Here is a 72089-nt window from a genome sequence, read left to right on the forward strand (position 1 = left end):
AGTGTGCATGACGCCTAAGGTGGTATTTTCTGCTGGCAAACATTATAAGGAGAAGTATTATCGCTACAGGGGGGCTATGGGGACAATGGTTACTAGTATGATCACAATGGGGGCATTATTACTATTGAGGGCACTGTTGACACTGTCCACTCTAGGAGATAATTATTTCTATTGGTGGGACTGTAGAGAGCACTGTTACTGTGGGGGGGGGGGAGTATCTGTGTGGTACTAGTATTTTTAGGGGGGAATATCTGTTTCTGCAATATAATATTGGGGAGCACAGCGGACAAAGTTTTGGGGGTGGCAGGATGGGGTGTTGATAAAGTGTGAGGATGATGGAAAAGTAGAAAGAAAGTATCATGATGGTCTGATCTGAATGGAGAAAATGAGGAAAAAGAACATCTATATCAGAGGATATGTAATAAGTATTACCCTGTATGTTTAATAGCGCTGTATGTAATGTTTTCCAAGTATGTCTTTAACAGTAGGGCTGGTGGGAAGGGGTTAGGTTGAGAATTTGGCATGGGGGTTGCCGTTTCAATTTTTACCTCAGGTAGCAGAAAGGCTAAGTGCTCCCCTGCCCCTTGCCACAAAGCACTGAGGGAATAGGGCCCAAGTTGAATTCTTGCACTAGGGCCCTTGAACCTTTAGCTACACCCCTCATAAAAAAATAAAAGCTTTTTATAGGGGACATATTTTAAAGAAATATGAAAGAAAATAAATGAAAAAAGTAAAATAAAATAAAAACACAAAAAAACATGTCAATCAAAACCATTGCAATTTTTATAGCATTTACATGAAACTATACATATTACATATGAAAAAGACCGACAAAAAATAGGGAACTCATTTTAATCATTTATTTTGGTTTCAGTTTGCATATTTAAATAATAAGGAGCCAAAGTTAACCAATGCTTTCCTTAGTAGTAACCAATGAGCGCCGTCCCAAAACGAGAATATAAGGCAAATTTATAAGATTAGCCAGAGAGAGGCCAAACAAGTTATAAGAGCTTCTAAAGCACAGGCAGAAGAGAAAATTAGCTCAGTCAGCGAAAAAAGGCGATAAGGCATTCTTCAGATACATAAATGAAAAAAGGAAACTAAAACAAGGAATTACCAAATTAAAAACAAAAGACGGAAGGTATATGGAAGAAGATAAAGAACTAGCTGACTGCCTCAATGAATAATTCTGTTTAGTTTTTACAAAGGAAAATTAAGGAAAAGGACCTCAGTTAGGAAGAACGACTAATGAATCTTTTGATGCATGTGTCTTTACAGAGGAAGAGGTTCTAAGTCAGCTGTCTAAAATTAATACAAATAAGTCACAGGGGCCTGATGGGATATACCCAAAGCTATTAAAAGAGCTCAGCGGTGAACTAGCAAAACCATTAACAGATTTATTTAACCAATCACTGGTAACAGGAGTCATCCCAGAAGATTGGAAATGAGCAAATGTTGTGCCCATTCACAAGAAAGGTAATAGGGAGGAATCGGGAAACTATAGGGCAGTAAGCCTGACATCAATAGTGGGGAAATTAATGGAAACCATACTTAAGGAGAGGATTGTGGAACATCTAAAATCCCATGGATTGAAAGATGAAAAATAGCATGGGTTTACTTCAGGGAGATCATGCCAAGCTAATCTTATTGATTTTTTTGATTGGGTGACTAACATAATAGATGGCGGAGGTGCAGTAGACATCGCTTATCTAGACTTTAGTAAGGATTTTGATACTGTCCCATATAGAAGGCTTATCAATAAATTGCAGTCTTTGGGCTTGGACTCCCATATTGTTGAGTGGATTAGGCAGTGGCTGAGGGACAGACATAGGGTTGTAGTCAATGGAGTATATTCAGACCAAGGTCTTGTTACCAGTGGGGTACCTCAGGGATCTGTTCTGGGACCCATATTGTTTAATATCTTTATCAGCAAAATTGCAGAAGGCCTCGATGGTAAGGTGTGTCTTTTTACTGATGACACAAAGATTTGTAACAGGGTTGATGTTCCTGGAGGGATACACCAAATGGAAAAGGATTTAGGAAAACTAGAGGAATGGTCAAAAATCTGGCAGCTAAAATTTAATGTTGATAAGTGCAAGATAATGCACCTGGGACGTAAAAACCCAAGAGCAGAATATAAAATCAGTGATACAGTCCTAACCTCAGTATCTGAGGAAAGGGATTTAGGGATCATTATTTCAGAAGACTTAAAGGTAGGCAGACAATGTCATAGAGCAGCAAGAAATGCTAGCAAAATAGGGAGAGGCATTACCAGTAGACAGAGGGAGGTGCTCATGCCGCTCTACAGAGCACTAGTGAGACCTCATTTGGAGTATTGTGCGCAGTACTGGAGACCATATCTCCAGAAGGATATTGATACTTTGGAGAGAGTTCAGAGAAGAGCTACTAAACTGGTACATGGATTGCAGGATAAAACTTACCAGGAAAGATTAAAGGACCTTAAGGCCTCTTTTAGACGGGCGAGTATTCCGCGCAGATGCGATGCGTGAGTTGAACGCATTGCACCTGCACTGAATACCGACCCATTCATTTCTATGGGGCTGTTCACATGAGCGGTGATTTTCACGCATCACTTGTGCGTTGCGTGAAAATCGCAGCATGCTCTATATTCTGCGTTTTTCACGCAACGCAGGCCCCATAGAAGTGAATGGGGTTGCGTGAAAATCGCAAGCATCCGCAAGCAAGTGCGGATGCGGTGCGATTTTCACGCACGGTTGCTAGGACACGATCGGGATGGAGACCCGATCATTATTATTTTCCCTTATAACATGGTTATAAGGGAAAATAATAGCATTCTGAATACAGAATGCATAGTAAAATGGTGCTGAAGGGGTTAAAAAAAATAAAAAATATTTTAACTCACCTTAATCCACTTGCTCGCGCAGCCCGGCATCTCCTTCTGTCTCCTTTGCTGAACAGGACCTGTGGTGACATCACTACGGTCATCACATGATCTTTTACCGTGGTGATGGATCATGTGATGAAGCATGTGATGACTGGAGTGACGTCACCACAGGTCCTGTTCAGCAAAGGAGACAGAAGGAGATGCCGGGCTGCGCGAGCAAGTGGATTAAGGTGAGTTAAAATATATATATATTTTTTTATGGCTCTTAGACTTTGGAGACACTAAGCAGGCATCCTAAAACTTTTCCCTTCTTTCCCTTCCTAATGGTGCCTCTCCCTCACTGACCCTAACCTACCTGGGTGGCGATGGGTGCAGGAGGGTGATGGATAACGATTAGGGGGATGCAGGAGCTGGTGCTGGACGGTGCTGCCGGGTGCTCGTGCAGAACAGGAAGAGGAGGCGAGAGAGGAGCGCAGGAAGTTTGAATCTCGCGCCTCTCTCCCCTGCACCAATCAGCACCCTGGACAGCGGCATTCAGCACCAGGGCCAGCACCGCCTCTCCAAATCTTCGTACTGCGATTGTTGGTGTATAATCACGCCACCGATCGCAGTCTTTTTCCGGTTCATCGGGTCACTGGATACCCGAATGGACCGGAAACGCAGAAAACCGCAGGTCTGAATTCACCTGCGGTTTTCTGCGATCGCCAATACGGGGGGGGGGGGGGTCAAATGACCCCCCCTGGTGTTGTTACAGGATGCCGGCTGAATGATTTCAGCCGGCATCCCGTTCCGATTAACCCCCGCGGCGCCAGAATCACGATTTAAAGTCATGACGTACCGGTACGTCATCTGTCCTTAAGGACTCGGGAAACATGCCGTAACTGTACGTCATGTGTCCTTAAGGGGTTAAGCATGCATGGGATAGGCATAAGGCCATCCTTCATATAAGATAGGGCCAGGGGCTATCCATAGTACTCAGTATATTGGGCAGACTAGATGGGCCAAATGGTTCTTATCTGCCGACACATTCTATGTTTCTATGTCCTCTGCAGTGAAGTGTTCAAAGGAACGCTCATTTTTGATAACTTTCCTGTATAATCATGCCAGTATAATCAATCATTTGTCAGCTGATTTGCATATTTCATCATAATGAAAGATGTAAGATGATTATTGTCAACATATCTCTCTGTGTATCAGGGATGTGCTGCAGATAATCAGTAGAATCGAATGAGGGAGGAATGACTGTAGTAGCGATCATTCCTCCCCATTGACTTTCTATTGCCTCTGTAATAGGCCAATGCAAGCAAGTGCCTATCATCAATTTTTTTGTGTCCCCTTAAAATAGAACAATGTTGTAATGTGGCTCCCATACTAAAAAAGGTTGTGCACCCCTGGCTAATAGTTAATGGATGTTTTCTTTTATGTAGGTATCATCTAAAACATCATGTTAAGGTAAAAATTACTATGCTGTACCTTGGATGTCACATTCTGCATTTTGTCCACCTTTTTGAACTTTTTTACCATTCAACTGGAGAATGGATATCTGCAGACTTCCTGCCAGTAGCAGAATAGTTGAATATAGTGATTAGGGTAAAAGAGTATGAAGAGATAAGATCCTGTAATCAACATCAAATCTAAAAATGGACCAAAGTTTGAAGTAATTGAGATTAAGAAGTCTTCCAAGGGTTACAGTACTTTTTCCTTCCCTTGGTTTGGGATGACCAGGTTGAGGGGAACTGTAGGTAAAAATTGTAAAAAGAATATTTAGAATTTTTAGTTGTCTATTTTTATGGATTGTATCTTTTAAGATTTGCAATAAAGATTAACAAATAACCTTCATCCCCAGCCTGTTGAGAACAATCATGCTCACCTACTCCCCACCATTTTGTTCCATCTCCCTGGGTTACTGGCTCCCTTTTAGCAATCTTCCTTTCCCTATTCAGTAAACCTCCACAAGTACCGGAACTCGTGCACTGCTGTAGCCAAAGACTGTCCTCAACAGTGGTGTGCCCCTATGTGGCATGTGACTGTTGGGTCACCACTGAGGCTAGTCATTAGCTGCAGTATTAACTGTGGCCCATCTGCCTGAAAGTTTTCAAAACAGGGACCAGAAGACTGCTGAAGGGAGCCAGGGACATAGTGAGCTGGAATACCCCTTTAAGGATGTTGTTTTTGTATGAATTATCTTAATTTCTAATTCTCTATCAGATTTCATATCAAGGTGTTTCTGAATTCTTTTTTCTTTCAAGTTATTTGTGAAGAAATTTTTCAAACTACTACTTTAACAATAGTTTCCACCTAATAATAAGCATATCATTTAGAATCTAATTTGTAGACATAGTAAATACATCTTACTACATTTGTATGCATTTAACCAAATCTTTATTTCACACATTTTTTCATGAAAAGTTGTGAAAGACTAACTATTCATTTGTTTAAGGGTCGAAGCATACTTTAAATAGATTAGATTATGGAAATTATGTGATGCAGAGATCAAAGTTAACAAGTTTGTTCACTTTCATATATGATGAGTTATCTATTATTCATGGTAGAAAGGCAATCAAGGCTAAAGAAATTTTTTGACATTTGTAAGTCACTTTTTTAATGCTCAAAACAGTTTTCTAATTGTTAAAAGCGTTTCCATTCATTATGTTGTTTTTATTTTGTCTACCCGCCAGGTAGGAAGGTAAGATTATAGAAGCAACAAATAGACCAAATTTTAGGTTATATGCTTGAACACTATGTTTGGCGTATGTGTTGGAACTGACACATCAGAACGAATTACTTATCACTTACTTTTTTTTTTTTACACCATGCTGTCCCTATTTAAAATATTTGTATACTCTAAACAACCCCTTTAATCCACCAGTAATGAAACGATCAACCATTTTGGTCCATCAAATCCATGTACTTGATGCAAAGCTATGGGCAAGTGGGTAAACCGTCTATAATTACTTGATGTTTTCACACTGTGTATCTTGTTTTAATGGTTTGAATTCCTAGACAGTTTCATTTTGATGGTATTTTTGACATCCTTGTTCCTCATGCTATAGATTATGGGGTTCAACATTGGAGTCACTGCTGTATATAGAATGGACACGGTCTTGTCTATGTCAGGAGAGTGTGCAGAACGAGGTTTGAGGTACATGAAGATGATAGTCCCATAGTACAGGAACACAACAGTGAGGTGGGAGGCACATGTGGAGAAAGCTTTATCTCTCCCTTGTGATGAATTAATTTTGAAGACTGTGGAGATGATTTGGATATATGAAATTAGTGTCCATAAGAATGAACACAAGACAATGATCTGTGCTGCAATGTTCATGGCTATTTCATTTGGACGAGTATCTTTGCAGGATAGTTGAAAAAAAGGTGGCATCTCGCAGAAGAAGTGGTTGACATGGTGGGATTTGCAAAAGGGCACTTGAAAAAAAAGGGGCACATGAACAGTGGAATTGCCAAAGCCCACAACCCATGACATAGAAGTTAAACAAACACATATCTTCTTGTTAATAATTGTTTGATAGTGCAGTGGTCTACAGATGGCTGCAAATCGATCATAGGCCATGACGGCAAGAATGACACATTCTGTTGCTCCCAGTGCCAAATGGAAATACATTTGAAGTGCACATCCCACCAGAGAAATGCTTCTGTCTTTGGAAAGAGTGTTTATTAAAATTTTAGGCACAATGGTGGAGGAGAAGCAGATGTCAATTATGGAGAGATTACTCAAGAAAAAGTACATAGGAGTGTGGAGCTTTGAGTTGATCTTTACCAGAATGAGCACTAGAACGTTCCCGGATAACGCCATCATATACATTATCAAGAACACAATAAAGCAGATGACCTGGAGATACGGCACATTGGACAGGCCAAGGAGGATGAATCCTCTTGGAGTCGTCTGATTTGAGTCTTCCATTAGATGTACTGCAGCTGGTGAATGGCAGCCAACATATAAAACAATCAAATGTTCTGATGGTTAATTTTTTTGTATATTCTCACTAAAGATATAATACAAACTGACATATACTGTAAAGGTGCAATGCTCATATTATCAGACCAACCTTTGCTGTAGGGTATCTACCATGAAACACACACATGGAAAGTAGATCTGTAAATTCTTCTATTTCATAGCATCATATGATGAAAATTAGTGGCTGAGCGCTAGGATACATAGTTTTTATCACTTAATTGATTATTTTTAAGCTGAAAGCTGTATGAATGCTAACAGGACACATTGAGCAACCCTGTGAAGTCCTGCTTTCTCACACACAGATACAAAAAGACTGTTATTCCTGCTTCCCCAACTTCTCATGAAGCTTGTGAGTCCTGCTTCACCCAAACACTCATAAACAAGGCCTGTGAGTTTCCTCCCACCCTTTTATAAAGAAAGCCTGTGAGTCATGCCAATTCCACCCACCCACTTGAATTTCTCAATGGCTTTTGTTGTGTTGTGTTAAGGGGGAATATTAATCACCAATATTTATGCAAATATTGATAATTAATATTCATAAATGGGAGAAGCCGTCTATTGATGACCCCGCCCATTTATACCTAAATAAACATAAAACACTACTGATTACCTCTGATTGCCTATACACTACACTGAACTACACTACGTGCGACTTACTATCACTATACTACGGCGGCGAAAAACACCATACACTGCATTATGAACAATAAGGAATATTTATTACACAATACAATTATACAAGTCTAACAATACGCTATATCTATATATATTCATAGATCAATGGATATGAATATATATACATACAGAAGTACACACCGCAGTATAGAAACAGTACTACAATAAACACAATACAAACCTAACTACACTACACAGCACAATCCCAAATTCCACCCCACACACTATCTATATAATACAATAATACATTCGCATACACACAAATATCAGCAACCCACCCGCCTGACTAATCACTGTCCCTATGGGGTACAAGGAGTTAAACACAATGGTGGCTCTGCAGGGGATTAATACCTGCAGGCCAAGGGACACAGGGTTATGAGTTATCAGGACAGTGGTAGCAGGGATCAGGCATTGAAGAGGTTAATGGTCAGGACTCTGCAGGGACAGGGCAATGCAGAGGTTAATGTTCTGCAGGGATTTATTCACCCACTATATGTTCTAATATTTGCTTATAATTATATATATCTATATCAATGGAATAGATATATATATTTATAGCAGCACACAACAATATAAGTAACAATACACTATTTCGGTCCCAAGTCCTCCCCAACATCTAACTACAATTGTACTAATACACATGCATACACTTTACCAGCAGCCCACCCAATCCTGACAATATACTATCCCTACGGGGAATAACCAGGGGTTATTACGGAACAGGGGATATGAGGGATCTACAATCCTGGGGGAACACAGGGGATATATGATTATAGGGGGACTCAGGGCAGGAGAGGTTAAGGGTAACCAAGGGTTATACAGGGGGTGACTGGGCTGCTTCCAGGGTACAGGCTCATCAGGAATTAATGCTGAGACATGAAGTCAGCAGCCAGGGGTTAGGGGATGGTTGGTACTCAGCCATTTTTCAGGGCCATGTGGCCTCTCTTCAGGGTGCAGCTCCCATGTTTGTCATTGCAGTCCAGGAATCCAAGAGAAAGCATGTCTGGCCTGCTGGGGGCTTTATAGCACAAAAGCAGCCCCCCTTCTCCTTCTTCAACAGGAGGGTGATGACATCATCGTGGGGTCGTGTGACGGAATGCTAGAGCTGAAACAAAGGACTTCCTGCCCAAGCTGTAAGCCTCCCCCCAGCTTCTACAACATAACATCACCCACTCCCACGTCATAAACGAACCAGGCTGATCAATATATATATATATATATATATATATATGTACACATATACACACTACACAACCTGGGGATACTTAGGTATATACATCCATATAGATGTTTGGGGCACATCTACATGCATGTCCATATACACAATATCATAAATGGGCAGTAATAAGCCACCTGCATATGGATATATTATACATAGAGATGTATGCTGACAAGGGGGCATACATACATCTCTATGTATACACCCATACCACCTGGACCGGCCCATGCAAAAGGGCCAATATACATGCATATATGTAAGGGCATATATACATATATATTTAAATCCAAACTTCCCTCAACATGTTGTATAAAGTTAATGTTTTTTGAAACTTTAATTGTACTTTCTTTTATCATGCTACTATTGCAGCAAACTGACACAAAAAGCAAATCTAAATTCCATGACATCTTCTGTAGATAACATGCTAATTCAGCTATGTTACATCTGTATAAGTGACATGAAAGTCTTTCTTAAACTAGATCTTAGCTATTTTCTATTCCCGAAAATGGTATACTTTTTCCCCCCCATATGCAGAATATTTACCTGAGGAAGATCATGTCTTTGGTTGCTCTTTGACCACGTCTGAAGACGTTCTGATGACCTTTGAAATGGTATCTGCTAATTTTTAACCAGCATTGAGCAAATTTTTTACTGGCAATGCAATTTGCTATATAGTGTGCTGCCATGTCCCTCTGGACACAAACAAATCAAAAAAAAATTTTAAGGTCTTGAATTCCCATGTTGAATTATTGCCCTGTAGACATGAGATGCTCAAAGTTGATTGAAAAGTTTAATTGTACTTGCAATAAAGTTGTACTTTATATATTTCAGAAATTATTCATATATCATTTGTTCCGGTAAACATTTTATTTAACATTTTTCATCACAACCAAATTCTACTGTAAAGGTGCATTTACATGGCCCGAGAATCAGGCAGATTCCCGACAATCTGGCCATGTAAATGTGCCACCGATCACCTAATGAACCAACGAAACTCAGCAGATCTTGCTGTCTAAGCATAGATTGCTACTCAGAAACCATGATTCTGGATGAGGACAAGTGATCGCAATAGCGATTCCTCGTTCTCATGCAGTGAAGGAGATCACTGCATGTAAATGCAGCGGTCTCCTTCACTGAACGAGCAGCCGACTGTCGGGAAGAAACGCTTCCTTCCCAACAATTGGCCGCTCAGTTGGCCTATGTAAATCCACCTTAAGTCCAGGGGCGGATTGGCCATAGACCTTACAGGGAGATTTCCCGATAGGCCAGTGCCTAGGGGGCAACCCAAGCTCGTCTCTCTGCTACAGGCTGGATAAATAATGAGCTCTCAGCGGTAATTCATGTTATGGGAATCAGGTACTCATGTATCTGTCCAGTTTTTGCATGGCCCTGAACTTTTTTTTTACTTTTTATGCTACTTTTTATATGACAGGAGCTATTGTCTAGGCTCTCTGTAAGGAGGTGCCCAGATGAGGGCTGTCTGAGCACTTTATCGCCTCCCACCATTTTGTCAAGTTTTGCCACATTTCACATTCTGAACAGAAGCCTTGCTGAGGTCTGGGGTTATGCATGCATCACAAGGGTTGTTATAAATAGGAAGAACTCAGAGTGCCTTGTGGTTAGTGAGTCAAGGTGTATCTACCGCTAGTGACCCTGAGATTCCATGAGTCTTTTATGAACCACTGCCTACACTGCTGTAACTGATTGGGCCCGTAGGAGAGAGAGTTCCCTTCAGGAAGTGAGACTGTCCTGAGCTTCTGGTTGTGGTTATCCCATGATTAATGTAAAAAAATGAAAATCAGACATCATATAGTACATGACAATCTCTTTCTAACCCAGCAAGAACCAGCCCTGTACCTCACATGGATCCAGAGATCTTCCCATTCATTGCTCTGGTAGATTTATATCAAGGGAGTGTCTTTTGTGCTGGAGCTCACTCCCTTTTACAACTCAGCAGGCAGTTGAAGGATGAAACTGATCATGTGCGGCCATCTCAGTGAGCCAGACAAAGAAATAAGAAAGAGAACAAAGAATAGAGCTTCTAGAAGAAAAACTTAGTGACTATACAAACATTTTTATTACATGCAATTGCAAAAGTATTCAGATCCAGGTGCTGGTTTGAAAACTGTAGAATATTTTTTGTGGAACAACCCTTTTAAAGAGCATCTGAAAATTTGTACCTGTGAAACTGGCTGATCTGTTACATGTGCACTTGGCAGCTGAAGGCATCTGTGTTAGTTTCATTTTCATATGTGCTCGCATTACTGAGAAAAATTATGTTTTATATATGCAAATGAGCCTCCAGGAGCAACGGGGGCATTGCCCTTAGACCTGGAGGCTCTGCTCTCTCTTCAACTGCCGTGCCCTCTCCACTTTGATTGACAGGGCCAGGCAGTGTAAACGTGATCATGCCTGGCCCTGACCCTGACTTCTCCAAAGGTCCATCAAAGTGCAGAGGGTGCGGCAGTTGAAGAGAGAGCAGAGCCTCTAGGTGTAATGACAATGCCCCCGTTGCTCCTAGAGGGATCTGGTCTTCTCTTTAGGGGAACTACCAGGCCGCTACCTCTCTGGATAGTCCTGGTGTAGTTGGTTGTGGATCCACAGGGGTCCGACACACCGGTGTGAAGCACAGAGGGGTCAGGCAATACTTGTTGTTGGGTAACAGTCTGAGAAGAGTTAGGATGTACATGCACTGGCCCTTTAAGAGGTGGAGAGAAAAAAGGCCTGGAGTCCTTCTCACTGGAGTGCAGGCCACAGCCTGTGGGAGACACTTTGGAGGATGGTGTCTGGGACCACTGCAGTTGGAGGACAAGCGGGACCAAACCGTGGGAACAGCGGGGAGGCCGGCTGGTGAGTAGTGGGGAGCCTGTGTCCGCAAGGAGAAGCCAGCGCAGCACCTCACAACACTTGGCCCCGGGATCAAATTCAACCATGGCCTATCTGTATGATGTTACGTTTTCCTTCTATTTACAGTCAGGTCCATAAATATTGGGACATCGACACAGTTCTAACATTTTTTGCTCTATACACCACTACAATGTATTTGAAATGAAACGAACAAGATGTGCTTTACCTGCAGACTGTCAGCTTTAATTTGAGGAAATTTACATCCAGATCAGGTGAACGGTGCAGGAATTACAACAGTTTGCATATGTGCCTCCCACTTGTTAAGGGACCAAAAGTAATGGGTTAACTATATATACTGAAAAAGGAGGTCAAACCAATATGAGATCAGCGCTCCAGATTACCAAAGGTAAAGACATAATTCAGAAGGTGGGTAATCTAAAATTTAACATTTATTAATAATGCGGATAAAAATATTTCCCAAATAAAGTGTGCGCAAGACAAACCTTGGGATAGAAATACAATATAAACCCTAGAATTCACCTGGGTATCTATCCCAAATGAAAAATAAAGAGAATACAACAAATACACTAAATTAGTGCACGGCGGCACCAGGGACCCTCCACACATGTGCATCACTGCCTGACATCATTTTATCATTTTTTTATCCAAATGGAGAAACCTCAATTGAAGGCTTGTCGGTGGTGAACGATCCGTATCCTGTTCCGCGGTACTGGTAGGACAAACGATTACTGGTGCCGCCGTGCACCAAAAGTAATGGGACAACTGGCTTCTCAGCTGTTCCATGGCTTGGTGTGTATTATTCCCTCATTATCCCAATTACAATGAGCAGATAAAATGTCCAGAGTTAATTTCAAGTGTGCTATTTGCATTTGGAATCTGTTGCTGTCAACTCTCAAGATGAGATCCAAAGAGCTGTCACTATCAGTGAAGCAAGCCATCATTAGGCTGAAAAAACAAAACAACCCCATCAGAGAGATGGCATAAACATTAGGCGTGGCCAAAACAACTGTTTGGAACATTCCTAAAAAGAAGGAACACACCGGTGAGCTCAGAAACCCCAATAGACCCGGAAGACCACGGAAAACAACTGTGGTGGATGACCAAAGAATTCTTTCCCTGGTGAAGAAAACACCTTTCACAACAGTTGGCCAGATCAAGAACACTCTCCAGGAGGTAGGTGTATGTGTGTCAAAGTCAACAATCAAGAGAAGACTTCACCAGAGTGAATACAGAGGGTTCACCACAAGATGTAAACCATTGGTGAGCCTAAAAAACAGGAAGGCCAGATTAGAGTTTGCCAAACAACATCTAAAAAAGCCTTCACAGTTCTGGAACAACATCCTATGGACAGATGAGACCAAGATCAACTTGTACCAGAGTGATGGGAAGAGAAGAGTATGGAGAAGGAAAGGAACTGCTCATGATCCTAAGCATACCACCTCATAAGTGAAGCATGGTGGTGGTAGTGTCATGGCGTGGGCACGTATGGCTGCCAATGGAACCGCTTCTCTTGTATTTATTGATGATGTGACTGCTGACAAAAGCAGCAGGATGAATTCTGAAGCGTTTCGGGAAATATTATCTGCTCATAGTCAGCCAAATGCTTCAGAACTCATTGGACGGCGCTTCACAGTGCAGATGGACAATGACCCAAAGCATACTGCAAAAGCAACCAAAGAGTTTTTTAAGGGAAAGAAGTGGAATGTTATGCAATGGCCAAGTCAATCACCTGACCTGAATCCGATTGAGCATGCATTTCACTTGCTGAAGACAAAACTGAAGGGAAAATGCCCCAAGAACAAGCAGGAACTGAAGACAGTTGCAGTAGAGGCCTGGCAGAGCATCACCAGGGATGAAACCCAGCATCTGGTGATATCTATGCGTTCCAGACTTCAGGCTGTAATTGACTGCAAAGGATTTGCAACCAAGTATTAAAAAGTGAAAGTTTGATTTATGATTATTATTCTGTCCCATTACTTTTGGTTCCTTAACAAGTGGGAGGCACATATGCAAACTGTTGTAATTCCTACACCATTCACCTTAGTTGGATGTAAATACCCTCAAATTAAAGCTGACAGTCTGCATTCAAAGCACATCTTGTTAGTTTCATTTCAAATCCATTGTGGTGGTGTATAGAGCCAAAAATGTTAGAATTGTGTCGATGTCCCAATATTTATGGACCTGACTGTATATAACAGTAGTTGGCGGGCTAGCAGTTACGACAAGCCGGCGGGCAACCATTGGGCAAGAGGATTATCCAGCGTCAACAACTTTTTACGTTAGAATATTTGGGCCACGGAAGCCTGCCTTTTGCCAGATGAATGCGATGACGGCACGGTGGAAGGTGGAGTGGAGGACAAATGGGAGGACAAGGAGAAGAGGCAGGACGTGGAGCGCCGGGAGTGTGGCTTTGTGGGTTTTGACGGCGTTGCTCCCACTGGGGTCGGTGATGGGAGGCCAGGTGCCTTCTTAAGGCGGTAGTCCCTAGGTGAGTGTTGGGCTTACCGCGACTTATGCGTTGACAGCACAGGCTGCAGATAGCAACACTATTGTCAGCAGCTGACACGTTAAAAAAGTCCACACTGCGGAGCCATGTGCCGGCATCCTGGAAGCGCCAGATGTGACCGTGTATGGTGGATGGCTCGCGCCAGATACATTTGCAGTCTGCTTTTTGCCTCCTGTGCACTGCGAGTTTTGCCTGCTTCTCCTCCTTCTACCCCATATCTGATGCTCTGTCTGTAAGATGTAAACCATTGGTGAGCCTAAAAAACAGGAAGGCCAGATTAGAGTTTGCCAAACAACATCTAAAAAAGCCTTCACAGTTCTGGAACAACATCCTATGGACAGATGAGACCAAGATCAACTTGTACCAGAGTGATGGGAAGAGAAGAGTATGGAGAAGGAAAGGAACTGCTCATGATCCTAAGCATACCACCTCATCAATGAAGCATGGTGGTGGGTAGTGTCATGGTGTGGGCATGTATGGCTGCCAATGGAACTGGTTCTCTTGTATTTATTGATGATGTGACTGCTGACAAAAGCAGCAGGATGAATTCTGAAGTGTTTCGGGCAATATTATCTGCTCATATTCAGCCAAATGCTTCAGAACTCATTGGACGGCGCTTAACAGTGCAGATAGACAATGAGCCAAAGCATACTGCAAAAGCAACCAAAGAGTTTTTTAAGGGAAAGAAGTGGAATATTATGCAATGGCCAAGTCAATCACCTGACCTGAATCCGATTGAGCATGCATTTCACTTGCTGAAGACAAAACTGAAGGGAAAATGCCCCAAGAACAAGCAGGAACTGAAGACAGTTGCAGTAGAGGCCTGGCAGAGCATCACCAGGGATGAAACCCAGCGTCTGGTGATGTCTATGCGTTCCAGACTTCAGGCTGTAATTGACTGCAAAGGATTTGCAACCAAGTATTAAAAAGTGAAAGTTGGATTTATGATTATTATTCTGTCCCATTAGTGGGAGGCACATATGCAAACTGTTGTAATTCCTACACAGTTCACCTGATTTGGATGTAAATACCCTCAAATTAAAGCTGACAGTCTGCTGTTAAAGCACATCTTGTCTGTTTCATTTCAAATCCATTGTGGTGGTGTATAGAGCCAAAAATGTTAGAATTGTGTCGATGGCCCAATATTTATGGACCTGACTGTACATGGTTTCATCCCAAAAATATAGAGGTTAATTCGTCTGTGTTTGATTGTGTATGAGGTATGGAAATTAGATTGTCAGCTTCATTAGACACAGGTACTGATATGAGTGAATACATTCTGTGTACTGTGTTGAAGTTGGCACTTCTTATGTCTTTCATTGTCATAGACTAACACACCTTTGGCCCATCTGAGTAAATTATCCATAGGGCCAAAGCCAGGTATTCAGTTAATTAGAACAAGTGCAGACCCTGGAGCCTCTGGAAGATTCTCTGGTCCTCTGATGGGTCAAGATAACCCAAGATCTCCATTTTACCTTTCTTGTCACCTCTTTGACTTGTCTCCCAGAGTTCATACTATTTTTTTAAGGTCTCTGGTCAAATTGACGGGCATTTCTTTTGTTAGATTAAAACAATGCAATTTTTTTTCCAACTGTTTATCTCTGTTTTCTCAGCTTAATTTATCTTCATTTCTTTTGTCAAAATTATGGTGAACCTACCTGTGCACAGTCTGCATGCCATGGTTTGCAGCCCCTGTCCTGCTGGACAGAAACATAGCTGATCTTGTGGTCAGCTATGTTTCTGACCACAGCGCCGGACAGCACTGGAGTAAAGGTCCTTCTCTTGCACTTTAGCAGGAGCAGGTCAGATCCTCAGCTGTCATTGACAGCCAGGGACCCAAGGAGAAGCCAGAAGCAGTTTATTACCACTTCTGCCTTCACCTCAGGTACCTAGTTCTCAATGAGCGCTATCAGTGAATAGGCGGAGTTGCTATGCTCCTTTGGATTTCCCAGTTATGGATCATTCACATGTCAGTATTTTAGTAAGTGATTTGCATCAGTGATTGTGAACCAAAACCAGGATTGGAGCCTACACCTGTTCTGTGTTTAGAGCAGCACCTAGTTTTGGCTCAAAATCACTTATGGAAGGCATTACAATGGAAATAGTAAAAAAAAAAGTGTCAGTGTTCTCAAGACCTCTAATGATAGCTTGTGGGACATATTATGTATCAAAATATATAAAAAAAATAAGTAAAATTCGATTCCAAGTTTTACAGCGGTTTAACTCTTTAAAAATCAACTACCGAAAATTATTCAACAGTCTCACACGAAGAACTGACTTTGTCTCATCGGAGCCCATACATTTTAATGCTGTATGGAGACGGATTAATGCTCCATACAGCATTAATCCAAAGTTTTGAACGAAGCCACTTCGGATATAGCATCCGAAGCTTGCTTCGTTCAACACTAGTAGCAATCATTCCTCCCCATTCACTTTGCATAGCCAGTGTAATAGGCAGAGCATTTATCAACAATTTTTTTTATTGCCCCTTGAAATTGTGCAATGTGATATTGCAACCCTCACACCAAAAAAAGTTGTGCACCCCTGGCTAATAGCTAATGGATAAGATTTATTTCACGAACGTATCATCTAAAATATCATGCTAAGCTAAACATTATTATACCGTGGTTTTCACATTCTCCATTTTGTCACACAACTTAAAAGGATTGTCCACCATTTTGGACTTTTTTTTTATCATTTAACAGGAAAATGGATATCTGCAGACTTCCTGCCAGTAGCAGAATGGTTGAATATAGTGATAAGGTTAAAAGAATATGACGGGATAAGTTCCTATAATCAACTTCAAATCTAAAAAATAGACGAAAATTTGGAGTAATTGGGATTAAGATGTTTTCCAAGGGTTGGAGTACTTTTTCCCCTCTCCTGGCCAGTTTGGGATAAACAGATTGAGGTGAGTTTTGGGTACAAATGGTAAGAAGAATATTTCAAATTTTTAGATGTCCTTTTATATTGATTGTATCTTTTAAGGTTTCTAATAAAGATTAACAAAGACGTTCAACTCGTATACCAGTTGAAAAAAAATCATACTCACCTGCTCCCCATCATATAGTTCCGGTTCCCTGGGTCACTAGTTCCCTTCAGCAATCTTCCCTTCCCTATTCTATAAACTTCCACAAGGATGGGAAGGCGTGCACTGCTGTAGTTAGTGACTAGCATCAACGGTGATGTTTCCCCAAATGGCATGTCCCTGTTGAGTCACCACAGATTTTTTAGGTGTCTTTGAATTATTTTTTACTTTCAAGTTATTTGAGAAGAACATTTTCAAACTTCTACTTAAACTTGACAATAGTTTCCACCTATTAATAAGCATATAATTTAGAATTTCATTTGTAGAAATAGTAAAGAACTTTTACTATATTTACACACATTTATTTAAATCTTTATTTCGCACATTATTTTTTTCATTTTCCATTTGTTTTAGAATCAAAGTATACTATAAATATTTTAAATTATGGAAATTATTTGATGCAGGGATCAAAGTTAACATGTTTGTTCATTTTGATTTATGATGCATAGCTAAAAGGCAATCAAGGCGATTTTTTTATAACATTTGTAATTCACTTTTTTAATGTTCAAAAAGTTTTTGTAATTGTTGAAAGGATTTCTATTCATTATGGTGTTTTTCCTTTGTCTACCCTGAGGTAGGATTATAGAAAGCAACAAAATGGAGCAAATTCTCTGCTATGCTGGCTATGTTTGAACACTATATTTGACATATGCAGTGGCAATGAAGCATCTGAACAAAGGCAGAGAGGGATCAGTAACATGAATCACTTATCTTATCATTTATTTTTTTATTTTTATTTTTTTACACCATTCATAGCCTATTCAAATATTTTATCATCCCTTTAATCCACCAGTAATGAGACATTGAAAGTATCTAAGAAAATGTCAACCACATTGGTCCATAAAATCCATATACTTGATGGAAATCTCTACAAGTGGCTAAACCTTCTATAATTGCTTGATGTTTTCAGACCGCGTGTCTTGTATTAATGGTTTGAATGATTTCCTTGAAAGTCTAATTTTGATGGTGTTTTTAACATCCTTGTTTCTCATGCTGTAGATGATGGGATTCAACATTGGATTCACTGCTGTGTATAGAATAGACACAGTCTTGTCTATGTCAGGAGAGTGTGCAGAATGAGGTTTGAGGTACATGAAAATGATAATCCCAAGGTATAAAGACACAACAGTGAGATGGGAGGCACATGTAGAGAAAGCTTTATCTCTACTTTGTGAAGAATAGATTTTAAAGACTGTGGAGATAATTTGGATGTATGAAATTAATGTCAATAAGAAGGAACACAAGACAATAATCTGTGCTGCAATGTTCATGGCTATTTCATTTGGACGAGTATCTTTGCAGGAGAGTCGAAAGAATGGTGGCATCTCACAGAAGAAGTGGTTGACATGGTAGGATTTGCAAAACGGCAATTGAAAGGTGAGGGGCACATGAATGGTGGTAATACCAAAGCCCACACCCCATAAAATGGAAGCTAAACAAACACACATCTTCTTGTTAATAATTGTTTGGTAGTGCAGTGGTTTACAAATGGCTGCAAATCAATCATAGGCCATCGTGGCAAGAATGACACATTCTGTTGCTCCCAGTGCCAAATGGAAATACATTTGCAGTCCACATCCCACCAGAGAAATTCTTCTGTCTCTGGATAGAGTGTTTATAAGAATTTTAGGCACAATGGTGGAGGAGAAGCAGATGTCAATCATGGAGAGATTACTCAAGAAGAAGTACATGGGAGTGTGCAGCTTTGAGTTGGTCCTTACCAGAATGATCAATAGAACATTTCCTGACAGTGTTATATTATACATTATCAAGAACACAATAAAGCAGATGACCTGGAGATATGGCACATTGGACATGCCAAGGAGGATGAATCCTCTTGGAGTCGTCTGATTTGAGTCTTCCATTAGAAGTACTGCAGCTGGTGAATGGCAGCCAACATAAAAAATAATTAAAGGTTCTGATGGTTAATTTTTTGTGTATTCTAATTGAAGAGCTCCTATTTAGCATTGTTCAAAGCAGATGACCTTCATCACTATTGGTCTGGTCTTCAACCCTTAGAGGAACAACACAACCTGACTTAACCTTACTCAACTCAGTCTGGCTTTAATGTAATACTTTCTGTACTTTTATATAATAAAAACTGACATTTTATAAAGGTGCAATGCTCATCTTATCAGACCAACCTTTGTTGTAGGGTATCTACTATGAGATACACACACTTTAAGTATATCTGTTAATTCTCCTATTTGATAGCAACATATGATGAAAATGAGAGGCTGAGCGCTGGTATATATTGTTTTTATGATTTCATTTGGTATTTTCATGTATTAAGTTGTGTGAATGTCAACAGAACACACTAAGAAAGCCTGTGAGTCTTGCTTCCACACACATTCATAGAGAAAGCCTGTGAGTCCTGCTTTCCCCCACACTCATAGAGAAAGCCTGTGAGTCCTGTTTCCCAATCCTCTAATAAAGAAAGCCTGTGAGTCCTGCTTCCCCAGTCTCTCATAAAAAATAGTCTTTGAGTCCTGCTTAACTTATCCACCCACTTGAATTTCTCAATGGCTTTGGTTGGTTTGTGTCTCCTTTTATTATGCTACCGTTACAGCAAACTGTAAACTGACTCAAAAAGCCAAGTTACATTTCACTACATCTGTATTTTCGGACAAGTCTCAGTAACGGCGGTGGATACAGGGGAGATAAGTAGCAAATTCAGCTATGTTACATGTGTACAAGTGACATGAAAGTCTTTCTTAAACTAGACCTAAGCTGTGTTCTATTCCCAAACATTTAGTTACTTTATTTCTGTTTGTAAAATACTTACCTGAGGAAGATCATGTGTTTGGTTGCTGATTGACCACATCTGAAGATCTTCTGTTGACCGTTGAAATGGTATCTGCTCATTTTCTATTAGCACTGAGCAAACTTTGTACTGGTAATGCCTCTTCCTATATTCTATGCTGCCATGAACTGATAGTCCCTGGAGGGCACAAGTGAAGTAAAAGAAGTTGTAAAGTTCTTGGATTGCCCTGCTGATTTATTTCCCTGTAGACATCTAAGATGCTCATAGTTGATTCAAAGTTTTATTGTGTTTTCGATATATTTCAGAAATGTTACATAGTATATCATGTATTATAGTAAACATTTTATATTCTTTTACATTTTTCATTGCCGTCCCAATTTTAGTGTAAGTCTAAATGTCAGAATCATTGTGGGCTTATAATAATGTATTTGTGTTTTATTATAAAAACATTTTTTTTCTTTTTTTTTTAGAACTTTTTAATTTTGTAGCATCTGTCAGCAGATTTGTACCTATGAAACGGGCTCACCTTTTGCATGTGTGCTTGACAGTTGAAGATATCTGTGTTGGTCCCATGTTCATATGTGTCCACACTGCTAAGAAAAAAAGATGATGTGTTAATATATGCAGATGAGCCTCAAGGAGCAACGGGGGTGTTGCTGTTACACCTAGAGACACTGCTCTCTCTGCAACTGTCACACCCTCTGTACTTTGATTGACAGTGCCAAGCAGTGTAAAAGTGATCCCGCCTGTCCCTGTTAATTAAACTGAAGAGGACGTGGCAGTTACAGAGAGAGCAGAGCCTCTAGGTGTAATGACAACGCCCCCGTTGCTCCTGGAGGCTCATTTGCATGTATTAAAACATCATTTTTCTCAGCAATGCGGGCACATATGAACATGGGGCCAACACAGATGTCTTCAGCTGCCAAGCGCACATGTAACAGGTCAGCCAGTTTTATAAGTACAGGCAGAGATCGCAATAACACCTGTAGAAGCGTCATAGATGCTTGTTCAGGCCATTATACACCCTGAAAAACAAAGCTCCTTACAGCAAGGAGTGCTGTAATTGGTCGGTTTGGGTGGGCTGCTGGACCATTTGGCACACTGGTCTGAAGCAGGGGCAAGCGATCTAACTACATGCACACACCATCTGTACAGGGCAGCTCTAGCAACAGGTGCTGTGAGTAGTAAAGTGTACATGTAAGTCATCAAATGTGACAGGTGCCAACGCCCCCAGCTGCCAAAACCCCACTCGTCAACACACCCCTTCCGTCCTCTTGACAGGTCCCATCCTACCTTCGTCCCTTTCCAAATCTGAATAATGCATGCCTGGACATGTCTAGAGAGCAGTTCACCATACCCCTTAATTTCAATATACAAATTGTGCACAAACAAAATGCAGTGTTTTAAAAAGTTTGAGCCGAAAAACAACGTACAGAAATACGATGCGATGTTACAACACATACATTTCAGGAGATGCAGCTCTTTTACATCACATATATAAATTCAATTTACCAATGAAAGTGAGGGACGACTAAAAAAAAACATCTTATCCACATTTGGAGGCTAAAGAAATTTGAAATAACCCCGCCTGGAATTGAAAGTCACCTGACCGCCCAGCAAACCACGTGGGACGCCACAACAGGTCCTGGAAGGTCAAAGCGGAAAGACCGCTATAACGAAAAGCCAGGAACGTGGGGAACTTCATATAGAGATCCGGCTCACAGGTCCTTGCAGCTCACAACAAGAGCATTGCACCGGAGGATTTTGGCGCACAAGCGGCCTAACATCAGGAGCGGTAAAGTACTCCGTTTATAGTACAAAATTGACTGTGAGATAAAGTGTGGAACTACCATTGATTTTTATATCAAATTGCGTGACATATAGTCACTGTACAAGTTGTGGATAACCATTATATTTGTCTTTGGACTATTGCTTTATCCATATCTGTCTTCGGATTACATTTGTCTTTGGACTACAACTGTTGGGAAGATCTACTAACAGTCACGGCTATAAGGGCCCTCAGGCACTCAGTGCGATTGAATTTTAGTTATTTCCAAGTGAATTTTATTACCCTAAGAGTTCTTATATATGCGCTATTTTAATGTATTGATTTGTATTGTTTTATGCAACATGTTGTCATCATTTTGAGTGAATATATATATATAAACCTTCTGACACTATCTAACTTGTCTGTATGATTGCCTAATATTGAGTGACGCCCAATTTTACTTAAACTTTTTTGCTATCTACCACTATTCCTGGGACTGCTTTGGATCTGTGGTCCTATCGCGGCTGGTGCATTCCGGATTGGTCAAGAGGTCTGTTTGTGCTGCTCTGCAACTTTCTTTTATGCCTGAGGAAGTGGTGATGATAAGTTCACTTAAAGAGTTCAAGTTGGGCCTAGATGTATTTCGGGAGTGTAATAATATTACAGTCTATATCTAGTAGAGAGGGGTCGTTTATCCAGGGAGTTATTTGATTTCCTGAATGGAGTCGGGAAGGAATTTTTTTTCTACTTAAGTGGGGAAAATTTACTTCTACCTCAGTTTTTTTTTTTGCTTTCCTCTGGATCAACTTGCAGGATAACAGGCCGAACTGGATGGACAAATGTATTTTTTCGGCCTTATAAACTATGTTACTATGTTACCATAACTTATATCAAAATGTTTTTAGACAAATTTGCTAGATTTTTGATATTCATTATACAGTTTTTTACTTCCTTATTTCTTATGCTGTAGATGATGGGATTCAACATCGGAGTGACCACTGTATAGAGAACAGATAGAGTGTTGTCTGTTTCCAGAGAGTGAGAAGATGGAGGTTGAAGATAGATGGACATGATGGTTCCATAATAGAGGGTGACAACAGTGAGGTGGGAGGTACATGTAGAAAAAACTGCATGTCTTCCATGTGAGGAACGGATTCTTACAATGGTGGAGATTATATAAACATAGGAAATCAATGTCAAGAGAAAAGAAAACAAAACAATGGTCCCGGCTGCTACATACATGGCTATCTCATTCAGCCAAGGATCTCTACAGGAAATTCGTAAGAAAGGGGGTACTTCACAAAACAAATGGTTGATATGATGAGTCCTGCAGAAGGGAAGTCTCCAGGTGATGCTCACTTGTATGGAAGAGTTTACAAAACCAACCATCCATGGTATTAAGGCTAAGATGATGTGAAACCGCATGTTCATAATACTGCTGTAATGCAGTGGTCTACAGATGGCCACAAACCTATCGTAAGCCATGACGGCAAGTAAAACGCATTCTGCTACCCCAAATACTAAATAGCAGAACATCTGGAAAACACAACCCCCCACTGAAATACTTTTGTCTGTGGAAAGAGTATTTTTGAGGATTACAGGAACTACTGTGGAGGAGAAACCAATGTCAATTAAAGAAAGATTACTGAGGAAGAAGTACATAGGGGTGTGTAACATTGGGCTGATCCTCACTGTAATGAGAAGAAGACAGTTTCCTGCCATTGTGATCATATACATCACCAAAAATAAAAGGAAACCTGGAACCTGAAGGTGAGGGACAGTAGATACTCCAAGCAGGAAGAACCAACTAGAAAGTGTCTGGTTGGAGTTCTCCATAAGAATATACAGAAACCTGAAGAAAGAACAAAGGTTACAGTTAGTAAATTACACCAATTGAATGTGGTAATACTACAAAGAAGGTTATTAACTGGCTTATTATATACAATGCATTCTGAAAGTCTTCAGGCCCTTTTATTCTTTCACATTTACAAGATGATCAAGTTTTTCCCCATGAATTTGCACTCAGTACCCCAAAATAAGAATGCAAAAATAATTTTACAAATTTTTACAAATGTATTAAAAGGAAAAACTACAATTTGGCATGGACATAAATATTAAGACTAGAGATGAGCGAATTTTCGCTTATGAAATTAATTTGCGATTCGTTTACTGGTAAAAGCAGAATTGCATTATGGATTCCATTACCACGGACCATAACGCAATTCTATGAAGGAATGCATAACGGAATGCCTTTAAAGGCATTCCGTTATTCATTCCGTCATAATAGAAGTCTAAGGGCTGCATAACGGATCCGTCCTGTTTCCGTTATTAAAGAGAGGACTCCCCTGCATGAGTTTTTTTTTGTTGAAATGCTACTTTCTGTGTATAACTGGAAACATAATAAGGATGACCCCCAAACACCAAAGTCTATTCTCAAAAATAGATCCAAGAAATATAGAAAATCAAAAATGAATGTCAGCTTCAGTTCTACTGAGGCAGAAACTTCGGGCAGGCCGTAAACACAAATGATCCTACTCCAAGGTATCCCAAGAGAAAGACACGGTAATGCAGCAGTCTGACCAAAGACATAATGTGATCAACCTGCCATCTACTAGGCTTACTGAACAACAAATCAGTGTTCTATCCAATGGACTTTACTTTGTCCCTGATAATCATTTTGATTTTTATTCTACTTTACTTGATATAAATAAATTACTACGTGCAATTACCGTGAAAAAACATTTTTTCCAGGAGGAGTATGCCACTGATAAACAGCGTAATGAAGATGTTGATGTACCAACATATTTTGTGGATTGTCCTTTCATGAACAATTAGCAATTAAACATCCTAATGATTTAAGTGAGGAATCTATACCTAAAATTAGTGAAACTATGGTGACAACTATTAATATCACCAATCCTGTTTTTTATCCGGTACAGTCAAGAACCAACTCCATTGATAAGTTCTGAAATATCACGGAAAGGGAACTTAGATCATTACAGCAAAATACAATAAAGAAAAAAATTACTATGACCGCTGCCCAAACTTTGGCACTTAAAGAACTCCAAAATTACAAAGACATCATAATTTGCAATTCTGATAAGCGAGGCGCCGTAGTGGTCATAAATTGTAAGGATTATAAAGCAGCTATCAATAACATTTTACAGGACACTGGTACCTGAAGGAAATTAATTAAAGACCCCACCCCAAAATTTGTCAGGGCCCTTGATTATATTCTAGACGAAGGTCTCAGATTGGGTGTCTTAAGTGATAATGAAAAAGATTACCTGAAATGTATGTATCATGTATGGCTTACCTAAGATACATAAGCAGGATAGCCAGAATTAGGCCTCTGCTTGCGGATGCTTGCGATTTTCACGCAGCCCCATTGACTTCTATGGGGCCTGCGTTGCGTGAAAAACGCAGAATATAGAACATGCGATTTTCACGCAACGCACAAGTGATGCGTGAAAATCACCGCTCGTGTGCACAGTCCCATAGAAATGAATGGGTCCGGATTCAGTGCGGGTGCAATGCGTTCAACTCAGCAGGGGGATACCATGATCCAAATATGGTGTAGTGGTAAGCGTCTTCATCTCCCTAAACAGGGAGACCTTTCTCTGCCCTGTCCTCTGATGTTGGTGGTGGAAGGGGGGATTTAAACCTTTCTCTGTTCCTGCCCCTACAGAGGATATGGAAACCCCTGTTACAGATAGACCTATTGTCTCCTGTTCTGGATCCATTTTTGAAAGACTTTGTGACTGGGTGGATAATCTACAACCTCTGGCCACCCGAATCCCAGTATATTTGAAGGACAGCAAAGATGTACTAAACAACTAGAGATGTCACGAACATAAAATGTTTGCGAACTGGGCCCAGTGTTAAAACATCCAGTGTGTGTATACGATCAGGTATGATGTCGTATCGATCAGGTAGTGTAAGGGTTACGCCCGCTTCACAGTGACAGACTAAACTCTGACAGAACGCAAAGAGTTGTCAATAGTTGACACACTCATGACATAAATTTTATTCCTCTATGCGTCAATCTTGGTGAAGTGATGACTGTGCTTGTGCGCAGATTCGGGAGATTGCAGGCGATGGCGGTTTTTCAAAGCCTATGGTCGTGCTGACGTAGTTCAGTGACAGTTAGGTGACCCAGAAAACAATGATTCTGCAGTGTGGGCCCATTGTTGGCCGATCGCTTTTGGTCTGTTCACAATGAAACAACGACCTTATCATCTGGGGTGTGCCAACATTGCCAACACACTCATAGAGGTGATCGCTTCATTGATACGCAAGCCCCTTCACCACAACAAGGTAACGATCACGAAGGGGAATTGACACATGTATGTGCCTTTTTTTTTTTTTTTTGCAGCACCAGAGGCCAGAAAAATTAGGCATGTACACATGCCTGAAAAAATAGGTATTGTTGCAGCCGCTGCTGTTGATGTTTTCCAGGTAGAAAGTGTACTGAAACATTGCGGCTTGAACCCTAGTTGGTGGCGAAGAAGTCACGCAAGTCATTCGGCATGCAGAGATTAAATACAGCAGCGTGTGGACCATTTTATAGTCCAAGGCATCTCATCAGGCCTTTTTTAGTCAAATGCATCCCCCACTGTCAGTCCCTTTGGGATCCATGCCTCATTCATCTTAATAAAGGTGAGGTAATCTAGAATTTTTTGACCTAGGCGACTTTTCTTCTCAGTGACAATACCTCCTGCTGCGCTGAAGGTCCTTTCTGACAGGACACTTGAAGCGGGGCAGGCCAGAAGTTCTATCGCAAATTGGGATAGCTCAGGCCACAGGTCAAGCCTGCACACCCAGTAGTCAAGGGGTTCATCGCTCCTCAGAGTGTCGATATCTGCAGTTAAGGTGAGGTAGTCTGCTACCTGTCGGTCGAGTCGTTCTCTGAGGGTGACCCCGAAGGGCTGTGGCGATGCGTAGGACTTCAAAAGCTCTGCATGTCCTCCATCAACAACACGTCTGTAAAGCGTCCTGTCCTTGCCGGCGTGGTCGTGGTAGGAGGAGGATTACTTTCACCTCTTCCCCTGTTAGATTCCCATTGTGCTGTGACATCACCCTTATAAGCTGTGTAAAGCATACTTTTTAACTTGTTTTGGAACTGCTGCATCATTTCCGACTTCCGGTAATTCGGTAACATTTCAGCCACTTTCTGCTTATACCGGGGGTCTAGTAGCGTGGCCACCCAGTACAGGTCGTTCTACTTCAGCCTTTTTATACGAGGGTCCCTAAACAGGCATGACAGCATGAAAGACCCCATTTGCACAAGGTTCGATGCCGAGCTACTCATGTCCTGTTCCTCATCCTCACTGATCTCATTGAAGGTCTGTTCTTCCCCCCAGCCACGTACAACACCACGGGTCCCAGATAGCTCCCAACGAGCACCCTGGGATGCCTGCTGTGGTTGGTCTTCCTCCTCCTCAAAGCCACATTCCTCCTCTGACTCCTCTTCCTCAGACTCCTCTTCCAGCGTTGCCGCAGGTCCAGCAAGCGATGATGATAAGGCTTTTTCTGGTGGTGATGGTGACCACAACTCTTCCTCTTCCTCTTCACGCTCATCTACGGCCTGATCCAGCACTCTTCGCAGGGCACACTCCAGGAAGAAAACAAATGGGATGAGGTCGCTGATAGTGCCTTCGGTGCGACTGACTAGGTTTGTCACCTCCTCAAAGGACGCATGAGCCTACAGGCATTGCGCATGAGCGTCCAGTAACGTGGCAAAAAAATACCCAGCTCCGCAGAGGCTGTCCTAGCACCCCGGTCATACAAATACTCGTTGACAGCTTTTTCTTGTTGGAGCAGGTGGTCGAACATTAGGAGTGTTGAATTCCAACGTATCGTGCTGTTGCAAATAAAGCGCCTCACTGGCATGTTGTTTCGCCGCTGAATATCGGAAAAGTGCGCCATGGCCGTGTAGGAACGCCTGAAATGGCCACACACCTTCCTGGCCTGCTTGAGGACGTCCTGTAAGCCTGGGTACTTATAGACAAAGCGTTGTACGATCAGATTCAACACATGTGCCATCTTGCCCAAATTCAATGCCGCCAACAAATTGCTTCCGTTGTCACACACCACTTTGCCGATCTTCAGTTGGTGCGGGGTCAGCCACTGATCCACCTGTGCGTTCAGGGCGGACAGGAGTGCTGGTCCCGTGTGACTCTCTGCTTTCAGGCAAGTCAACCCCAAGACGGCGTGACACTGTCGTATCCGGGATGTGGAATAGCCCCTGGGGGGGTGCAGTTATTGTGGAGCAAGACGCAGCAGCAGAAGAGGACTCAGCCGAGGAGGTTAGAGAAGAGGATGGAGTAGGAGGAGTAGAGTAGGTGGCAGCAGGCCTGCCTGCAAGTCGTGGCGGTGTCACCAACTCCGCTGCAGAGCCACGCATTCCATGCTTGGCAGCCGTCAGCAGGTTTACCCAATGCGCAGTGTACATGATATACCTGCCCTGACCGTGCTTTGCAGACCAACCCTTTCAATGGCTTTAACCTGAAAGGTCTGTGTGTTGCCTTGATGGCTGTTCACATAAAGTGCGGCTGCACCTGAAGGTTTTTCAGTTGAGGATTTTTGATACTATTGAGGTGTTCAGCAATGCGATTTTTAAGGCTGTGGGTGGTGCACCCAACATACTGGATCCTGCATTCAATACATTCAATAACATAAATAATATAGTTGGTGTTGCAATTAATAAAAGTATTGATATTATGACAATAGTTATTTGCTGTGGAGGTCACAGACTTACAAGGTTTGATGGATTTACATATATTACATCTGTTATGACCACATTTATACAGGCCTTTGCATGTGAGCCAGTGTTGTGCATTTCTGCCAATGTGACTGTTTGGAGACATATACATGGAAGGAGCTAAAGTATTACCTAGTGTGATACCCCGTTTTGTTATTTAGATATTCAATAGAGGCTGGCACGGACGCCACAGTGCCCCTCTAAACAAGGTGCATGGCATCAATATAATGTCCGTACCAGCCTATATGAGATAAATAAGGATTATGTTTGGAAAAAATGTGACATTCTTCAAACCATACTACAAGAAAATTTAGACTAGCACATTCATAATCATAATCACAGGTACATATCCAACTAGCAAACATGGTTGATAAAAAAAATGGCTGCACAACATTTCACATGCAAACAATAGAATTGAGAAATGGGGATCATTCTAGATTAAAGTGGTATTATATCTACTATAAATGAAAAAAATAGAAGCTCTTTATGCACATTTTTGATCAAACGTGTGTTGGGCCCATCTACCAGGCGTCAAGGTGGCTTCCGCAGATGGGTAGCTAACACTAATATACCGCCTCAAACCATGCCATAAAAATAATGTCGAGAGTAGGGGAGAACCTCGCCCCCATTGGGCAACCTTTAACGTGTAAGAAAAATTATCAAAAGAAAAATAATTCCTAGATAATAAAAAAACGATAACATCAATGATATATTCTTTTAATTCAGCTGAATAGTCAGTGTATTTATTTAAATGGAAAGTCAAGGCTATCAGGGCTCCTGCGTGTGGTATAGAAGGATACAGCACTTGAATGTCGCAGGTAATTTTTCCTCTGTAATATAATTGCAGTTGCCTGCCAGTGAGTGTCAGGCCCACTGACTGTACTGTGCCCACTACTCATATCGGATGGCACAGCACCTTGCAGATAAAAAAGTAATTACATTGTTCCTCTGTAATATAATTGCAGTTGCCTGCCAGTGAGTGTCAGGCCCACAGACTGTACTGTGCCCACTGCCCACCACTCATATAGGGTGGCACAGTACCTTGCAGATAAAAAAGTTTTTAATTTTTTCTCTGTAATATAATTGAAGTTGCCTGCCAGTGTGTGTAAGGCCTACAGACTGTACTGTGCCCACTGCCCACCACTTATTTAGGGTGGCACAGTACCTTGCTGTTAAAAAATTAATTTAACTTTTCCTCTGTAATATAATTGCAGTTGCCTGCCAGTGAGTGTCAGGCCCACAGACTGTACTGTGCCCACTGCCCACCACTCATATAGGGTGGCACAGTACCTTGCACGCATAGTACCACTAATCTAAAAAAAAAATGACAGGCAGAGGCAGGCCACCCCGCAGGGGCCGTCGTGGTGCTGTGATTTCCTTTGGCCCTAGAATAATGCCCAGTGTTCAGAGGCCACGTACCCTGAACTCGAAAAGTTCTGAGGACATAGTTGACTGGCTAACACAGGACACCCAATCTTCTACAGCTTCCGCTCGGAACCTTGACGCACCATCCTCCTCCAGCTCAGCTTCGGGCACCTCTCAAGTTACCACTCGCCCGCCCGCCGCCACCACCAACTCTAGCACCACAGCCGCTTCACTTGATCTGTCAGAGGAGTTATTTACACATCAGTTGGAAGACATGAGTGATGCGCAACTATTATTGCCAGAGGATGTAGATAACAGGGATATGTCTCAGTCAGGCAGCATTACACACATGGACGTACGGTGTGATGATGATGATGTTGTACCCGCTGCTGCTTCCTTTGCTGAGTTGTCAGATACAAGTGAAGCGGTTTATGATGACGATGTGTCCGTGGATGTCACGTGGGTGCCCGCTGGAAGAGAAGAAGAACAGGGGGAAAGTTCAGAAGGGGAGACAGAGAGGAGGAGGAGACGAGTTGGAAGCAGGGGGAGGTCGTCGCAAGGAGCTAGTGGCACAGTCAGACAGCATGTATCGGCACTCGGGGTCAGCCAGACAGCACTCCAATCAACGCATGCTGTTGCCACCACCAGAATGCCGTCATTGCAAAGCTCAGCAGTGTGGAATTTTTTGTGTGTGTCTGCCTCTGACAACAGCGATGCCATTTGCAACCTTTGCCAAAAGAAACTGAGTCGTGGGAAGTCCAACACCCACCTAGGTACAACTGCTTTGCGAAGGCACATGATCTCACATCACAAACGCCTATGGGATCAACACATGAGTACAAGCAGCACACAAACTCAAAGCCACCATCCTCCTCCTGGTCCAGCATCTTCAGCCACGTCAACCACTGCTGTCCTCCTTGCCCCCTCTCAACCACCCGCCACTCCGCCTCTCACCTTCGGCAGTTCCTGCTCATCTGCCGACAGTCAGGTGTCTGTCAAGGAAATGTTTGAGCGTAAGAAGCCAATGTCACAGAGTCACCCCCTTGCCCAGCGTCTGACAGCTGGCTTGTCGGAACTCTTGGCCCGCCAGCTTTTACCATACAAGCTGGTGGAGTCTGAGGCATTCAAAAAATTTTAGCTTTTGGGACACCGCAGTGGAAGGTACCCGGCCGAATTTTTTTTTCACAAAAGGCAATCCCCAACCTGTACTCTATTGTGCAAAAGGAAGTAATGGCATGTCTGGCACACAGTGTTGGGGCAAGGGTCCATCTGACCACTGATACCTAGATCGATTTGCCACACCTATATTGATAACCTTATTCACACTGCATTTTGCCTTCTTGCTAAATGCATGTTTTGCAATATGCGTCAGGACTGGGCTTGATATATGATATTACTCTTTTATTAAGATATTTCCAGTCCAGCTCCTATTCCATCCAGTCCAGATTTTCTGTGTTATTGCTTTTTCAGCATGCCTGTTAGTACATACATTTTTATCATTTTCTATGTCTTGTATGCTATAAGAAAGGGCTTGTATGCCCAAAACACGTAAGCGATAGTGGTTTTAATATCTTTCTACTATGTTGTGAGTTAATAAAGGAATTCATTTTTATTTCGGTGCCGGATCTATCCACGTTTTTCCTGTGTGATATATTCAGCTGATTGGACATGATTTCAAAAGATACAACTCTGTCTGTATAAGGTCTCACACCTAAGAGTACTTTCACACTAGCGTTATTCTTTTCCGGCATTCAGCTCCGTCCTAGGGGCTCTATACCGGAAAATAACTATTCAGTTTTATCCTAATGCATACTGAATGGAGAGTAATCCGTACAGGATGCATCAGGATGTCTTCAGTTCAGTCTTTTTGCCTTTTCAGGAAAGAGATAATATCGCAGCATGCTGCGGTTTTACTTCCGTCCAGAATTCCCGAACACTTGCCGGAATGCCGGATCCGGCATTTTTTCCCATTGAAATGCATTAATGCCGGATCCGACCCCGAGTGTTCTGGCAAAACGAATCCAGCATTGCGGTCTGTGCATGCTCAGGCCGCAAAAAATGTGAAAAAAAATAAATGCCGGGTCTGTTTTTCCGGATGACACCTGAGAGACGGATCCGGCATTTCATTGTATTTGTCATACGGATCAGGATCCTGATCCATCTGACAAATGCCATCAGTTTGCATACGTTTTGACTGATCCTGCAGGCAGTTCCGGCGACAGAACTGCCTGCGGAATCCTTTGACGCAAGTGTGAAAGTACCCTAACAGTGCATATCAGAGCAAAAATCAAGCAATGCAGAGTAAAGAACTGCCCATAGAAAGAATTATGTGGAGACACAGATCTGGAGAAGAGTACAAAAATGTGTGCTGTATTGAAAAGTCCCCAAGAGGACAGTGGCCTCCATGATTCTTAAATTGAAGACTTTTGGAACAACCAGGAATCTTTCTAGAGCTTGCAGCCCCACCAAATTAAGTAATTAGGAGAGAAGGGGCCTGGTGGAGAGGTGACCAAGAACCCAATGGTCACTATGGCTAAGTAACAAAGATTCTGTGTGCAGTTGAGAAACTTCCTAAAAGTCAACCATCACCGCAGTACTCCAACAATCTGAGCTTTATGACAGAGCGGCCAGAAAGAAGCTTCTCAGTAAGACACATGGAAGCCTGCCTGGAGTTTGGAAAAAAGCACCTAAACCAAGCACTGCTTATCACCTGCCCAATACCATCCATACAGTGAAGCATGGTGGTGGCAGAATCATGCTGTGGGGCAGAGAGACTGCTCTGTTCAGGTTTCCCTCAATCCTGACCAAAGTACAGAGATATGCTTAATGAAAACCTGATCCAGAGTGCTTTGACACTCAGACTGGGCCAAATGTTCTCCTACCAAGACAATGACCCTAAGCACACAGACAAGACAACAGGAGTGTCTTAGTGACAACTCTGTGAATTTCCTTGAGTGGTTCAGCCAGAGCCCTGACTTGAACCCAATCGAACATCTCTGGAGAGGCTTGGAAATGGCTGTCCACCGATGGTCACCATCCAACCTGATAGAGCTTGAGAGGATTTTGTAGCTTCATACCCAAGAAGACTAGAGATTGCAATCACTGCCAAAGGGGCTTCAACTAAGTCCTGAGTAAAGGGTCTGAATACTTATCTCAGTATAAGATGTTAGTTTTTCCTTTTCAATAAATTGGGAAAGATTTTTAACATTCAGTTTTCCTTTTTATCATTATGGGGTATTGAGTGCACATTGATGGGGAAATACATTATTTTCTTTTTATTTTAGCACAAGGACACAAGATAACAAAATGAAAAAAAGTAAAAGGCTTTCTGAATGCACTGTAAAACTGGGTTCATATTCTAATGAATATTAAAGGTTAAATAGGGGGATGTAAAAGGTTGTGTCATAAGTGTGGAAAGAAGAATGCAAATATGGTGTATGGTTTATGGAAATGCAATAAATTGTTTAGTTTTTGGAAGTAAGGTGGATAGTAAAAATGTTCATGGATGGAGAGATAGGAGTGTATACTTCATTATTTCTACCTCATTATGAAGAATAGAGATTAGCAGAATAATCCACCCTACAACAGTGAATTTCTAAATAATTTAATATGCCTAATGTTTGTTGAGATCTAGGTAGGGGGTGATCTGAGGCAAAGTAGGAAACAACTGGGAGATTGGCGAAACATAGTATCTCTCATTTTTGGAAGCCGGGAAATATATGAGCTGAAACAAATATTCATATATGAAAGCACTGCATAATGAATGTCTTTGATAGCAAAATTGTGCCCAGGGCCAGAAGAACAGAGAAAAGAGGGTGGGTGGTTGGTTGGTTGGGAGAGAAGGGTTATTCAAGATATGGTTTTGCTTGTATTCTGTTCATTTCAATTTTCCATTTTTAATCATTCATGTGGATTAAAACTCTTAATAAAAGGGATATTTTTTTAAATTGAGACCTGGGAATAAGTTTCTGCCAGACACCTCTGAAATCTAATACGTCTATTCCTTTTGTTCCTCTAAAACCCAGTATCTGTGGAAGGCTCCCATATAAACTAGAGCATCAGCCAAGTCTTCTAAAATAGGTACCGTCAGCCATATGGTCATACTTAATGGTCATCTGAGTTCTCACAATGCAAAGTTCAAGTCAAGTGGAAATCTCAAAAAAATAAAAATAAAACTCAGTTATGGTGACACCTGGTGGTGCATAAAACTCCTCAGGATAAGGGCTCATTCACACGACGTGGTTTCTGAGGCGCATTTTTTGTGGCTCGGGTGTGGACCCGTTCACTTCAAAGGGGCCGGAAAAGATGCGGACAGCACTTTGTGTGCTGTCGACATCTGTTGCACCGTTCCGTGGCCCCGCAAAATTTTTAAGTCATGTCCTATTCTTGTCCGTTTGGCGGACAAGAATAGGCATTTCTATAATGGGCCGTCCCTTCCATTCCGCAAATTGCAGAAGGCACACGGGTGGCATCTGTGTTTTGCGAATCTGCAATTTGCGGACCGTAAAGCAAGGCACGATCATGTGAACAAGCCCTAACAATGCTATATTACTGTGGTCATGTTAATGGATCCTACAAGGAAGCAGCAAATACTGTACAGCAGAAAGTGTCCCTAAAGAAGCCCACCAACCATCCAGGAAATGAGTGGCAGTGGCCCTAAGTTCTACTGATTTTTTTAAGCTCTTAATGTTTTACTCAGTACCGTGCATTCTTCAAGAGACATTAACATGCATGTTCAAGTTTGGTGGGGTCTCCTAACAAAACACTCGTTGTTCCAATTACATCAGGTCATTATGAAAATTTCCCTTTTAACTTTGTATTATATTTTCATTATTAGGAAACCCAAAATAGTGCTGTCAGAACTGACCCCCCAAGAACTACATCAACATTCACAGTCATAATGATAATAGTATAATATAAAGTCAAAGTCAGAAATTGCTTAATCCCTTGAGGTGGAGATTAAGCATTTTGCAAAAGCTTTATTTTTACCTACCTTAAGAGCTCAAATTAATAATAATGATAGATCCTAAATTGAAAAAAAAAATATTTTGGAAAGTTTTCTATTTTTTTTTTTTTAAAGAATTGATTCAATGAAGTTTATATTTCTTATATGTCTGCTTCTGTCTCTGTTGATAGAGTGGAGTGGATTGAGACATTACTGTACTATTTATTAAGTCACTAACATTTTCATTCTTTATATAAGTGAATGGTTGTAGACATGATGCCATGTTAAAGCTCTCAGGGATTATTATAAGTCTCCTGGCACCCACTTGAAAGTTTAAACTACAGATATTTCTTGTAAGTTTTGACTCTAAGTTATTAAAAGTTGAAGCCAAAGTCAGATAATTTACAAAGTAAAACATTTTGTGGTGTGATGCGATCACGGTGAGAAAAGTTTATTGTATTAGTTCCTCACATATACTTTCAGGGCATATGGATGCCATTGAGGAGGATCTCCTGCTCTGTAGCCACCTCTTTGAGGCTAGTAGCTTTTGCCTTGCAGACTATGGCATTTGTTTGATTAATTTGATAGCAGTCAATTGAAGGAAAATTTGTGGATCTTCATTCTTAGAATGGGATTTCATTGGATGATATCTATATAGATCTTAAGGAAGAACTTGGTTCATGGAATGAGGATGACAGGAGAAGCAACCAGGCAGTTCTTAAACAAATTTTCTCTTTTTATTTCTAAGCCTCTCTCCAGATTATTTCTCCAGTGTCACAGAAAGACTCATTCAGGTAAAGCACCCAAAACAAAAAACTACTAATAGGCTAGTTTACCAGTTCTGATCTGGTCATGGGTTGACCAATATTCTTTGCTTTCTATCAGTGGTGACCAGTTCCAGCATCTGCTCTTGTGGAATCAACCTCGAAGGCAACAACTAAGTATGAGAGATCCTTTATTTCAGTGTTTTACAATGTCCATTTTTAAAAAAATCGCTTTTATTAGTTTTATTTAAAAAAGCATAAGTATAGACACCCTATGATAACTGGATATCCAAAACAAATAATAGGACAAGATGTTGCCCAGCTACCACCGTGAATTGGTGAGACAAAAAAAGATAAGTAGATAGATATGTAAGGATTTCCGTGGCATTAATGACCTTTAAATATAATGACCTTATATTTTACAAATGGACACGAGTGTCGCCAAAAACATCTCATCTCACCCAAGCATAACTTATCACAGGGGTCAGAGTCTGAGAGACAGACTGGTCCATAGCCACTACGTGCCCCCTTCTCCACCGGGAACGTGGCTTGATCGCCGTCCCATCGGCATGTTCAAATGCGGGACATGCAAAATCTGTCCTTTTATCACTACAGGTAAAACGATCACATGTTCGGCCACCCAAAAGGTATTTACAATCCGGGATTTTATCAATTGCAAAAGCAAAGGGGTAATTTATATCTGCCGTTGCCCCTGTCCCAAAGACTACATTGGAAAGACCCTTCGGGAATTAAGGAAAAGAGTGGGCGAGCATATAGGTGATATTAGAAACAACAGAATCACACCGGTGGCAAGTCATGTACATGAATGCCACTCAGGAGATCCTCGCTCACTCAGTTTTTCTGCATTGGAACTTGTACCCATGTCCCCGAGAAAGGGGGACTGGGATAACAAGGTTTTGCGCAGAGAAGCAGAATGGATCTACAGATGTCACTCACAAGCACCTGTGGGCCTTAATGAACGATTGACGTTTACTTGTTTTTTGTAGAGTTTATTTATACCTCAGGAATCTGTGAAAGTAGTTGGAGGGTTCGGAAATCTCCTTCGTCCGATGCCTACCTCTATTTCTCATAAATAAATAATGGTCTCAAACTGGTCATGGGTACACAAAGTACCGAATACATAATATCAGAAGGGTCTGTGCTATATTATGCGCCACCCAGCCAAACTATCCACTATTTTTTTATTTAGTCTGATCATGTTGATTGTACATACGTCTCTACTGATCAGAATAGCTATAACCCAGAAATGGAAGAAAAAAATGGTCCTGTCAATGTGTTGCTGTCTATACAAACTAGAGGGTCTGTTTTACTACACCGGGAGACTGGGGATTAGGTATAAACAACTCCACAGGGTTGCCTGGCATATTAAACTTGCCTGGCATACTAAATTTGCCCAGAAAAAGGTATCAGAGGAATTATACCTTAATAAACAACCATATATACCCCAGCCCTTTGGATATGCTCAGTGGTGTCTAAATAGAATAACCACTGGGGAATGATCAGGTGTCATAGTCGGATTAAACCACATATGTACCGCACAAAAGCATTTGGAGCGCCTTGGCACCGCTATTCTGGAAGTGACGTCTGCGCCTCAGCAGACAGCAAGCGAGGCCTGCGTTCCAAGCTACCGGAAGTAGTGGAGCGTGCGTTCCATGGGAGCGTGCGTTCCACTTACCGGATATGCGGCTCCCGACGATAAAGGCACCTACTCCGGAAGTGACGTCTGCGCCTCAGCAGACAGCAAGCGAGGCCTGCGTTCCAAGCTACCGGAAGTAGTGGAGCGTGCGTTCCATGGGAGCGTGCGTTCCACTTACCGGATATGCGGCTCCTAAGGAAAAAGGCGCCTTCTAAACAGTCCCTTATAAACTTATTTACACAGGGATGCCTCACTGCCCCATCGGATACGGCAGGCGGCAGTCTAAACAACAGGGGGACATCCACATGTAAGTCACCACTACTTGGAAATCCACATGAATATATCTTCTTTGTAGCCATAATATTGACAGTAGGCTTTTGTATATTATCTTGTTCCTAGGTGATTATTCCTATTTTGGGGAATCCACAGTTCCTCCATAACAGACTGCACTATCATGGCATCGATCAGGACACAGTAATTATATCTAACTTCATTGTATTTCATCCTGATGTTAATCATTATAAATTGTTATCCTTTAAACCGACCCCCTGACGAACCAGAAGTGGGGAAACGCGTCGGGGTAAAAATATATATATAAAATTAACGGACATCATCTGTAATAAATTCAAACTGTACAGGGCTAGACAGGATAGGCACGGGGACAGGGTGATCCCACCATTAGGGTTCATCCCTGGGCAGAGGATTATTTCAGGGCGGGTATAGGGAAAGAACCATCCAGAATGCCCACATCAATGTGCCCTATTCTCTACCCGACCCCAAGCCTATAAAGGTCATTAATGCCACGGAAATCCTTACATATCTATCTACTTATCTTTTTTTGTCTCACCAATTCACGGTGGTAGCTGGGCAACATCTTGTCCTATTATTTGTTTTGGATATCCAGTTATCATAGGGTGTCTATACTTATGCTTTTTTAAATAAAACTAATAAAAGCGATTTTTTTAAAAAGGGTCCACTCCAGGTTAAAAACTCACGTATATGGACACTTATAATATATGTAATTCTTTAAGATTTTTACAATGTCCACTAAATTCTTTTAGAGACTTCATTTTCTAGTCAAACACATTTTTACTGTATATTTTACGTCCTTATTTCTTACGCTGTAAATGAAGGGGTTCAACATTGGAGTCACAACTGTATACAGGACAGATATTGTCTTGTCTGTTTCTGGTAAGTAAGCAGAACGGGGTCGTAGATACATGAACATAATGGTCCCATAGTAGAGGGTGACAACAGTAAGGTGCGAAGCACATGTGGAGAATGCCTTTTGCCTCCCTTGAGAAGACTGGAAATTAAAATAGTGGCTATAATATGGATGTATGAAATCAGAGTTAAGAAGAAAGACATTGTGACAATCCTTAAAAAGTGGATTTTGGAAATTTTCAAAAAAATAAATTTACTGGTAATTGCTTCTAAAATTCTAAGCCTTTTAATGTCCAAAAAGGTAAAATGACATTTACAAAATGATGCCAACATAAAGTAGACATATGGGTTAATTACTAAATATTTAATGAGATATCACTTTCTATTTTTAAAGAAGAGAAATCAAAATTTTAAAAATTGCAGATTTTTCCACTTTTTTTTATAAATGTTGCATTTTTTCCTAAATAAAGGTGAAATATATTCGTAAAGTACAATGTTTCATAAGAAAACAATCTCAGAATTGCTTAGTTGCTTAATTAAGTAAAAGTATCCCAAAGTTATTACCACATAAAGTGACACGTCAGATTTTCTAAAAATGGCCTAGGCAGGAGGTTGAAAACTGGCCCGGGGTAGAAGGGGTAAAAGGTTGAAGGGTCATCTTTTCTGAACAACAAAACAGATATTAAGAAATTTAAATGTGTATTATTCATATTTTTCAGACTTATGTTTTGCAAGAAAAAGTGTGTACATCTTGTATTCCAGAGTCAGGGAAGCTCAGCAGTGCCAGACCCTCTTCCTTATTGATAAGGCCTACCTACCTACTCACTGAGGGGACTGTGTGGATGTTCACTTGAGCAGGGCAAAGCATGAAGGGAACACCATGTTCAGCCTTCTGTCAGATAGAGCACCCAGATTAGATAGTGCAAAACAATTACCTGGAGTCAGGGAAGCTGAGTAACACTTTAGTTTACCTTAGACCACAAGTGAATACAATTCTAACCTCATCATATATCCAGATATTTTATTTTTTAAACTCCATATTGATTTCAGTGTATTTGTAATAGTAGGACTTAAATAAAGTTGGACAATAAAAACACATTTAGAAAATGACCTCTGGCATACCATAAAACTCATCTGATTAATTAAAGTTTCAGTAACTTTATCTATTATAACTTACATCAAAATGTTTTTAGACAAATTTGCTAGATTTTTTTATATTGATTATACAGTTTTTTACTTCTTTATTTCTTATGCTGTAGATGATGGGATTCAACATCGGAGTGACCACCGTATAGAGAACAGATAGATTGTTGTTTGTTTCCAGAAACTGAGAAGATGGAGGCTGAAGATAGATGGACATGATGGTTCCATAATACAGGGTGACAACAGTGAGGTGGGAGGTACATGTAGAAAAAACTGCCTGTCTTCCATGTGAGGAACGGATTCTTACAATGGTGGAGATTATATAAACATAGGAAATCAATGTCAAGAGAAAAGAAAATAAAACAATGATCCCGGCTGCAACATACATGGCTATCTCATTCAGCCAAGGATTTGTACACGAAAGTCGTAAGAAAGGGGGTACTTCACAAAACAAATGGTTGACATGATGAGTCCTGCAGAAGGGAAGTCTCCAGGTGATGCTCACTTGTATAGAAGAGTTAACAAAACCAACCATCCATGGTATTAAGGCTAAGATGATGTGAAACCGCATGTTCATAATTCTGCTGTAATGCAGTGGTCTACAGATGGCCACAAACCTATCGTAAGCCATGACGGCAAGTAAAACGCATTCTGCTGTCCCAAATACTGAAAAGCAGAACATCTGAAAAACACAACCCCCCACTGAAATACTTTTGTCTGTGGAAAGAGTATTTTTGAGGATTACAGGAACTACTGTGGAGGAAAAACCAATGTCAATTAAGGAAAGATTACTCAGGAAGAAGTACATAGGGGTGTGTAACATTGGGCTGATCCTTACTGTAATGAGAAGAAGACAGTTTCCTGCCATTGTGATCAAATACATCACCAAGAATAAAAGGAACCCTGTAACCTGAAGGTGAGGGACAGTAGATATTCCAAGCAGGAAGAACCGACTAGGAAGTGTCTGGTTAAAGTTCTCCATAGGAATATACAGAAACCTGAAGAAAAACAAAGGTTACAGTTAGTAAATTACACCAAGTGAATGTGGTAATACTACAATGAAGGGTATTAACTGGCTTTTCATATACAATGCATTCTGAAAGTCTTCAGGCACTTTCATTTGTTCACATTTTACTATATTGTGGCCTTGTGATAAACTAAAAGATGACCAAGTTTTCCCCCATGAATTTTCACTCAGTAGTTTTCCCCCATGAATTTTCACTCAGTACCCCAAAATAAGAATGCAAAAACAGAATTTTACAAATGTATTGAAAGGAAAAACTACAATTTGGCATGGACATAATTATTGAGACTAGAGATGAGATGCTTATGAAATTAGTTTGCGATTCGTTTACTGGTAAAAGCAGAATTGCGTAATGGATTCCGTTAAGATGTAAAGTAACAGCATTAGAATCCCTCCATTGACTGGTGGAAACAGGTATATCGAACCCCTTAATATGTATTTTGTGGAAACAGGTATATTGCAGCCCTAAATCAGTATTTTGTGGAAGTAGGTATATCCAACCCCTTAATTAGTATTTTGTGGAGGCAGGTATATCGCACCCCTCAATCAGTATTTTGTGGAAACAGGTATATAGAACCCCTTGATCAATATTTTGTGGAGGCAGGTATATCGCACCCCTCAATCAATATTTTGTGGAAGCAGGTATATAAAAAACCCTTAATCAGTATTTTGTGGAAGCAGGTATATCAAAACCTTTAATCTGTATTTTGTGGAAGCAGGTATATAGAACCCCTTAATCAATATTTGGTGGAAGCAGGTATATCGCACCCCTCAATCAGTATTTTGTGGAAGCAGGTATATCGCACCCCTCAATCAATATTTTGTTGAAGCAGGTGTATCGCAGGCCTCAATCAGTATTTGATGGTAGCTGGTATATCAAACCCCTTAATCAGTATTTTGTGGAAGCAGGTGTATCACAGGCCTCAATCAGTATTTGGTGAAAGCAGGTATATCAAACCCCTTAATAAGTATTTTGTGGAGGCAGGTATATAGAACCTCTTAATCAACATTTTGTGGAAGCAGGTATATCGCACCCCTCAATCAGTATTTTGTGGAAGCAGGTATATTGCTCCCCTTAATCAGTATTTTGTGGAAGCAGGTATATCGCACCCCTCAATCAGTATTTTGTGGAAGCGGGTATATCAAACCCCTTAATCAGTATTTTGTGGAGGCAGGTATATTGCACCCCTCAATCATTTTTTTGGGGGGCAACATACCTAGTTGTTCCAATAGCGCTTGTCCCTCTTTATACCTGTGGTATCGCAGCAGAACAGCAGACAACTGCTGCACAATACAAATGCACTATATACTTTCTATGTTATAAAGTATATTATAGCTATATCACACCCCTCAATCAGTTTTTAGGGGGGCAACAGGTATATCACACCAGTTGCAATTAGTTATTCCAATAGCGTTTGTCCCTCTATATAGCTGCTGTATCGCAGCAGAACCGCACACAACTACAGCACAATAAAAATGCACTATAATATACTTTCTATGTAGAAAGTATATTATACAGTGCTGCCCATAATTATTCATACCCCTGGCAAATTTTGACTTAAAGTTACTTTTATTCAACCAGCAAGTAATTTTTTGATGGGAAATGACATAGGTGTCTCTCAAAAGATAATAAGACGCTGTACAAGAGGCATTATTGTGGGAAAAAAAAAACATTTCTCAGCTTTTATTTACATTTGAGCAAAAAGTGTCCAGTCCAAAATTATTCATACCCTTCACAAACTGTCACAGTCTGTGGGAAAATCAAAAGTTCTATACCATTCCAAATAGTCCAAGCTGTTCTAAAGCAGCTAATTACCCTGATTCATTGGGAACAGCTGTTTTAATCAACTCAACAGGCGAAAAACAGCAGCTCTCTGCAGTTGGTTTGTGGACAGTCATGGCTAAGACAAAGGAGCTCAGTGAGGACCTGCGGCTGCGCATTGTGGCTGCTCACAAGTCAGGAATGGGCTACAAGGCCATTTCTAAATGTTTTCAAGTTCCGGTGGCTACAGTGCAAAGTATTATTAAAAAATACAAGAGCACGTGGTCGGAAGCCAAAAGTGACACCTGTGCTGGCCAGGAGGATAGTTAGAGAGGTGAAAAAGAATCCAAGGATCACCACCAAGGCCATCCTGGTGAATCTGGGCTCTGCTGGTGGCAATGTCTCAAGGCAGACAATCCAACGGACACTGCACACTGCTGGGTTCCACGGATGCAGACCAAGGTGGACGCCACTTCTCCAGATAAGGCACACAAAAGCTCGCTTGGCCTTTGCAAAAGCTCATCTGGACAAAGAAGAAGACTTCTGGTCTTCTGTGTTATGGTCAGATGAAATTTTTTTTTAATTGTTTGGTCACAATGATGTTTCCTTCATTTGGTGTAAAAAAAGGAGAAGCCTTCAACCCAAAGAACACCATCCCCACTGTCAAACATGGGGGTGGAAACCTAATGCTTTGGGTGTGTTTTTCAGCCAGTGGACCAGGGAACCTAATCACAGTAAACGGCACCATGAAAAAAGAGCAATACATGAGGATTCTCAACGACAACATCAGGCAGTCTGCAGAGAAACCAGTGGACATTTCAGCATGACAATAACCCAAAACACACAGCAAAAGTGGTGAAGAAATGGTTAGCAGACAACAAGATTAACGTTTTGGAGTGGCCCAGCCAGAGTCCAGACTTGAATCCAATTGAGAATCTGTGAAAGGGAGCTAAAGATCAGGGTGATGACAAGAAGACCCTCCAACCTGAAAGATTTGGAGCTCATTGCTAAAGATGAATGGGCAAAAATACCTGTGGAGACATGCAAAAAGCTGGTCTGCAATTATAAAAAACATTTGATTGCTGTAATAGCCAATAAAGGCTTTTCTATTGATTATTGAGAAGGGTAGGAATAATTTTGGACTGGACACTTTTTGCTCAAATGTAAATAAAAGCTGAGAAATGTTTTTTTTCCCCCACAATAATGCCTCGTGTACATCGTCTTATTATCTTTTGGGAGACACCTATGTCATTTCCCATCAAAAAATTACTTGCTGGTTGAATAAAAGTAACTTTAAGTCAAAACTTGCCAGGGGTATGAATAATTATGGGCAGCACTGTAAGTATATCACACTCCTCAGTATATCACACCTTTCGATAGCACACCTATACTAGTGCTTAAAAGGACTTTTGTGGCCCTATTAGCTAGCGTTTGGAGCCCCTAACAGTCTGTCCCTGCTCCACAAAGCAACCTCTCCCTACACTGGCAAAACATAGAATGTAAAATCCCTGCCAGATCAGGTTCTGTGATAGGGTGGGGGTATGTCCATGTGCCGAAACGTCTCAATTCGCTGTCCTGTCCCACCTGATGGATGTGTCATTGGTCAAAGTTCGGCGCAATGCAAAAGAATATAGTGCATGCGAACATCGCCATATGTTTGCATGTTCGGAGAATTGCGAACGAGCAAAGTTTGCCGCGAAACGACCGCCGAGCAAACCGCAAGGCCATCTCTATTGGTATACACATCCCTTGCTACCTGGAAATAAATCTTGTGGGGGGTCACAGCTCTCTAGGGCATACCACTCCTTAGATATTCTCCAAAAATTACCTCCATTAGCCAATACAAGCCTGTAAGGCCCCTTTCACACGGGCGAGTATTCCGCGCGGATGCGATGCGTGAGGTGAACGCATTGCACCCGCACTGAATACCGACCCATTCATTTCTATGGGGCTGTTCAGATGAGTGGTGATTTTCACGCATCACTTAAGTGAATGGGGTTGCGTGAAAATCGCAAGCATCCGCAAGCAAGTGCGGATGCGGTGCGATTTTCACGCATGGTTGCTAGGTGACAGTCTATAAACTGTATTATTTACCCTTATAACATGGTTATAAGGGAAAATAATAGCATTCTGAGTACAGAATGCATAGTAAGTGATCAATTGAGGGTTAAAAAAATAAAATAAAAATTACCTCACCTTCTCCTCTTGTTCGCGTAGCTCCCGGTCTCTTCTTTACTTCTCAAAAGATGAACTATCGGCTAAAGGACATTTGGTGACGTCAGATCACCTGCTACATCACCGCGGTGATGGACCATGTGATTGGAGCATGTGATCTGACGTCACCACAGGTCCTAGCCGATAGTTCATCTTTTGAGAAGTAAAGAAAAGACCGGGAGCTACGCGAACAAGAGGAGAAGGTGAGTTAATTTTTTTATTTTTTTTTAACCCTCAATTGATCACCTACTATGCATTCTGTATTCAGAATGCTATTATTTTCCCTTATAACCATGTTATAAGGGAAAATAATAAAATCTACATAACACCTAACCCAAGCCCGAACTTCTGTGAAGAAGTTTGGGTTTGGGTACCAAACATGCGTGATTTTTCTCACGTGAGTGCAAAACGCATTACAATGTTTTGCACTCGCGCGGAAAAATCGCGGGTGTTCCCGCAACGCACCCGCACATTTTCCTGCAACGCCCGTGTGAAAGAGGCCTAAGTCTTTCTCTTCATATCCAAACTGCCATACACACGGTCACATGTCCCTTATCAGCCAATAGAAGCTCTCAGGCCCTTAATCTCCACATACACACAGTTTTACTCCAGGTTTTCATAACAACCCAACCATTTTTCTTCTCTGCTGTAGGTCAGCTATAAAGGGGCAGGGCGCTATGGTTGACACTGTTAAGGGAGTGGAGTGCTGTGGAGGTCACAGTTCAGTGGGCAGGTAGGACGGCCATTCAGGCCACTCTCAAAAGATGGACTTAAAACCCCGCCCCCAGGTCCGCTAAGCCACGCCCCTCCCACTCAACAGTCGACGGGGATTGAAAAATTAAGGTAAAATCAACTTCTCCCTGCAGCTCATGCTCACACAGCACAGTGCTGCTATCTGAGAGTGAGCTGTTCAAAAGAACATCGCTGTGTCCGTCCAGGTCCTGTGATGGACAGAGGACAGGGAGTCTGAAAGCTGGACTGTCCTGCCTAAAACCGGACCTCTGGCCACTGTAGGGGAAGGCTGCTGTGGAGGTCAGAGTTAAGGGGGTGGTCCGCTATTGAGGTCAGTGTTAAGGGGCAGATTGCTGTAGAGCCCACTGTTAAGGAGACGGGGTGTTGTGGAAATCACTGTTATTGAAATGGGGTACTGTAGAGGTCACTAATAACGGGGCGGCAGCTGTGGAGGTCAGTGTTAAAGGGGCGGGCTGCTGTGTAGGTCACTGTTAAGGGGGCACGATGCTGTCAAGGTCACTGTTAAAGCGGCGGGCTGCTGTGGAGATCACTAATAAATGGGTGGCCGCTGTGGAGGTCACTGTTAAAGCGGCGGGCTGCTGTGGAGGTCACTGATAAGGAGGCGGGATGCTGTTCAGGTCTCTGTTAAAGGGGCGGGCGCGGTGAAGGTCTCTATTAAGGGGGACAGGGAACTTTGGAGGTCACAGTTAAGGGGGCGGTCCGCTATGGAGATCAGTGTTAAGGGGTGGGGTGCTTTAGAGGTCACTGTTAAGGGGGAAGGGTGTTGTGGAGGTCACATTTTAAAGGAACAGAGATCTGTAGAGATCACTGTTAAGGGGGCGAGTTATTGTGGAAATCATTGTTAGGGCTCATGCACACGACAGTATGGCTTTTTCAGTGTTTTGCGGTCCGTTTTTTACGGATCCGTTGTTCCGTTTTTTGTTTCCGTTGTGTTTCCGTTTCCTTTCCGTTTTTCCGTATGCCATATACAGTATACAGTAATTACATAGAAAAAAATTGGGCTGGGCATAACATTTTCAATAGATGATTCAGCAAAAACGGAACAGATACGGAAGACATACGGATGCATTTCCGTATGTGTTCCGTTTTTTTTGCGGACCCATTCACTTGAATGAAGCCAAGCACCGTGATTTGCGGACAAGAATAGGACTATCTTTTCACGGTACGGAAATACTGAAACGGAATGCACACGGAGACACTTCAGTATTTTTTGCTGAACCATTGAAATTAATGGTTCAGTATATGTTCCGCATACTGAACTCAAAAAACGTCCAGTATACTGAACGCAAAATACTGTCGTGTGCATGAGCCCTTAATGAGACGTAGTACTGTGGAGATCACTAATAAACGGGCGGCCGCTGTGGAGGTCACTGTTAAAGGGGAGGGTGTTGTTGATGTTACTGTTAAGGGTGCAGGCCACTGTGGAGGTCACTGTTATTGTGGATACTGTCGATATCTTTTAATGACACACAGAAACATTAAATGAAATAGATTAAATATACCCGAGCGAAGCCGGGTCCTTCTCCTTGTTTTCAATAAAACAGAAATTTGGATCAGCTCACCTCTATGCAGGTATGGTGGTGATCTGGGCTGGCAAACTGGAACAAAGCATGAAAAACGTGGAAAGCACCCAAGTAAATATAAATTCCTTTATTAACTCACAACATAGTAGAAAGATATTAAAACCACTTTCGCTTACGCGTTTCGGGCATACAAGCCCTTCTTCATAGCATACAAGACCTAGAAAATGACAAAAATGTATATACTAACAGGCATGCTGAAAAAGGAGTAACACAGAAAATCTGGAATGGATGGAATAGGAGCTGAACTGGAAATATATTAATAAAAGAGTAATATAATATATCAATCCTAGTACTGACACATATTGCAAAACATGCATTTAGCTGTTTCGACGATTTTTTTAGAAAAATATATTACCATCCAAAGGTTATTCCATCATGAAATAAGGATTCGTTTTTTAGTTATGTAGAATAAGGCTGTACGTGGACTCCCATATTGTTGAATGGATTAGGCAGTGGCTGAGGGACAGACAACAGAGGGTTGTAGTCAATGGAGTATATTCAGACCATGGTCTTGTTACCAGTGGGGTACCTCAGGGATCTGTTCTGGGACCCATATTGTTTAATATCTTTATCAGTGAAATTGCAGAAGGCCTCGATGGTAAGGTGTGTCTTTTTGCTGATGACACAAAGATTTGTAACAGGGTTGATGTTCCTGGAGGATACACCAAATGGAAAAGGATTTAGGAAAACTAGAGGAATAATCAAAAATCTGGCAACTAAGATTTAATGTTGATAAGTGCAAGATAATGCACCTGGGGCGTAAAAACCCAGGAGCAGAATATACAATCAGTGATACAATCCTAACCTCAGTGTCTGAGGAAAGGGATTTAGGGGTCATTATTTCAGAAGACTTAAAGGTAGGCAGACAATGTCATAGAGCAGCAGGAGATGCTAGCAGAATGCTGGGGTGTATAGGGAGAGGCATTACTAGTAGACAGAGGGAGGTGCTCATGCCGCTCTACAGAGCACTAGTGAGACCTCATCTGGAGTATTGTGCGCAGTACTGGAGACCATATCTCCAGAAGGATATTGATACTTTGGAGAGAGTTCAGAGAAGAGCTACTAAACTAGTACATGGATTGCAGGATAAAACTTACCAGGAAAGATTAAAGGACCTTAACATGTATAGCTTGGAAGAAAGAAGAGACAGAGGGGATATGATAGAAACTTTTAAATACATAAAGGGAATCAACAAGGTAAAGGAGGAGAGAATATTTAAAAGAAGAAAAACTGCTACAAGAGGAAATAGTTTTAAATTAGGGGGTCAAAGGTTTAAAGGTAATATCAGGAAGTATTACTTTACTGAGAGAGTAGTGGATGCATGGAATAGCCTTCCTGCAGAAATGGTAGCTGCAAATACAGTGAAGGAATTTAAGCAGCATGGGATAGGCTTAAGGCCATCCTTCATATAAGATAGGGCCAGGGGCTGTTCATAGTATTCAGTATATTGGGCAGACTAGATGGGCCAAATGGTTCTTATCTGCCGACACAGTCTATATTTCTATAAGTGTAATTTTTTGGGTAAATAAATTCCATTAATCTATTCACAATGTCATGCTCTTCCAGAGGTTTTCGTAAGATTATTGGGCAGTTTCTCTGCCTACAAGATATTATCACAGATGCTTGGTTTACTTTTGCAGTTCTCAAAACTGAATTTGACTCAGCAGAGATCACATGCCTCATCTTCACAGCAAAAATGTTATAACATGAACAGAGTTGAGAAAAAGACCTTAATCCTAACTTCTAAAAACCTATGAATGCAGAATCAACCTAATCAAACTAATATGAAAAGTTGTTATTCTAAAAATCTTCATCTACTTGCATATTTTAAGTTATAACAGCAAAAATTTGTCTTTATGTAGAAGACTAGTGATTTAAATCATTTTGATTTAAATCAAATCCACCCTGCTCAAGTATGAACTCCACTTTACAGGTCGATGTTAGCGCCAAAAAGAAGCGCACTCCTTTTACATCGTCATCAGCTGATACCACATAGATGTCTACCCAACCTGTTCTATTAAACGCTTATAGAAATAGAGCCCCCCTGACAGAGTGGAGAGGGTGTCAGCAGTAAGTCTGTGTTGACGTCACAGATTATTTTGCCCTTCCTCTGATCCGTCAGAACAATAACCCCCAAAAAACGGATCCTGTCTGTTGAGCATCCACCTTTAGTCAGTAAGCATTTGGTCAGTAATCCATCAGTATTGCTAATGCCAAAAAAAACAGGAGTGGATCCAAAATAAAATGTTAGCGCCTAGAAGAAGCACACTCATTTTACACCGTCAAACTGGCCAAAAAAAAGGCCCCACAACTGGTTATACTGATTGAAAAACTGATACCCCAACAATTGCAGAGCAAAAATGTTTATTATTGTTTTTCTTATGTCAAAAAAGCTACATTATTAAAGTGTACCTACGGGTATAATCAAGTTTTCAGAAATGATAGTACAGGTGATTATAAGAAACTTTGTAATATATCTTATCATAGAATTATGCTTTGTCCTTGGCTTCTTGTTGGGTTATTTTTCCTTCAGCCTGTTATCTCTAGTATCTCTGTCTTTAGCGTCACCAAGAAAAGTATATGTATTGAGGAAAAGGAATGAGGAGGCTGCTGCCATCTAGGAAGTGATTAATTACCTCACTCTGAACAGTGGTAGAGCCTCATCTTACTTTATATAGTAGGTCAAAAGTGTTAAGTGTAGCAGAGCTAACAAACTGCAGTTTGTACAGTATGTCTCTCATCTAGCAACTTCTTCCTCCCATCTCTCAGTGTTGGGCCTCATGCACATGACCATATCTGTTTTGCAGTCTGCAAATTGCTGATTTGGAAAACATGGATACTGACCATGTACATCCTTCATGAAAGTCTTCCACAGATCCGGCACTATGTTACAAATGCTGATCCTTATCCACGAAACAGACAAGAATAGGATATGTTCTATTTTTTGGTGGTGCCGCGAAACAGACATACGGATTTGGAAAGCACATGGTGTGCTGTCTGCATCTTTTGTGGCTTTTTTGAAATGATTGGATCTGCAATAGCATCTGATCCACAAAAAATGCAGATTAAATGTGGACTGAAAATATGGCTGCGTGCATTAGGCCTTAAAAGCAGGAAAGAGCAAAGCAGACAAAATTATTTTTCTTTAATGAAATATATTACAACGTTTTTATAGTCACCTGTACTATTTCTTAATGGAAAATTGTTGTATTACTGGAGGTAGGCTTTATGATGTTAATTTAATATGTACTTAAGGGTCCAAATTATAGTTTCATGTGACATACGGTAATTAAATAAAAAAACGGACACTTTCATGACATTTCTTTTCAAATTTTATAACCCCTGTATCATACCATACCCTTTAACAATTTTAGCTTTTACCTACCTTAAGATCTTCAGGTTATTATATAGTCCACCAAGCACGTGCCCATTTTATGTCAATAAATGTAATAAAATTTTAAGAATAACATTCTTGAAAATTTTTACTATTTTTTTCTTCTTCACAGGGCTTAACTTTTATTTTTTTTGCTATACTATTCCTATCTTCTCCTTTATGTAGTGGATCATAGAATAAATACACACTACTGTTACTGTGCTATATATATCTAGTATCACAAACAAATTGTTTGTGTAAATGAATGGTTGGAGAATTGATTATGTTAATTAGAAGTCTCCCGACATTTCATTATTTTATTTTATCTGTTTTCATCATGCTAAAAAGAATTCAAGAGAATTTGAAAAAAAAAGTAGTCATTTCTAAATATTAACCATTTTTGGAGTAATGTCTGTATAGGCTTCCGATAAGTAAAGAAGACGAACGGTTCCCAAGAGAGTAGTCAAGGGAAATTTGTTGATATGGATGGATGAGGCAGTTGGTTGGTCAAACTTCTATTTGTAAGATGAATAGAAGGTGTATCAAAAGAATGTGACTACTATATGCCCTCCAAGGAGACCAGATCCGCTCAAACCAGTCCACATTGTTGCTCAAGAATACTGTAAGCTAACCCTGTACCATGAGAGGAAGCTCTTCACCTCAGAGAAATTTGTCTTTTTTCCAAGCATAAGCAATGGATTGAAATAAATAATGGATCAACCAGGTCTTGGGATTCCTGGGATACATTTGTCAAGTAGAGCATCACAAGGATTTTTAGCTGTATTGCTGCTGGTAATGGAGAAAATGAGTACACCTTTCAAAAGTATTCCACTTATAGGATAATGCCATCATATATCGGTATATATATACCATTGAATGAGAACCACTGTGTCAACCAACTGGTATGACTTTGGGCTAAACCTAAGAGCATTATCCTGGCAATCCAGTGTCTGACTGAAGTCCCTTGGGCCCACCCTCTGTGTATACAGGAAGTTAAGGGCCCTTTTATTAGAGGTCCATTATTGTCAGAGCTTGGGCCCACCAAAGGATCCTTTGGTACTTTGTGGGCCAGTCTGGCCCTGTGGCAATCCCAAAGTTGTCACTCTTTAACTCCTCTACAGGGATCTGGACTTGGCTGCAGGACAACCACCAGGCTGCTATCTTCTGGAGTAGTCTCTGTGTGATTGACAGCTGCCCTATGGGGGTCATAGACACTGATGCAGAACACCCAGTGAAGAGACAAAATCATAGTGGAGGACAGGCAGGTTGAGTATGAGCAGCACCTACGAAATTGCTCAGGTACCTTCTCACAATGGAAGGTTCTTTAAATACATCATGCTATTAAAGGGGCTCTATAAATATACAGTCCTGATCAAAAGTTTAAGATCACTTAAAAATTGGCAAAAAAATCATATTTTACATTGTTGGATCTTAACAAGATTCCAAGTAGAGCTTCAACATGCAACAAGAAGAAATGGGAGTGAGACAAAACATTTTTTGAAAATAACAATTAAACTGAAACAGGCTGTTTTTTAGCTGATCCAAATTTTAGGACCACATGCCTTTAAAAGGCCAAATCTGTGCAAAGATGTGGATTTATTGTCATTTTCTGTCAGGTAGTCACACGTTGTGATGGCAAAGGCAAAAAAACTCTCCCTTTTTGAACGTGGTCGGGTTGTTGAACTGCATAAGCAGGGTCTCTCACAGCGCGCCATCACTGCTGAGGTGGGACGCAGTAAGACAGTCATTTGGAATTTCTTAAATGATCCTGAGGGTTATGGAACAAAAAAGTCAAGTGGAAGACCCCAAAAAATTTCACCAGCACTGAGCCGGAGGATCCAATTGGCTGTCCGTCAAGACACTGGACGATCCTCGACCCAAATTAAGGCCCTTACTGGTGCTGACTGCAGCCCCATACCCATCAGACGGCATCTGAGACTTAAGGGTTTCAAAAACAAAAAACGTCTTCAAAGACCTCGTCTCCTTGAACGCCACAGAACTGCTCGTTTGGACTTTGCAAGAGAGCACCAAACATGGGACATTCAAAGGTGGAAGAAAGTTTTATTCTCTGATGAGAAAAAAATTTACCTTGATGGTCCTGATGGTTTCCAACGTTACTGGCATAACAAGCAGATCCCACCTGAGATGTTTTCTACGCGCCACAGTGGAGGGGGCGCCATAATGGTCTGGGGTGCTTTTTCCTTCAGTGGAACAATAGAGCTTCAGGAAGTGCAAGGGCATCAAACGGCCGCTGGCTATGTCCAGATGTTGCAGAGAGCATTCCTCATGACTGAGGGCCCTCGTCTGTGTGGTAACGACTGGTTTTTTAAACAGGACAACGCTTCAGTACACAATGCCCGCAGGACAAGGGACTTCTTCCAGGAGAATAACATCACTCTTTTGACCCATCCTGCGTGTTCCCCTGATCTAAATCCAATTGAGAACCTTTGGGGATGGATGGCAAGGGAAGTTTACAAAAATGGACAAAAGTTCCAGACAGTAGATGGCCTTCGTGCGGCCGTCTTCACCACTTGGAGAAATGTTCCTACTCACCTCATGGAAACGCTTACATCAAGCATGCCGAAACGAATTTTTGAAGTGATCAACAATAACTGCGGAGCTACTCATTACTGAGTTCATGTTTGGAAGTTGGATTTCTGTTTTGGGGGGTTTATTTTTTTTTTGGAGGTGTGGTCCTAAACTTTTGATCAGCTGAAAAACAGCCTGTTTCAGTTTATTCGTTGTTTTCATTAAATTGAATGTTCAAAAAATGTTTTGTCTCACTCCCATTTCTTCTTGTTGCATGTTGAAGCTCTACTTGGAACCTTATTTAGCATGGCTGGATCTTAACATGTTTTTTTGCCATTTTTCAAGTGGTTTTAAACTTTTGATCAGGACTGTATCACATAATCTACCCTATTAGATAAACACCGTAAAAACAAAATAAATAAAAACTGTGCCAAAAAAGCCATTTTTTGTCACCTTACATCACAAAAAGTGCAGTGCCAAGCAAACAAAAATGGCTTATGCCCGCAAAAAGTGAGCCCCTACGAAAGACAATTGGCCAAAAAATTTAAAAACTATGACTCTCAGAATATAGAGACACTAAAACATAATTTTTTTTGTTTCATAAATGCTTTTATTGTGTTAAAGTGAAATAAATAAAAAAAGCAGACATATTTGATATTGTCGCTTCCGTAAGAACCTGCTCTATAAAAGAAGCACATGATCTAACCTGTCAGATGAACATTGTAAAATAAAAAATAAAAACTGTGCCAGAACAGCCATTTTTTAGTTACCTTGCCTCACAAAAAGTGATCAAAAATCATATGTACCACAAAATATCAATAAAACTGTAAACTTATCCCGTAGTTTGCAAAATGGGTCAATTTTGGTAGTTTCTACTGTAGGGGTGCATCGGGGGGCTTCAAAAGGTTGTCTAAAAATCAGTCCAGCAAAATCTGCCTTCCAAAAACCATGCAGCGCTTCTTTTCTTCTGTGCCCTGCCGGGTGCCCTTACATCAGTTTACCACCACATGCGGGGTGTTTCTGTAAACTGCAGAATCAGGATAATAGATATTGAGTTTTGTTTGGCTGTTAACCCTTGATGTGTTACAGAAAAAAAAATTATTAAAATGGAAAATCTTCCAAAACAGTGAAATTTTGATATTTCATCTCAATTTCCCTTTAATTCTTGAGAAACACCTAAGGCCCCTTTCACACGGGCGAGAATTCTGCGTGGGTGCAATGCGTGAGGTGAACGCATTGCACCCGCACTGAATCTGGACCCATTCACTTCAATGGGGCTGTGTACATGAGCGGTGATTTTCACGCATCACTTGTGCATTGTGTGAAAATCACAGCAAGCTCTATATTGCTTTTTTTTCATGCAACGCAGGCCCCATAGAAGTTAATGGGGCTGCATGAAAATCCCAAGCATCCGCAAGCAAGTGCGGATGAGGTGCGATTTTCACGCATGGTTGCTAGGAGATGATCGGGATGGGGACCCGATCTTTATTATTTTCCCTTATAACAATATATAATTCTTAATACAGAATGCTTAGTAAAATGTCCCAAATTATTATTATTTTTTTTAAAACTCCATATTGATTTCAGTGTATTTGTAATAGTAGGACTTAAATAAAGTTGGGCAATAAAACCAATTTAGAATATGACCTCTGGCATACCATCAAAGCTCTGGCATACCATAAATCTCATCTGCTTAATTATAGTTTCAGTAACTTTATCTACTATAACTTACATCAAATTATTTTTAGACAAATTTGCTCGATTTTTGATATTCTATTCATTATACAGCTTTTTACTTCCTTATTTCTTATACTGTAGATGATGGGATTCAACATCGGAGTGACCACTGTATAGAGAACAGATAGAGTGTTGTCTATTTCCAGAGAGTGAGAAGATGGAGGCTGAAGATAGATGGACATGAGAGTTCCATAATAGAGGGTGACAACAGTGAGGTGGGAGGTACATGTAGAAAAAACTGCCTGTTTTCCATGTGAGGAACGGATTCTTACAATGGTGGAGATTATATAAACATAGGAAATCAATGTCAAGAGAAAGGAAAATAAAATAATGGTCCCGGCTGCAACATACATGGCTATCTCATTCAGCCAAGGATCTGTACAGGAAATTCGTAAAAAAGGGGGTACTTCACAAATCAAATGGTTGACATGATGAGTCCCACAGAAGGGAAGTCTCCAGGTGATGCTCACTTGTATAGAAGAGTTAACAATACCAACCATCCATGGTATTAATCCTAAAATGATGTAAAACCGCATGTTCATAATACTGCTGTAATGCAGTGGTCTACAGATGGCCAGAAACCTATCGTAAGCCATGACGGCAAGTAGAACACATTCTGCTGCCGCAAATACTAAAAAGCAGAACATCTGGAAAACACAACCCCCCACTGAAATACTTTTGTCTGTGGAAAGAGTATTTCTGAGGATTACAGGAACTACAGTGGAGGAGAAACCAATGTCAATTAAAGAAAGATTACTGAGGAAGAAGTACATAGGGGTGTGTAACATTGGGCTGATCCTCACTGTAATAAGAAAAAGACAGTTTCCTGCTATTGTGATCATATACATCACCAAGAATAAAAGGAACCCTGTAACCTGAAGGTGAGGGACAGTAGATATTCCAAGCAGAAAGAACCAATTAGGAAGTGTCTGGTTGGAATTCTCCATAGGAATATACAGAAACCTGAATAAAAGAACAAAGGTTACAGTTAATAAATTACACCAAGTTAATGTGGTAATACTACAAAGAAGGTTATTAACTGGCTTTTCATATACAATGCATTCTGAAAGTCTTCAGATCCTTAAATCTTTTTACATTTTACTATATTGTGGCCTTGTGATAAAATAAAAGATGATCAAGTTTTCCCCCATGAATTTGCACTCAGTACCCCAAAATAAGAATGTGAAAACAGAATTTTACAAATTTTTACAAATGTATTAAAAGGAAAACCTACAATTTGGCATGGACATAAGTATTGAGACCCTTTGCTATGACTCTTGAAATTTAGCTCAGGGGGCCACACATTTTTCTTGATCGTCTTTAAGATGTTTCTACATATTGATTGGAGCCCACCTGTGGTATATTCAATAAAAAATAATTTTTGATCAGCTCACCTCCATGCAGGTATGGTGCACGCAATCTGGGCTGGCAACCCGGAACAATGCAGGAAGAATGTGGATAGATCTGGCACCCAAATAAAAACAAATTCCTTTATTAACTCAGAACATAGTAGAAAGATATTAAAACCACTATCGCTTACACGTTTTGGGCATACAAGCCCTTCCTCATAGCATACAAGACATAGAAAATGATAAAAATGTATATACTAACAGGCATGCTGAAAAAGGAGTAACACAGAAAATCTGGCATGGATGGAATATGAGCTGGACTGGAAATATCTTAATAAAAGAGTAATATCATATATCGAGCCCATTACTGACACATATTGCAAAATAGTGATGGACGAACATCTGCCGGGACGATTTGTAAATGTTCGGGAACCGTGCGTTCGCGGCCGGCCCCATTCACTTTAAGGGCAGGCGAACTTGAAAAACCTTCAGGTCATATTTTCAGTTAGCAAACACTTACTAGAAGTACACAAATAGTTCCACAACATGGACAGTGATAAACCAGAGGGGGATCATTGTCAAAAATTCCCACAAATAATATGTATTTTAATCAGGGGCCATTTTTATGTGTCTTAAAGGGAAACTCTCAAAAATGTGCCCTGCTGGAGCCTAGAATTTTTTTTTTTTAGGCCACGGGAGTACGAGCCCCAAAAATTAGGCATTCACCTGACAAAAAAAAAAATTGTGATGATGTGGCTGGAGGTACATTAGGCGTTCACTGGATAAAAATAGAACTGTCGGCCAGAAAAGGCCCCAAAAATTAGGCATTCACCTGACAGAAAAGAACTAAAGAACTTGTATAGTCTGTGGCTGGAGATACATTAGGCAGTCACTGGATAAAAATAGAACTGTAGGCCACTGGAGTAGAGGCCCCAAAAATTAGGCATTTACCTGACACAAAAGAACTTGTGATTCTGTGGCTGGAGGAACATTAGGCGGTCACTGGATAAAATTTTTACTGTAGGCCAGTACAGACCCAGAAAATTTGGCATTCACCGGACAGAAAAGAACTTTGGCTGATGTGGCTGGAGGTACATTAGGCGTTCACTGGATAAAGATTTTACTGTAGGCCAGTACAGACCCCAAAAATTTGGCATTGACCGGACAGAAAAGAACTTTGGCTGATGTGGTTGGAGGTACATTAGACATTCACTGGTTAAAAATGTTACTGTAAGCCACTGGAGTACTGGCCCCAAGAATTTGGAAGTCACCGGACAGAAAATAACTTTGGCTGATGAGGCTGGAGGTACATTAGGTGTTCAATGGATACAAATTTTACTGTAGGCCACTGGAGTACAGGCCTCAAAAATTTGTCATTCACCGGACAGAAAATAACTTTGGCTGATGTGGCTGAAGGTACATTAGGTGTTTAATGGATACAAATGTTACTGTAGGCCACTGGAGTACAGGCCCCAAAAATTTGGCATTCACCGAACAGAAAATAACTTTGGCTGATGTGGCTGGAGGTACATTAGGCCTTTACTAGATAACATTTTTACTGTAGGCCACTGGAGTAGAGGCTTCAAAAATTTGGCATTCACCTGACACAAAAGAACTTGTAATTCTGTGGCTGGAGTTACATTAGGCGGTCACTGGATAAAAATTTTACTGTAGGCCCCTGGAGTAGAGGCCCCAAAAATTAGGCATTCACCTAACACAAAAGAACTTGTAATTCTGTCGCTGGAGGTACATTAGGCGGTCACTTGATAAAAAATTTCACTGTAGGCCACTGGAGTAGTGGCCCCAAAAATTAGGCAATTAAGCTGGCATGAGAAAATTCAATTACACGTGGTCGTCACAGATGTTGAATTCCTCCGAGATCTATGCCTCATTAATTTTTAGAAATGTGCGGTAGTCCACACTGTTGTAAGCTAGGCGAGTGCGCTTATCGGTCATGATCCCACCTACTGCGCTGAACATCATTTCGGACAGGACACTCGACGAGGGGCAAGCCAAGAGTTCCATGGCAAATTATTCCAGCTCTGGCCACAGGTCAAGCCTGCACACCCAGTAGTCCAGGGGTTCCTCGCTTCTCAGAGCGTCCACATCGGCCGTTAACCCGATGTAGTCGGACATCTGTCGGTCTAGGCGTTTCCTTAGGCTGCATCCAGATGGCGTCTGTCAATGGGTTGGTTGCAAGAATGATCTCATATCCATAGTGACCAACACATCTTCAAACCGCCCTCTTCTTGCAGGCTCGGTAGGATTGGTACCCACACCTGTTTAACTGTGGTTGGAAATTCCTCTGCCAGCGCCCGCAACAGCAGAATGCAGCATCTCTCGCAGCAAGGCCTGGAAATGCTGCATTCTGCCAGCCCTCTGTGATGCTGGTAACATGCTGATGCTGGACATTTTGTGTTTGTACCGGGGGTCTAAGTACATTGCCACACAGTACTGGTCCTTGCCCTTTATGCTTTTTATACGGGGGTCCCTCTGCAGACAGTGGAGCATGAAGGCCCCCATTTGCACTAAATTGGAAGTGGTGGTGCGCCCTGGCTCCTGCTCATCGCCACGGACAACACCGTGGATCCCCGAAAAAGTTGAAGTCCCCCTAAAAGCCTGCTCTTCTTCCTCCTTCTCCCCCCAGCCACCATCCTCCATTGACTCCTCTTCAGACTCCTGCTGACTTGTCTCAGATGGAGTAGCCCCCTCTGGGAATTCATTCAGCATTGCGACTTCCTCATCTTCCAGCTCCTGCTCCTCGACGGCTTGATCAATGACACGATGCAATGTATGCTCCAGAAAAAAGGTGCTCCAGAAGAGTAAGGTACGATGTCACTGATGGCGCCCTGGCTGCGTTTGACCAGTTTGGTGATCTCATCAAACGGCCGCAGAAGTCTGCATGTGTCGTACATGAGCAGCCACTGGCACAGTGAAAAGAAACCAAGCTCCCAGAACCTGTCCTGCTGCAGAGTTCGTACAGTTAGTCATTAACAGCACGTTGCTGCTGGAGCAGCCTATAAAGCAGATACAAGGTGGAGTTCCAGCAAGTCGGACAGTCACAAATCAGACGTCTTAAGAGCAAGTGGTGTCACCGCTGAACGTCAGCAAGGCGATCCATGGCCGTGTAAGATCTTCTAAAATGGCCAGAGATTTTCCTGGCCTGCCGCAAGGCGTCCTGGACCCCGGAGTATTTGGCAACGAATCCCTGCACGACTAAGTTCAGGACGTCTGCCATGCACGGCACATGTGTCATTTTGCCTTGTTTCAGCTCGCTTAGCAGATTGGCACCATTGTCGCACTCCACTTTACCAACTGTCAAATTGAGCGGGGTTAGCCACTGATCGGCCTATGACTGCAGAGCTGAAAGCAGTGCAGGACCGCTGCGGCACTTGGCTTCCAGGCACAACATCCGCAGCACAGCATGGCAACGTCTCACCTGGGACGTCAAATAGGTTCTGGGGAGCTTGAGAGGTGCAGGGGAAGATGCAGTAGCAGTGGAAAAGGAGGATGGAGTAGGAGGAGGAGAAGAAGTGGCAGGCCTGCATGCAATCCGTGGCTGTAACACCAAATCCACACGGGAGCCACAGGTTACATGCTTAACGGCCGTCAGAAGATTCACCCAGTGGGCAGTAAAAGTTATGTACCTTCCCTGCCCGTGTTTGCTAGACCACGTGTCTGTGGTCAGATGTATCTTGGCACCGACACTGTGTGCCAGAGATATATTTACTTGCCGCTGAACGTGGCCATATAGCTCTGGTATGCCCTTCTGGGAGAAATATTTCTTTCTCGGGACCTTCCATTGCGGTGTTCCAAAGGCCACAAATTTTCTAAAGGCCTCTGAGTCCACCAGTTTATATGGCAGTAGTTGGCGGGCTAGCAGTTCCGACAAGCCAGCGGTCAGCCGTTGAGCAAGAGGGTTATCCGGCGTCATCATCTTTTTACACTCAAACATTTGGGCCACGGAAGCATGCCTTATGCCAGATGAACGCGACGATGGCACTGTGGAAGGTGGAGTGGAGGAGGAGAGAGGAGAAGAAGAAGGAGAAAAGGCAGGACATGGATCGCCGGGAGTGTGGCTTTCTGGGTTCTGACAGTGTTGCTCCCACTGGGCTCGGTGATGGGAGGACAGGTGCCTTCTTTGGGCGGTCGTCCGTAGGTGAGTGCTGGGCTTACCGCGACTTATGCATTGACAGCACAGGCTGCAGATGGCAACACTATTGTCAGCAGCTGAAACGTAAAAAAAAAAAGCCCACACTGCGGAGCCATGTGCCAGCGTCCTGGGAAGTGCCAGAAGTGACCGTGCATGGTGGATGGCTCGCTCCAGATACATTTGCAGTCTGCTTTTTGCCTCCTGTGCCCTGCGAGCTGTGCCTGCTTCTCCTCCCTCTCTGCTGCTTCGTCTCTCCCTCTGAACTCCCCTCCTCTTCCTCTCTTGTATGCACCTACGAGACATCCATCGACACATCATCATCCTCACCTTCACCACCGCTGACATTTTGAGATCTCAAAGTAGGCAGCAACAGCAGGGACCTCCCTCCTTGGGCTGATCTGGGTTCTGTTGTCAGACCGCTAGTTGGTGGCTGTTGCTACCTCCTCTTCCTCATCCGATGTCAAGAATGGCTGCGCATCGGTAAGGTCTGGGAATAGATGGGAAAGTCAATTCCTCTGACTCGTGTGGAGGGGCTATGGTGGTGGTGGTGGTGGAGTTGGAGGTGCACACAGCAGAGAGTGAGGAGGGTGCAGATACAGAGGATGAGGAGGGTGCAGAAGCGGAATGGTGAGTGATCCACTTAACAAACTCTGGTGCGTCCTTTGAAGTAATCGCACGCACCTGCACTACCCCTAACACCCCTGCGGAACCGCCTGCCTTTTCCTTGACCTGTCATATTCAAAATGACCCTGTGCCTAAATCTGTATAGAAAAGCAGTATTTGTGGAAGCAGGTATATTGCAGGCCTCAATCAATATTTGGCAGAAGTAGGTATATCTAACCCCTTAATCAGTCTTTTGTGGAAGCAGGTATAACACACACCTCAATAATTTTTTGGGTGGGGCAACTGGTATATCACACCCGTTGAAATTCTTTGTTCCAGTAGCGTTTGTCCCTCTATATAGCTGCGGTATCGCAGCAGAACTTCACACAACTGCTGCACAGTTCAAATGCACTATATAGAAAGTATATTATAGGTATATCACACCCCTGGCTCAATCAGTTTCTTCTGGGGGAAACTAGTATATCACACCCATTACAATTAGTTGTTCCAATAGCGTTTGTCCCTCTATATAGCTGCGATATCGCAGCAGAACCGCACACAACTGCTGCATAGTTAAAATGCACTCTATAGAAAGTATATTATAGGTATATCACAACCCTGCCTCAATTAGTTTTTTTGGGGGGGCAACTAGTACCGTATATCACACTTGTTGCAATTAGTTGTTCCAATAGCGTTTGTTTCTCTATATAGTTGCGGTATCGCAGCAGAACCGCACACAACTGCTGCACAGTTCAAATGCACTATATAGAAAGTATATTATAGGTATATCACACCCCTGCCTCAATCAGTTTTTTTGGGGGGCAACTGGTATATCACACCCATTGCAATTAGTTGTTCCAATATCGTTTGTCGCTCTATATAGCTGCAGTTTCACAGTAGAACGGCACACAACTGCTGCACAGTTCAGATGCACTATATAGAAAGCATATTATAGGTATATCACACCCCTGCCTCAATTAGTTTTTTTTGGGGGGCAACTGGTATATCACACCCGTTGCAATTAGTTGTTCCAATAGCGTTTGTCCCTCTATATAGCTGCGGTATCGCAGCAGAACCGCACACAACTGCTGCACAGTTCAAATGCACTATAATATACTTTCTATGTTAGAAAGTATATTAGAAGTACCGTATATCACACCCCTCTGTATATTACACCTATACCAGTCCTTAAAAGGACCTTTGTGGCCCAATTAGCTAGCGTTTGGTGTCCCTAACAGCCTGTCCCTGCTCCACAATGCAACCTCTCCCTACACTGACAAAATACAGACTGTAAAATGCCAGCAAGATCGGGTTTTGTTATAGGGTGGAAGTGTGTCCAAAAGCTGAAACGTCTCAATTAGCTGTCCTGTCCCACCTGATGGATGTGTCATGGGTCAAAGTTTGGCGCAATGCAAAGGAATATGGTGCGCGCGAACATTGCCATATGTTTGCATGAAATGCATAAATATGTTGTCGTAAACTGCTGTATGACCAAACAGCAGGGCACAGAAGGAAAGGAGTGCCGTATGGTTTCTGGAAGGCAGATTTTGATGGCCTTTTTTCCCCCGCACCATTTGAAGAACCCCTGATGCACCCCTAGAGTAGAAACTCCATAAAAGTGACCCCATCTAAGAAACTACACCCCTCAAGGTATTCAAAACTGATTTTACAAGCTGTATTAACCCTTTAGGTATTCCTCAACAGTTTATGGCAAATGGAGATGAAATTTCAGAATTTCAATTTTTGGTAACCTTGCCTCACAAAAATGTAATATAGAGCAACCAAAAATCATCTGTACCATAAAAATAATCACAACAAAACTGCCACCTTATCCAGTAGTTTCCAAAATGTGGTCATCTTTATGGAGTTTCTACAATTCTTCAAATGGGACATGGTGTAAATAAACCAGTCCAGCAAAATCTGCCTTCCAAAAACCACACGCGCATCTTTCCCTCTACGCCCTACCGTGTGCCCGTACAGTAGTTTACGGCCACATATGGGGTGTTTATGCAAACTACAGAATCAGGGCAATACATTTTGTTTGGCTGTTAACCCTTGCTTTGTTACTGGAAAAAATGGATTAAAATTAAAACTTTGCCCAAAAATTGAAATTCGGAAATTTCATCTCCATTTGCCAATAACTCTTGTGGAACACTTAAGTTAGTAAAATCAGTTTTGAATACCTTGAGGGGTGTAGTTTCTTAGATGGGGGTAATTTTTATGGAGTTTCTACTCTAGGGGTGCATCAGGGGGCTTCAAATGGGACATGGTGTAAATAAACCAGTCCAGCAAAATCTGCCTTCCAAAAACTACACGGCGCACCTTTCCCTCTACGCCCTACCGTGTGCACGTACAGTAGTTTACGGCCACATATGGGGTGTTTCTGCAAACTAAAGAATCAGGGCAATAAATATTGAGTTTTGTTTGGCTGTTAACCCTTGCTTTGTTTCTGGAAAAAATGGATAAAAATTGAAAATTTACCAAAAAATCAAAATTCTAAAATTGTATCTCCATTTGCCATTAACTCTTGTGGAACACCTAAAGGGTTAACAATGTTTGTAAAATCAGTTTTGTATACCTTGAGGGGTGTAGTTCCTAGAATGGGGTCATTTTTGGGTGGTTTCTATTATGTAAGCCTCGCAAAGTGACTTCAGACCTGAACTGGTCCTTAAAAAGTGGGTTTTTGAAAATTTCAAGATTTGCTTCTAAAGTTCTAAACCTTCTAACGTTCCCAAAAAATAAAATGTTATTTTTCCCAAATTATCCAAACATGAAGTAGACATATGGGGAATGTAAAGCAAAACCTTTTTTTGTAGGTATTACTATGTATTATAGGAGTAGAGAAATTTAAACTTGAAAAATGATTTTTTTTTACTCCATTTTACCAGTGTCATTAAGTACAATATGTGACAAAAAAACAATCTCAGAATGGCCTGGATAAGTCAAAGCGTTTTAAAGTTATTACCACATAAAGTGACACTGGTCAGATTAGCAAAAAATGGCCTGGTCCTTAAGGTGAAAATGAGCCCGGTCCTTAAGGAGTTAATAAGAAGGCAAAATGCAGTGTGAATAAGGTTATCAATATAGGTATGACAAATCGGTCTTAAGGTTCATTCCATTAGGAGACCTGCTTCTCATTGTGAGGATCCAGTACGGCTCATGCCTCAGCAGGGCTTATCTCCAATTGCGTTTTCTTTTGGGCTGATTAACCCTTTCAATGGCTTTAACCTGAAAGGTCTGTGTGTTGCCTTGGAGGCTGTTCACATAATGTGCTGCTGCACCTGACAGGTTTTTCAGTTGAGGATTTTTGATACTATTGAGGTGTTCAGCAATGTGATTTTTAAGGCTGTGGGTGGTGCACCCAACATACTGGATCCTGCATTCAATACATTAAAAAACATAAATAATATAGTTGGTGTTGCAGTTAATAAAAGTATTTATATTATGTCTAGAGATTTTTTTTAAAAATCTATTCAGCCGGTTCACCGAATATTTGGGAAAAATTTGGTTCGATACGAATTTATTTGCGGCGAATCGCATTAAAAAACATCTATTTCCTGGCTGCAGAGATTCTTTATAATGGTGTAGAACACTGTGCCTTGCGGTAACACACATAGGGAGTCTGCTGTGGTAGAGAAATCATACTGTGAGTCCGTATGACATGCAGATGACAGGCGTCGGTCTTAGAATCACTGCACACTTCGCTTATTTGGGCAGTCACGGGGCCAAAACTGACCAAATATCTCAAGTATGAACTCAGACTTACAGGTCGATGTTAGCACCAATAAGAAGAGCACTCCTTTTACACCGTCAACCTGGCAAAAAAAAGGTCTCACAACTAGTTATACTGATTAAAAAACTGATGCCCCAACAATTGAAGAACGAAAATGTTTTTTTATTGTTTCTGTCACAAGTGTTGAGCGTGAATATTCGAATCGCAAATTTTATTTGCGAATATGTAGAATAGAGTGCTATATATTCTTACTCACGAATATATTGCGAATATCGGTACTTAGCAACATCCCTAGCAACCAATAGGAAAGTTGCCTATAGGAGTAGTGTTGATCGCAAATTTTCCGATTGTCGATTTTCGCAATCAAGAAAATAATGCTGGAGATCACGAATTCTTGAATTCACAAATATATGGCGAATATTCACCCAAATATTCGTAAAATATCGTAAATTCGAATATTGCCCCTGCCGCTCATCACTGTCTCGTACGTCAAAAAAAGCTACATTCTTAAAGTGTATTACGGTTTTAAACAAGTTTCCAGAAATGATAGTACAGGTGATTATAAGACACTTTGTAATATATCTTATCATAGAATTGTTGGGTTCTTTTCCTTCAGCCTGTTATCTCTAGTAGCTCTGTCTTTAGCTTCACCAAGAAAAGTCTATGTATTGAGGAAAAGGAATGAGGAGGCTGCTGCCATCTAGGAAGTGATTTATTACCTCACTCTGAACAGTGGTAGAGCCTCATCTTACTTTACATAGTAGGTCAAAAGAGTTAAGTGTAGCAGAGATAATAAACTGCAGTTTGTACAGTATGTCTCTCATCTAGCATCTACTTCCTCCCACCGCTCAGTGTTGGGCCTCATGCACATGACCATATCTGTTTTGCAGTCTGCAAATTCCTGATTTGGAAAACATGGATACTGACCATGTGCATCCTTCATTAAACTCTTCTGCAGATCCCGCACTATGTTACAAATGCCTATCCTTATCCGCAAAACAGACAAGAATAGGACATATTATTTTTTGGTGGAGCCGCGAAACAGACATACGGATTTGGACAGCACATGGTGTGCTATCTGCATCTTTTTTGGCTTCTTTGCATTGATTGGATCTGCAATAGCATCTGATCCACAAAAAATGCAGATTGAATGTGGATTAAAAATATGGCTGCGTGCATTAGGCCTTAAAAGCCGGAAAGAGCAAAGCAGACAAAATAATTTTTCTTTAATAAAATATATTGCAATGTTTTTATAGTCACCTGTACTATTTTTTAAGGGAAAATTGTTGTATTACTGGAGGTAGGCTTTACGGTGTTAATTTAATATGTACTTAAGGGTCCAAATTATAGTTTCATGTGACATAATTAAATTAAAAAGTGACACTTTCATGACATTTCTTTTCATATTTTATAACCCCTGTATCATACCATACACTTTAACAATTTTATCTTTTACCTACCTTAAAATTTTCAGGTTATTATATAGTCCACCAAGCACGTGGCCATTTTATGTCAATAAATGCAATACAATTTCAAGAATAACATTTCTTTTCTTCACAGGGCTTAACTTTTAGTTTGTTTTTTTTGCGATATTATGCCTATCTTCTCCTCTCTTCATGTAGTGGATCATAGAATAAATACACACTACCGTTACTGTGCTATATATATCTAGTATCACAAACAAATTGTTTGTGTAAATGAATGGTTGGAGAATTGATTACGATCTTCAAAGCTCTTTAGTGTTTATTAGAAGTCTCCTGACATTTCATTATTTTATTTTATCTGTTTTCATCATGCTCAAAGAATTCAAGAGAATTAGAAAAACATTTATTCATTTCTAAATATTAACCATTTTTGGAGTAATGTCTGTATAGGCTTACGATAAGGAAAGAAGACGAACGGTTCCCAAGACAGTAGTCAAGGGAAATTTGTTGATATGGATGGAGGAGGCAGTTGGTTGGTCAAACTTCTATCTGTAAGATGAATAGAACGTGTAGCAAGAATGTGACTACTATATGCCCTCCAAGGAGCCCAGATCCGCTCAAACCAGTCCACATTGTTGCTCAAGAATACTGTACGCTAACCCTGTACCATGAGAGGAAGCTCCTCACCTCAGAGAAATTAGTCTTTTTTTCAAGCATAAGCAATTGATTGAAATAATGGATCAACCATGTCTTGGGATACATTTGTCAAGTAGAGCGTCCCAAGGATTTTTAGCAGTATCGCGGCTGGTAATGGAGAAAATGAGTACACCTTTTAAAAGTATTCCAGTTGTAGGAAAATACCATCATATATCACTATATATATATAAGTACTATTGAATGAGAACCACTGTGTCAACCAACTGGTATGATTTTGGGCTAAACCTAAGAGCATTATCCTGGCAATCCAGTGTCTGACTGAAGTAACTTGGGCCCACCCTCTGTGTATACAGGAAGTTAAGGGGCCTTTTATTAGAGGTCCATTACTGTCAGATCTTGGGCCCACCAAACGATCCTTTGGTACTCTGTGGGCCAGTCTAACCGTGTGGCAATCCCAAAGTTGTCACTCTTTAACTCCTCTACAGGAATCTGGACTTCGCTGCAAGGGAACCACCAGGCTGCTAACTCCTGGAGTAGTCTCTGCGTGATTGACAGCTGCCCTATGGGGGTCATAGACACTGATGCAGAGCACCCAATGAAGAGACAAAATCATAGTGGAGGACAGGCCGAGGTTAGGACAGGTTGAGTATGAGCAGCACCTACGAAATTGCTCAGGAACCTTCTCACAATGGAAGGTTCCTTAAATACCGCAAAATAGCCAATTATAGGCTGGAGAAGATTAGGGCATGTGTAATGGCCCTTTGAAAGCTGGAGGGAGTGTGGGCCCTACGTGCTTGTGAAAAAAGACCAAGCTTAGCAAGAAGGCCACAGCCTGCATGGAGGGCCAGAGAAACCCCAGTGACCAGGCCCACAGGGAAGTGGAGAGCAGGAGGTGAGTCCATTCCACAGGGATACAGAAGCGCTGTACTGGTGAGTGAAGCAGCGGAAGCTCTGTAACAGTATCTGTTACTTGGTATTAACCATCATGGTATTAAAGGGGCTGTCTCATCTTGGACATTGGGAGCATATTGTTAGGCTATGCCCCCAATGTGTGATAGGCGCTGGTTCCAATCCTGATTTTATAATAAAAAATATTAGGTATCGCAGTGCCTGTAACAACCGGCACTATAAATATATCACATAATCTACCCTATCAGATAAACACCATAAAAACGCCTCTTACATCACAAAGCGATCAAAAATGGTGTATGCCCCGCAAAATAGTACCAATCAAACCGTCACCTCATCCCGCAAAAAATGACCCCCTACATAAATCAATTGGCCCAAAAATTAAAAAAAACTATAACTCTCAGAATATGGTGACACTAAAACATTTTTTGTTTCAAAAATGCTTTTATTGTGTTAAAGTGAAATAAATTAAAAAAAGCAGACATATTTGATATTGTCGCGTCCGTAAGAACCTGCTCTTTAAAAAAAGCACATGATCTAACCTGTCAGATGAACATTGTAAAAAACAAAAAATAAAAACTGTGCCATAACAGCCATTTTTTAGTTACCTTGCCTAACAAAAAGCGATCAAAAATCATATGTACCACAAAATATCAATAAAACTGTCACCTTATCACGTAGTTTTCAAAATGGGGTCACATTTTGGGAGTTTCTACTGTAGGGGTGCATCAAGGGGCTTTAAAAGGGTGTCTAAAAAAAAATAATCAGTCCAGCAAAATCTGCCTTTCAAAAACCATGCAGCGCTCCTTTTCTTCTGCGCCCTTCCGGGTGCCCTTACATCAGTTTACCACCACATGCGGGGTGTTTTTGTAAACTGCAGAATCAGGGTAATAGATATTTAGATTTGTTTGGCTGTTAACCCTTGATGTGTTACAGGAAAAAAAAAATATTAAAATGGAAAATCTGTCAAAAAAGTGAAATTTATAAATTTCATCTCCATTTTCCTTTAATTCTTGAGAAATATCTAAAGGGTTAACAAAGTTTGTAAAATCAGTTTTGAATAACTTTGAGGGGTGTAGTTTCTAAACTGGGGTCATTTATGGGTGGTTTCTACTATGTAAGCCCCACAAAGTGACTTCATCACTGAACTGGTCCTTAAAAAGTGGGTTTTGGAAATTTTCTTAATTTCTCCAAATTCTAAGCCTTATAATGTCCAAAAAAGTATAAAAACATTTACAAAATGATGCCAACATAAAGTGGACATATGGGGAATGTTAAGCAATAAATATTTAATGAGGTATCACTTTCTGTTTTAAAAGCAGAGAAATATAAATTTAGAAAATTGCTAATTTTTTATTTTTTTTGGTAAATGTTGGATTTTTTCATAAATAAAGCTGAAATATATTCATAAAGTACAATGTTTCATAAGAAAACATTCTCAGAATGGCTTGGATAAGTAAAAGTATTCCAAACATATTACCACATAAAGTGACACATCAGATTTTCAAAAAATGGCCTAGGCAGGAGGGTGAAAACTGGCCCGGGGTAGAAGGGGTTAAAGGCTGAAGGGTCATCTTTTCTAAACAACAGAACAGATAATAGGAAATTTAAATGTGCAGTATTCATATTTTTCAGACTTATGTTTTGCAAGAAAAAGTGTGTACATCTTGTATTCCAGAGTCAGAGGAGCTCAGCAGTGGGTTAACAGCCAAACCAAATTCAATATTTATGGCCCTGATTCTGTAGTTTACAGAAACACCCCATATGTGGTCGTAAACTACTGTACGGGCACACGGCAGGGCGCAAAAGGAAAGGAATGCCATACGGTTTTTGGAAGGCAGATTTTGCTGGACTGTTTTTTTTTATACCATGTCCCATTTGAAGCCCCCCTGATGCAACCCTACAGTAGAAACTCCATAAAAGTGACCCTATCTAAGAAACTACACCCCTCAAGGTATTCAAAACAGATTTTACAAACATCATTAACCCTTTAGGTGTTCCACAAGAGTTATTGGCAAATGGAGATGAAATTTCAGAATTTCCATTTTTTGTCAAATTTTCCATTTTAATCAATTTTTCCCAGTAACAAAGCAAGGGTTAAGAGCCAAAAAAACCTCAATATTTATGGCCCTGATTCTGTCGTTTAAAGAAACACCCCATATGTGGTCGTAAACAGCTGTACGGGCACACGGCAGGGCGCAGAAGGAAAGGAATGCCATACGGTTTTTGGAAGGCAGATTTTGCTGGACTGTTTTTTTTGACACCATGTCCCATTTGAAGCCCCTCTGATGCACCCCTAGAGTAGAAACTCCCCAAAAATTGCCCCATTTTAGAAACTATGGGATAGGGTGGCAGTATTGTTGGTACTAGTTTAGGGTACATATGATTTTTGGTTGCTCTATATTACACTTTTTGTGAGGCAAGATAACAAGAAATAGCTGTTTTGGCACCGTTTTTTTATTTTATTTACAACATTCATCTGACAGGTTAAATCATGTGATATTTTTATATACCAGGTTGTCACGGATGCGGCGATACCTAATATGTATACTTTTTTTTTTATTTATGTAAGTTTTACACAATGATTTCTATTTTGAAGCAAAAAAAATCATGTTTTAGTGTTTCCATAGTCTGAGAGCCATAATTTTTTCAGTTTTTGGGCGATTACCTTGGGTAGGGTATGATTTTTGCGGGATGAGATTACGGTTTTATTGGCACTATTTTGGGGTGCGTGTGACTTTTTGATTGCTTGCTATTACACTTTTTGTGATGTAAGGTGACAAAAAATGGTTTATTTAGCAGTTTTTATTTTAAATTTTTTACAGTGTTCATCTGAGGGGTTAGGTCATGTGATATTTTTATAGAGCCGGTCGATACGGATGCGGCGATACCTAATATGTATACTTTTTTTTTATTTATGTAAGTTTTACACAATGATTTCATTTTTGAAGCAAAAAAAATCATGTTTTAGTGTTTCCATAGTCTGAGAGCCATAATTTTTTCAGTTTTTGGGCGATTACCTTCGGTAGGGTATGATTTTTGCGGGATGAAATGACGGTTTTATTGGCACTATTTTGGGGTGCGTGTGACTTTTTGATCGCTTGCTATTACACTTTTTGTGATGTAAGGTGACAAAAAATGGTTTATTTAGCACAGTTTTTATTTAAAATTTCTTACGGTGTTCATCTGATATCATGTGATATTTTTATAGAGCCGGTCGATCCGGATGCGGCGATACCTATTATGTATACTTTTTTTTATTTATGTAAGTTTTACACAATAATATCATTTTTGAAAAAAATAAAAAATCATGTTTTAGTGTCTCCATATTCTGAGGGCCATAGTTTTTTTAGTTTTGGGGCGATTATCTTAGGTAGTGTCTCATTTTTTGTGGGATGAGATGACGGTTTGATTGGCACTATTTTGAGGTGCATATGACTTTTTGATCGCTTGCTATTACACTTTTTGTGATGTAAGATAACAAAAAATGGTTTACTTAGCACAGTTTTTTTTTTTTTTTTTTTTACTGTGTTCATCTGAGGGGTTAGGTCATGTGATATTTTTATAGAGCCGGTCGATACGAATGCGGCGATACCAAAGATGTATACTTTTTTTTTATTTATGTAAGTTTTACACAATAACAGCTTTTTTAAAACAAAAAAAATTGATGTTCTAGTTTTTTTTCACTTTCTTTTTTGTCCCACTTTGGGACTTGAACTTTTGGGGGTCTAATCCTTTACAATGCATTCCAATACTTCTGTATTGGAATGCATTGGCTGTATGAGTAATAGAGTGTGTATTACTCATACAGCATCCGGCCTGTGAGATCCAGGGGGCTGGATCTCACAGGCTCTTCTGCCTTCCATGCCATCGGGTCCCCCCCACAGCCCCATGGGGATCCTATGGCACCGCCGACGACCACCGCCCGCACAATAAAAAGCCGCAAACCACAGGTCTGAATTGACCTGCGGTTTGCGGCGATCGCCGACACGGGGGGGTCACGGGACCCCCCCCGCGCATTTAGCCGTGGTGCCTGCTCAATGATTTGAGCAGGCACCATGTTACGAACACTGCCCGCCGGGCGGCGGTAATCGGAACAACACATGACGTACCGGTACGTCATGGGTCCTTAAGGACTCGGGAAACATGCCGTACCGGTACGTCGTGCGTCCCTAAGGGGTTAAAGATAGAACATGTCCTATTATTGCAAGCAAATCACGTTCCGTGGCTCCATTCAAGTCAATGGGTCCGCAAAAAACGGAACACATACAGAAATGCATCCGTATGTCTTCCGTTTCCGTTCCGCTTTTTGCGGAACCATCTATTGAAAATGTTATGCCCAGCCCAATTTTTTCTATGTAATTACTGTATACTGTATATGCCATACGGAAAAACGGAACAGAAATGGAAACACGACGGAAACAAAAAACAGAACAACGGATCCGTGAAAAACGGACCGCAAAACACTGAAAAAGCCATACGGTCGTGTGCAGGAGGTTTTATTGATAAGGCCTACCTACCTACTCACTAAGGAGACAGTGTAGATGTTCACTTGAGCAGGGCGAAGCATGAAGGGAAGCTGAAAACAATGTGCACACCATGTTTAGCCTTCTGTCAGATAGAGCACCCAGATTAGATAGTGCAAAACAATTACCTAGAGTCAGGGAAGCTGAGTAACACTTTAGTTTACCTTAGACCACAAGTGAACAAAATTCTAACCTCATCATACTGTATATCCAGAACATCTGGTGAAAATTA

General features: G+C 41.1%; 4 protein-coding genes and 1 pseudogene across 4 annotated transcripts; all 5 read right to left on the reverse strand.

Annotated features, from left to right (window-relative positions):
• Positions 1–5849: 5849 nt before the first annotated feature.
• LOC120981538 (olfactory receptor 5AS1-like) lies at positions 5850–6785 on the reverse strand. Its single transcript, XM_040411073.1, has one exon. The coding sequence runs from the start codon at positions 6783–6785 to the stop codon at positions 5850–5852; it is 936 nt and encodes a 311-aa protein (XP_040267007.1).
• Positions 6786–18082: 11297 nt separating this feature from the next.
• On the reverse strand, positions 18083–19060 carry LOC120981539 (annotated as a pseudogene).
• Positions 19061–22612: 3552 nt separating this feature from the next.
• LOC120981540 (olfactory receptor 5B21-like) lies at positions 22613–23563 on the reverse strand. Its single transcript, XM_040411075.1, has one exon. It carries the CDS (start codon positions 23561–23563, stop codon positions 22613–22615), a length of 951 nt encoding a protein of 316 aa, XP_040267009.1.
• Positions 23564–38287: 14724 nt separating this feature from the next.
• On the reverse strand, positions 38288–40411 carry LOC120981541 (olfactory receptor 469-like). The gene is made up of 2 exons (XM_040411076.1): positions 40064–40411; positions 38288–38482 (listed from the first exon to the last, which is right to left on the reverse strand). Exons 1-2 carry the CDS (start codon positions 40409–40411, stop codon positions 38288–38290), a joined length of 543 nt encoding a protein of 180 aa, XP_040267010.1.
• An 85-nt stretch (positions 40412–40496) lies between these two features.
• LOC120981542 (olfactory receptor 1019-like) lies at positions 40497–55099 on the reverse strand. The gene is made up of 2 exons (XM_040411077.1): positions 54563–55099; positions 40497–40526 (listed from the first exon to the last, which is right to left on the reverse strand). The coding sequence occupies exons 1-2, from the start codon at positions 55097–55099 to the stop codon at positions 40497–40499; spliced, it is 567 nt and encodes a 188-aa protein (XP_040267011.1).
• Positions 55100–72089: the final 16990 nt, after the last annotated feature.

The sequence above is a fragment of the Bufo bufo genome, chromosome 11, assembly GCF_905171765.1.
Source record: "Bufo bufo chromosome 11, aBufBuf1.1, whole genome shotgun sequence".
In the NCBI taxonomy this organism is placed as follows: Eukaryota; Metazoa; Chordata; class Amphibia; order Anura; family Bufonidae; genus Bufo; species Bufo bufo.

Bases quoted from the DNA above. Each gene is read 5' to 3' on its own strand.
- LOC120981538 (XM_040411073.1), bottom strand. From the start codon at position 6,785: ATGGAAGACTCAAATCAGACGACTCCAAGAGGATTCATCCTCCTTGGC.
- LOC120981540 (XM_040411075.1), bottom strand. From the start codon at position 23,563: ATGGAGAACTCCAACCAGACACTTTCTAGTTGGTTCTTCCTGCTTGGA.
- LOC120981541 (XM_040411076.1), bottom strand. From the start codon at position 40,411: ATGTATTTGATCACAATGGCAGGAAACTGTCTTCTTCTCATTACAGTA. The intron at 38,483-40,063 runs ATGGTTGGTTTT...TGTGCTTCGCAC, and splicing joins TCTTAGCCTTAATACCATGG to CTTACTGTTGTCACCCTCTA.
- LOC120981542 (XM_040411077.1), bottom strand. From the start codon at position 55,099: ATGGCTTACGATAGGTTTCTGGCCATCTGTAGACCACTGCATTACAGC. The intron at 40,527-54,562 runs GTAAAAAGCTGT...GTTTTTCTTCAG, and splicing joins ACAGTATAAGAAATAAGGAA to GTTTCTGTATATTCCTATGG.